Source organism: Muscardinus avellanarius (assembly GCF_963383645.1).
Source record: "Muscardinus avellanarius genome assembly, chromosome: 8".
Lineage (NCBI taxonomy): Eukaryota > Metazoa > Chordata > Mammalia > Rodentia > Gliridae > Muscardinus > Muscardinus avellanarius.
In genome coordinates this window covers 83,903,785-83,975,873 of record NC_137794.1, presented here as the reverse complement: position 1 = coordinate 83,975,873, position 72,089 = coordinate 83,903,785, and positions in this window count along the sequence as shown.

The window sequence follows — 72,089 nt, the reverse complement described above, 5'->3', positions numbered from 1 at the left end:
AAATAGGGCTGAGGATGTGTGTACCTCAGAGGTAGAACACTGCTGGGTCCAACCCCTAGTAACACACACACATACACACACACATGAAAGAGAGAGAGAGAGAGAGAGAGAGAGAGAGAGAGAGAGAGAGAGAGAGAGAGAGAGAAGAAGAAGAAGAAGAAGAAGAAGAAGAAGAAGAAGAAGAAGAAGAAGAAGAAGAAGAAGAAGAAGAAGAAGAGGAGGAGGAGGAGGAGGAGGAGGAGGAGGAGGAGGAGGAGGAGGAGAGAGGGGAGAGGGGAGAGGGGAGAGGGGAGGGGAGAGGGGAGAGGGAGAGAGGAGAGGAGAGGAGAGGAGAGGAGAGAAGAGAGAGAGAGAGAGAGAGAGAGAGAGAGAGAGAGAGAGAGAGAAAGGTAGGTTCTGGTGACATCATATTGTACCCTTAAATCAAACTGTCCCTGAAACTGATACTATTCCTGAATTCTCCAGTTATCTGAGACAATATTTTCCTTTTATTTTTATTTAAGTCTGTGGATGTTGATTTTTCTTTTTCTTTTTCTTTTGTTTCTTGTAACTAAAAGAGCCCTAAGTTATCAACTCTTCAGTGTATTTACTATTCCATGTAACATTGAGTAATGTCTCATTCCCCCCAGCCTGCCCCCCAGGAACACTGAATGAGTTAATGCACAAGGCACCCTCAGCTCCATGGTGTTCAACAAATGCTAATTTCTTGACACAGTGAAAGAGCTTGGGCTTGGGGGCTGACCACCTGGATTCTAGTCTTAATCTTTTCTTTTACAATCTGTGAGGCCTTAGGCAAGTTTCTTATCCTCTCAGTGCTGTAGTCATATTATATATGAAACCTAGGCAGCATTAGTATCTACCCCATACATTTGTTCTGTGGATGAAGTTAGCCAATTCTTAAGTGTTTTAAATGAAGCCTGGTATATAAGAAAAGCTCAAAAACATATTGGCTACCAATAAGTATGATAGAATGGAGTCTTTGACATAGTAGATACTTGATTAAACATATTATCAAATTAAGCATTTGATTAATGCAAAAGATGAGAAGGTTTGATGAAGCCAAAAGAACTTGGCTCATGCCCCATCTCTGTACTCACCTGTACCCCTTTGGAAAACCACTCAATAATCAGAAATTTAGGGTTTCTGCTAGTATTGCTTTTGATGACAAAATGTAAATAGTCTTCTTTGGAAAACTCAGCTTATCTCTTAATATGGACCCCAAGATCTTGATAGAGTTATGGTTGTGAAATGGGATGACTTCAGAGCTACAGTTGAAGCAGTGGTAGCCAACTTGGTAGATCATGGCAATTACAGGTAGAACTTTATAATAGATCAGCTCTGGGGCCATCACCATAGAGCCCTGCTGAGTGGGCTGCTGCAGAGTTCCAACTCTGACTTCATAAATTCCTCAGATCAACTGGGTTTAAGAACCATAACATGCAAGAAGGCTTGGTCATTCTTTGGTAGGTCTGAATCAAGCAATAGTTTCTTAAATTTTTTTTAGTGGTAGTGGGAATGGAACTCAGGGGCCTTCTACCTCTGAACTACACTCCCAGACCTAATATATATATATATATAATATTATATGATATATGATATATGATATTATGCATTATATATTATATGATATATTATATGATATATTATATTATATTATATATTATATTATATATTATATATTATATATACCATAGTGTATATATATATATAGTATATATATACCATGCCTGGAAAATTTTTTTAATGTATTAATTTAAAAATTATAAGATTTTGCCGGGCGTGGTGGCGCACGCTTGTAATCCCCGCGCTTGGGAGGCGGAGACAGGAGGATAGCGCAGGTTCGAAGCCAGCCGTGCTGGCGTAAGAGACCCTGTTTCAAAAATATAAAATAGGTCTGGGAGTGTAGCCCGGAGGAAGAAGGGCTTCCAGGAACCCCAGTACCATCAAAAAAATAAATAAATAAAAATTATAAGATTTTAAGCCAGGCGTGATGGCACATGCTTGTAATCCCCATACTTTGGGAGGCAGAGACAGGAGGATCGCGCAAGTTTGAAGCCAGCCATGCGTACTGGCTTAGGAGACCCTGTTTCCAAATAAAAATGTAAAAATAGGTCTGGGAATGTAGCCTGGAGGTAGAAGGGCTTCCAGGGACCCCAGTACCACAAAAAAAATAAAATTTTATATAAAGTTTATAAGTGCATGTAATAATAGAATATTTACTCTAGTATGAAGTAGAGATGATCTAGCTTGATCCGTTTATTTACAAATCTCTTATTTTCCAAATCTCTTGATGTTTCTAATCTTGGAGAATTGCTTTAGGATATATATTTTGTAAAGTAGCTGGAATTAGAAACTGGGTCTGCTGTGTTTGGGTCCTAAATGTCTTCCAAATTTTCATATATTGAAAGTCATAGATCCTAGCTTGGCACTAGTGGCTCAAAGTGCTGCGGCCAAGCAACCATGGATAGGAATCTCTGAAACTGTGAGCCCAAGTAAGTCTTTTGTCTTTTTAAGTTTATTTACTCAGGCATTGTATCACAGTAATGGAAAACTGACTAATACAACTTGTCTTTTCTTTTTTTATATTATCATGTCAACAGAATATCCACATATAGCTCAGTCAGCATTCTAACTACTCTGACCCAAAAAAACCTGACCACACAACTTAAGGGAGGGAAGATTTATTTGCCCACAGTTTTTGGAGATTCCAGTATTCGGTCTATGCCAGGCCAGGTTTCTATAGCTCAGGGCATGGAAGCAGAGAGAGGGAAAGATCAAGGGGGCTCTACTCTCACCTCACAAAGGCTGGTAGTAAAAGATCCAACAAACAAGGGGATTCAAGGACAAAAGCAGAGTCCCTAAAACCACACCCCAGGGACCCACCTTCTCCATTATACCCCAGTTGCCTAGGTTACCACCCAGTAAATCTGCTACAATGGATTTATCTACTGATGAGATTACAGCCCTCATGACTTAATTGCATCAATTCTGAACAAGGGGATGTTCTACATCTAACCATAATGTATTTTAAGATTTCTACCTGGGATTTGTTTTACTGATTTAAGGTAAAGTGACAGCCACAGAATAGCTGCCAATGAAAGAAGAGCTTTACTACTAATAGTTTCCAAGAGAAGGGAGCATGCCACATCCCACGCCACACAGACCACATGGGGAAACATCAGAGTCAGTCAGGAGGTGGATGGAGGAGGAAAAAGCATCACCAGAAGCCTTTATTGTAGTCTATCTCCTGGAAGGTGAGGCAAAGCAGAGTAAGCATGTTAGGACTGGATAGTGTGTTAGTCATTGTTTAATTGCTGTGGCCAAAATACCTGACAAGAGCAACTTAGAGCAGGAATGATTTATTTTGGCTCATAGCTTCAGAGGATTCAATTTATGGTCATTTGGCTTCAAGAGAGAAACATTATGGCAGAAGGGTGTGGCAGAGAAAAACTGCTCAGTTCATGGCAGAGAGAGACTGAGTGGGAGGGAGGGAGGGAGGGAGGGTGGGTAGGAGAGAGAGAGAGAGAGAGAGAGAGAGAGAGAGAGAGATTGATTGATTGAGAGATTGATTGATTGTCCAGAAAAAAAATAAAGTCTTCCAAGGCATACCCATAGTGATCTACTTCTTCCAACTAGGTCCCACCTTTTAGAAGTTCATCCAATTACCAAATGGAATAACCCACTGAAGAGGTCAGAGCCCCTGTGATCTAATCATTGACTGAAAGCTCTACCTCTGAACTTTGCTGAACTGAGGACCAGGCATTCCACACAGTGGCTTTTGGGGAGCTTTCCAGATCCAAACAATAACATGTAGTTTACATAATTTCAATGGTGACTGAGCTGTGGAGGTGCTCTCTAGCTGTCCAGTATCTGGCACTGGAATGATTCAGGACAGGGAAATATTGGCTTGGTGTGTGAGTTAGATAAAGGTGGTGGCAGGAACATATGATTTTGGTTGGTTTTCACATGAAAGATGTGTTCTGAGGGAGTCATTTGTTATCTCCTGGGAGTAGTAGTGGTGTTTCTAGATTGGCAGGACACTTCAAGATGTCAAAACATCACAAAACACAGAAAATAACAAAACATGATTAATGCAATTAAACAAGCTCTTTTCTTTAAGAAATAAAAGACATTGTCTCGGTTCTCTTGTTTCAGCAAAGAGGGGTTTTGCCTTCTGTCCTTTCTGTATCCTTTTCTAAACTCAGGACTGAGTTACTAGTTTGGGAGAGGAAGGAGGCTAAGATTTATTGACTGGTAATTCTATAATCTAATTTATAACTACTGAGGAATACAAAGAGCAGTGAGACCCTGCTGCTGTAAGAATGATCCCATTAGAAAACATTTTCCATGACATAGTAGGGAGTTCTGTGAATGTTTATTCTGCCATTGCTGCTCCAAGACTTCAGAAAGGTCCATCTCCCAAGCAGTTTTAACACATATTTCACCCTCTCTTACCCCTTTTAATGTGGTAAGAAAAGCAAATCCCTCAGCCTTGTTTTTATTAACTAAAAAACCAAATTTGCTTTGCTAATGAAAAATTGTACTTATTAAAAATAAATTTACAGAGTACTTCTTTAATATAAACTCAGAGTTCTAGAATTTGTACTATATTCTTATGCATCAATAATAAAACTTTCAATGAGTCTATAGTTAAGAATCATCAGCAGGCAAAGCAATTATTACTAAAAGGTTACTGATGTGCCTTACAACATGGAAAATGATTGCACCTAGAGATGTTTCATTTATGTCTTCACATTGGGCTTGGGTTGTAATTATTAAAACTTCCATTTCATTCTACATATTGTTTTTGTTTCTATAATGAGGAGGAAGCCTAGTTAACCAGTAGAGTGATGGAAATGTTCTTTATAGTAGTTAATAACCTTTATTGGAAATATTAATCAGCATAATGCATAAATGAATCTGAATAAAATCTTTTAATAATTTTCAAGGGTAATTTGGATTTTTGAAAGGAATCTGCAAATATTATATGCCCACAGGGTAGTTTTGTCTTTTACAAATAGCAAAGTATTATATGTAATGCTTTTAAAGCAACTTTTCCTACAATATCATTCTTGAGATGATAGTGCTATAAGAAGAAAATGAGAGTCCAAAGACATCACTTAATGTCTTGTAACTACTGAGCTGTCTTAAACAGATTAAGCTCTTTGGAAGTCAATTTTCTCATTTTTTAAATGGGAAAAATAATCATGAATATTTTAATGGCAATGTGAAGATAAGAGGCATAATTTATAAAAAGTGCTTCGTAAGACTCTTTACAAATGTTAAAGATTGTAATCATTTGGTAAAGTCTCATCAGGCATTTTTTTTTTGCTTTCAAGAAGATAAGGGGCTCCTTATCTTTCGGCAACAATTATTATTATCCCAACAATGTTCTGATCCATCAAGCTTTTTTGCAAATACAAAGCCAGTCCCCATACCTTATTGATTTTATCCATCTGTCTGAAAGGGTGGATTTGATTTTTATTATTTATAAAAGAAGAGGCAAAAAGAAAAATTTAAAGTTATAGTCTTACAATCTCAATTTGAGTCTAAGCCCAAGTTTCTACAGTTCCTTGAAATCATCTCTGGTCATGTCTTGTAACTCAATGGATCAGGGGAAGTAAGAGTTCTCCCAGACAAAGCCACCCAACCTACCACCACTCTAGTGACCATGTTCTCCAGCAGGACAGGCTGACCTGGGTCTTCTGCCTGATGATGAATCATGGTGGTTGCTTCAGTTGAACTTAATAAATCACATATAGCTGGCATAGATTCATTTCTATTTCTACTGAGTTTTTTTTTTTTTTTTATCCTGAGCTTTCAAATGCACCAGCTCATTTGTCTGATTTGGGTTTGCAAGGTGATGCTGGCTTAACAAATTGCCTCATTAGTGGTTCTATAATGGGAGCACTTACCAGAGCTGCCTCTTTCATCCAGGTGCTAAGACACTATTACTTGTCCCAGAACTGATATGACTCAGATATTAACAATGGTGTCTTTGTTTTTATGAGAGTTGAGGCTGAAAAGAAATGCTGCTCATGATGTCGCTAGGTAACAGAATCCATCTGGATGTTTTCACTCTATTGGTGAATTCTCCCTTCCTTCTATTTACATTCAGGGAGTTCAGTTATGCCTGGTGAAAAGAGTGCTGGCTGGGTACAAGTGCTGACACAAGAGTACCACATATGGAAGGTTGAATTTACTGATGTCTGCCTTAGGGATTTTAAAAGAATCCAAAGTGCAACTGCTTTTAATTTACTAACTGATAGGAGATTCAAAATGGTGACTGCGGGACGTAGCACTTCTCAGTAGCTGAAATAAATAAAGTTTAACTACTGAGAAGGTAGTATCTTAACAAACAAAATAAATACATCTCACAAACCAAAACAGATCTAGGAAGCACAGCAGAAGGAATCCAGTAACTGAACTGAGAGACTCACTGAAAATAAATAAATAAAAGCTTGAGCGTGCGATGGACCTGCTGTGAATGCAGCCTGGCCACTGGTGCCATCGCAAGCCACTGGCCCAAACTGTAATTCCAAGACCTGACTAACACCAGTGCAGCAAAATAACCTAAAAGATTGAAAGCAGCCATAGAGCTCCAACATCTTAAATTGCAAGCAGTGCCCTAGCCAGAAGCCTGTTTGCTCACCAAAGGTGGCACCTGCAGCAGCACAGGGAGCCCTCCAGTGACCTGGACCAAGGAATCCAGGTATCTGTGTGTACCCAGAGAAGCTGCAGGACTCAGTGTGCGCCCAGTGTGGGCCACAGGACCTAGGAGTAACCGTGTGCACCCAGTGTACACCCTGGGACCCGGTGGCAACTGTTTGTACCCAGTGTGTGCCCTGGGACCCGGTGGGTGCCCAGTGTGCACCCATTGTGTACACTGGGACCCAGCAGTACCTGATGCGCCTGGTGTGCACTGCAGGACCCGGCAGACTAGTCCACTTAGATCTTCCAGAGACAGAGGAAAGGTGCACAGTCAAGGCATGATACCTACACAGGGCCATAGAGGGTCACTCCAAGACTACTTTGGATACCCTCTACCCCTGTAGGTAGGGAAGCATAGGCCTGAGTCCAGGTGCAGAGTGCAGAGGCACAGACTATAGACTGGAAATACACAGAACCCTAGACTTGCACAGAACTCATTAAGTGACACCTGATGCCCTGACAACTAAACACAAAGCTTTTAGAGGCGAGACAGGGGTCCAAACCATCAGGGAGTGGATTAAGAAGCTGACAATAGGGTACAGAGCAAATAAGAGACATTGAATTATACTTCAGAAGCTACCACAGTGATCAGACATTCAGATATTTTATGGACCCAGCCCCATATTCATAAATTAGTAAAACTGGTTTTTTTCTTTTCTTTTCCTTTTATTTGTTTTTTTTTATTTATTTGGTTGTTTATTTGGCTTTGTGGTCTCACACAGTCACTAGTTCTTTTTATTTTTTTGTCCTTTTTCCTCTTTCTTACTCTTTTTTGTTCCTCTTTTGGTTGTTTTCTTGTCTGATTTATAAGTCAGCTTTTGTATCTTGTTTTGTTACTTTATTTATGTTTGTTTGCTCCCTCCCCCCATTCCTTTTACAAACTTCCTCACTCTAGCCTATCTACTCTCTTCTCTCAAAACTTTTTTTCCCCTTACTGTATCTCCTTGTTTAATAGTCAAGGTATTTTATATCTCCATACTTAAATACTATAAGAGTCCTACTATCTAATTTTCTCTCATTCTCAACCAGATATTACCTTATTATACTTAAATTCTTACTCAACCTAATCATATCCTCTACCTTACCTGACTCCTGTACCAATCACCCCAGAATCTCTCCCATCACCCAAGCCTCACCATTGGAAAAAGTACTGTTTACCTGCTGACACCTCTAAATTCCTACTACTAAGATTAGATTAGACATAATACCCACAAAAGATGCCACAATATCAGAAAATCAAGCCTGAGAACCTTGAAAATACAAGAATTAGGAATGGGGAAAAAACAACATAAGTCACCAATACTGACCTACAAGAAATGCAAGAGGGAGAATTCTGAATCCTGATCAACAATATGATGAAAGGCCTCAAAGCAAGTGTACAGAAAATGAAAGAAGAAATGGAGATACAACGAAAAAATCAGAATGAGGTCTGGAATGAAATGAGTCAAAAAATGAAATGAAGACAGCAATAGAAAGAAATTCTGGAAGGTTAGATGAAATGGAAAATAGAAAATGATTGTTAGAAGATAGCTCATTCAAAACCGAGAGCATAGTAAATAGCATACAGAAGTCATTACAGCAACAAAACCTAAACATCCAACACCTATGGGACAATATGAAACATCCTAACTTACAGATAAAAGGCATTAAAGAAGAGACAGAAGTACAGACCAAGTCATTTGTAATCTCTTCAGAGAAATAATTTCAGAGAATTTTTCAAAAATGGAAAGAGACTTGGACTTACATGTTCAGGAGACATACAGAACACCATTAAGACAAGATCAAAGAAAAACCTCTCTCTGCCGTGTAATAAAATGACCAATATGGAGGCCAAGAAAAGAATTTTAAAAGGAGGGAGAACAAAAGAATGGGTACCATTTAGGGGCAAAACAATAAAAATTACCTCAGACTATACAACCCAAGTCATGAATGCCAGGAGAGACTGGTATGATTTGATCCAGACCCTGGAAGAAAACAACTTCTAACCAAAACTACTATATCCAGCAAAATTATTATTCAAAATTGATGGAGAATCAAAAGTGTTTAAGATAAGCAGAATCTCAAAAAATTTATAAATTCAAAGCCAATACTAGAGAAAATAGTTAAAGAAATAAGACATAAAGAAGAAAAAAGAAGAAAGTTACAGAACCAGAAAAGAGATGAAGTTGATCAATGGGGGATCTAAGTAAAGAAAAAATATTATACCCAACAGAAGATAGAATACCAAATGACAGGAAACAAACATCGTATTTCAGTAATAGCTGAATGTCAAAGAACTTAACTCACTAATCAAAAGACATAGACTGGCAATGTGGATTAAAATGCATAATCCAAATATATGCTGTTTGCAAGAAACTCACCTTACAGCCAAGGACATTCACAGGCTGAAAGTGAAAGAATGGAAAAAAATATATCATGCCAATGGAGACCAAAAATGGGCAGGGGTAGCAACACTGATATCCAACAAAACAGATTTGAAGCTAAAACACATCAGAAGAGAAAAAGAAGGGTACTTCCTTTTATTAAAAGGAACAATCCACCAAGAAGATATAAGGATAATAAATGTATATGCCCCAAATGTGGGTACAGCCATATTTGTAAAACAAACCCTCTGGACATCAGATCTCAAATAGACCTAAATACAATAATATTGGGAGACTTCAACACACCTCTCACACCACTGGATCAATCTTCAAGGCAAAAGATGAGTAAAGACTCTTCAGAACTAATGAAAACTATAAACCAAATGGACTTAATAGACATATACAGAATATTTCAACAAAGAACAACAGAATACACATTCTTCTCAGTAGTCCATGAAACCTTCTCCAAAGTAGATCACATCCTAGGCCACAAAGCAAGCACCAGAAAATTCAAAAGATGAAATATAATTCCCTGTATCTTTTTAGAACATAATGGAATGAAAGTAGAAATCAGCAACAGGAAACCCAAAAGAAACTATTTAAGTACATGGAGATTGAATGATACACTACTGAACCGACGAGTGGGTAAGATAGAAAATTAGGGGAGAAATAAAGAAATTTATGGAAATAAATGACAATAGAGAAACAACTTACCAAAATCTATGGGACACTTTGAAGGAAGTGGTAAGAGGAAAGTTCATAGCATTGAGTGCCCACATAAGAAGAACAGAGAGTTGCCAAGTAAACAACCTAATGACACAATTCAAGGACCTAGAAAGACTACAACAGTCTAATCCCAAAGCCAGCATAAGGCAGGAAATGATTAAAATCAAAGCAGAAATAAATGAAATAGAGAACAAAAAGCAATTCAAAGAATCAAAAAAAACAAAAAGCTGGTTCTTTGAAAAGATTAATAGGATTGACAAATCCCTGGCCAACCTAATCAAAAGAAAGAGAGAACTCAAATTATTAAAATCAGAAATGAAAAAGGAGACATCACCACAGACAGTGGGGAAATTCAAAGAATTATCAGAAACTATTTTGAGAAAAGACAGCCTTTTCAACAAATGGTGCTCAGAGAACTGGTTATCCATTTGTAGACAGAACTAAATCCTTACCTCTCACCATGCACAGTAATCAACTTGAGATGGATAACAGACTTAGAAATTAGACCAGATACTGTGAAGTTATTAGAGGAGGGCACAGGATCAACACTCCAACATACAGGCACAGGCAGTAACTTTCTCAACAAGACCTCCAAAGCACAGGAAATTAAAGGAATAATTAACAAGTGGGCTGGCATCAAACTAAAAAGTTTCTTGTCATCAAAGGATACCACCAAGAATCTAAAGAGAAAGCCCACAGAATGGGAGAAGATCTTTACCAGCCACCACTTGGATAGAGTGCTAATATCCAGAATATACAAAGAGCTCAAAAAATGACATTAGCAAAACAAATAACCCAATCAAGAAATGGGCAACTGAACTGAATAGACACTTCACAAAAGAAGAGATACAAATGGTCAATAGATACATGAAAAGATGTTCAACATCATTAACCATCAGGGAGATTCAAATCAAAACTACACTGAGACTCCATCTAACCCCAATCAGAGTGGCAAGCATAAATCATATAACAAATGCTGGCAAGGATGTGGGGAAAGAGGAACTCTTTTACACTGTTGGTGGGAGTGCAAAGTAGTTCAGCTACTATAGAGATGAGTTTGGAGATTCATTAGAAAACTGGGAATAGATCCACCATATGATCTGGTTATACCACTACTGGGTATCTTTCCAAATGGGTTGAAATCAGAGAACTACAGTAACATATCCATACCCATGTTCCTAGAAGCACAGTTTGTAATAGCCAAAATATGGAACCAACCTAGGTCTCCATCAACAGATGAATGGATTGCAAAATTAAGGGAAATACACACAATGGGATTCTACTCAGCTATAAAGAAGAACAAAATCATGCCATTCACAAGAAGATGGAAAGATCTGGAGAACATTATGTTGAGATCAGTCAAGCACAGAAAGAGAAGGTATTTATGTCTTCTCTAATATGCCCAAACTAGAGAGTAGTGGGGATACCAGAGGTACTCTAGATAATGGAGGGGAAATCTCAGCAATGCTAGAATGGAAAGATAGGAGAGGAGGAAAGCCGAGGTTGATTAATGGAGGAGCTACATCTGAATATGTGTAAAAGTGTGAATATAACATGGTCAACCTGGACACTCATTTTTGGGAAGGGGAGAAAGGGAATTGGTGGGGGGTAGAGGGCACAAAGCACAGTCTAAATGTATATTGTTTTAAATATGTTCCACATATAAATAAAATAAAATATGAAAAAAATAAAAATTAAAAATTAAATAAGAACATTTTTAAAAACAAAAAAAAATTACTCACTCTGCAATCATTTATTCAATGTCAGCTGTGTATCAGGCACAGTGCTCATTTGTGAACCTACAAGAGGAGGAAACAACAGTCCTTGCCTTCAAAGTGCCTGCCTGCTAGGAGAATAGGAAAATGCTTGGCAATGTATAAATGATGTGATGGTAGAAAGCTCAGGGCACTATGGGAATGTGAAACTGATGCACCAAAAAAAGTGAGCTTGCTTTCTCATTGTATGAAGATACTGATGTGCAAATATGAGTTAGACTGCTAGACTGAATTGATTATCAGAACACTTCCCAACCCAACATCAACATCAGGGAATAAAAACAAGTATGGTGGACATATCAGAAGCAATAAAAACCATTGAGAGTAACATGAATTTACTTTTAAAAAATATTTTAAATTTATACCAGCAGCAAGACCTAGTGGCAAAAAACATCCATTTAAGAATATTACCTGGTTTTAAGTCTTTGCTCTGCCTTATGAACTCTGTTCTTCAGGCTAGTTCTGCACCTTGTTTTTGTAGTTATGGAAGTTTGCAGAAATTATTAGGTGAGACCACAACAGCTAAATGTTTTATGGGTAATTTTTTACTTTATTTACTGTCATGGACTAATCTCAGTCGGTTTGTAATTGTCCGTTCCCGGTCAAAATCTCAGAAAGATGGGGCAAAAGGCAGGTGGAGTTCTGCAGATTCTTATCTGCAGCGATTCTTTCTCCTTTAGGGACTGAATTTTCTTTAGGTCCCTAAATGACAACGCTTTGGAAAGAATCTGAGGTGGACAAAGGCTTCTTGAGCCAATGACACTTTATTACGAAAACCCCAAGAAATTTATACACTTCACCAGTAAAGTTAAGAGAAAGGGGGGCGGGTGTCTTTCAGTTGGCTGTTGGCCTTTGAAGAATTAACTTCTGTTTCTCTCCAAGGTCTTGCAGATAAGCAGCTCCAGGTGGCAGCCTCCCAGAATAGTCAAGGCTTGGGAGCTTCTCGGGGAATCTTCTTTAACTTTTTCTGGAACTTTTCCATCTTTTGTGCTCAGTTCATATAGCAAGTGTGGGGAAATGTGGTGATTCAGGTGGATGTGATGGAGTTTCTTCAGGTGTTGGTACCTTATCTTCTAAGTCTGAAAGCTTAAGCATACTCACAACACAGTTTGGCAGACAAAATATCGCAAATAACACCACAAGGTTCTTAGTTTTAATTGTCAGATGTATTTTCTTAACTGCTGAGCACTCTTCTTTAGACAACAAGCCTATTAAAAGAATCCACTTCCCTGTCACAAACTCTCTGCAGCCTGCTTCTAACTTTCTAATTCCTTTCTTTCCCAGTTGGGACTTTCTTATGATAAGCTCTTTTTCATGCAAAAATGCTTTTTTTACTCTTACGGTATTTCTTTTCCTTCATACATATATATTTAAAATGTCTGTCTTTTATTTTGTAATATTTATTTCTAATTATGCGGCCAGTTTTTCTATCTCCTGGAATGCTCACACTGAGGTAAAAGTTAACAGTCTTTTTCTTTGGGTCTATTGTATTTGGGCAGCTAAGTTGTTTCTTTAAGGTTACACACAAGGTTTCTCTCTGTCTCTAGGCAGGATTTCAAGGGTAAATAATTATTTTGAACTGAGCTACTTTTGCTGGAGTTGATAGATAGTGATGAAGGTCGGAGGCCATTTGTGATTGCTGCAGCTGGGGTGCTTATCACAGTACCTGAATTCTGGCCAGTTTCTCATTATTGTTGAGCAGAGCCAAGGACGTTTAGACAAATTATTAGAGAGTTTATTTCCACGGACTCAGTTTCTTTTTATAGTCCTAATTTCACATCACTGGAGCAATTCGTGTAGAAAGTTAAAAGGAATAATAGTGAAGGGTATCTAAAAGTGGGGGGTACTTTGGCCAGAGATGATACCTCCTTCTCGGGGCTTTTTTTTCCGAATAACTATGTGGAGTGGGGTCTCAACACATAGATGCCGAGGCAGCAGGATGTCTTGGCAATTTACCTTTTTAATTTATAAGTTTCCAACACCTTGCTAACTCTGAAATGATGAAAATGGCTTAATTTTAATTTCAGTTGCCTTGAATTCTATCTTATTTCTTTGTACTCATCAGTAGAAACCCCGAGTTGCTATAGGGATTGTGGTTAAATTTACCAATATTGATGTTGATCTGGGGTCAATAGCTCCAAACTGAGAAGGACAACTAGGCCCTTAATCAGTGGGTATTGCCAATAGCTTCTTCTGAACATCGAAAAATCCATCATGGAAGATCCAGACATGGGATTATATTTACTATTAATATCCACCACCTCCACAGCATACAGGCCAAAGTGCTTCCTTTTCCTGGAGTGTGTAGATGACCTTCCTATTATCAGATTTTACATGATACATCCCATCTGTGTAAGGTACATAGTTATTTTATTTTTCCTAGGGATAGGGAATCTCAAGGACCAATTGCATAAATGTGAGAGTGTGTATATACTTAATCCAACTTGACAGGGCCTTCAAAAGCATTAGCTTTCAGTCATACTTCGGTTTCCTCTCAAGCTAAGTAGCACACTCTGGATGAGATACTTAAATCCCAGATGAGACATATTTCTCTGCAGATGGTTTGGAATCAGCTATGTCTGTCCACTCTGAGTTCCATCCATACCATTTTGAGCTATAGAATCTGGAGTTCAAATGTCCCTTTTTCAAGAAGAAGCTTTTTCTTTTTCATCATCCTCATTGCATTCCTATCTCAAAATAGCAAGTTTTACAAACCAGTGAGAAAATTCTTTGTACACATGAGGAAACTAAATCCCTGAGAATCTGTGAATACTGTGCCACTTCCCATAGTTCCCAACTCAGACCACCTCTTTTTATTACCCCAGGCTGATTGTAGTTATCTGACAACCTCTTATGAGGTTCAATTTTTTTTCTGAAAAATTTACTCTTGTTAATAATTTGTTCTAGAAAAAAACAAGAAGTAAAAATTTGTACTAAAACCAGAGGTAATGGGTGACCAGCCCAACCAGATAGCAAGACATTTATATAAGTCACAGAAAACATGACAGCATGGTATTGATTTAGGTATAAACAAATACACTGAATAAATTTGCTACGTCAAATAATGGAATCATATAGATATGACATTACAAAGCAGTGGGAAAATAGTTCCAGGAAAGTTGGGTTCCATCTGAATAGAATGTAAACTTGGATTTCTACTTCAGATAATGCATACAAATAAACTCCAAGTTATAAAGACACAAATGTGAAAAGCAAATATTTTAAATGTATAGTATTGGGGAATATCTCTGTGACCTTACACACAAAAACAAGATTTTTTAAAAAATACCCAATGTGAAGATGAATAAATTCAAATATTAAAACCTATCCACAAGTAATGACACTATAGAGACCCTTCAAAGACAAATCATAATGGTGAGTGAAAAGTAATTTTAAAATACATAATATTACATAGAGGTTAAACATATAATATTAGCACAATGTAATTTTTTACACATAGAGATGAAAAATTAAGAAATCATGAAGTTATAAAAATACATACCCAAACTGAAATTAATTTGATGGGAAATGAATGGGCTTTTCAGACAGGTGACACTGACAATGTGGGTGGTATTTTATTTCTTAAATAGGATTGATTATTTCTGAAATATAACATTTTTTTCCTAATTAGAAGGAAGCATATGACTTGGAGTCACGTTTTACCAAACAAATCATAAGTACTAGATAATGTGCTACCTGTTTTGATGTACTTATTTTATTCAATTCTAATAGCAAATCTTCTCAACCTCATAGCTCACAAACTATTGTTTACATTCTGAAATAATTTCCATATTGCCAATGTTAGGATAAATATCAATTCACCAGGCAAATAGAGTCATGGCTGCCAGTTATCACATTGACTAGCCCTTCAGCCTTGGACAAGTTACATAAACTTATAAAATTTATGTGATTCCTCACTTATAAAATGAGAGCAATGAATTAGACATGTACATAGGTTCCCATTCTATGATTGTTTTTTGAGTTAGGTTATAAATCTTAAAAATTATATTACCTCAAAAAAAATCTTTCTTTAAAAATATAAAACCAAAGAGAAAATTATTTATAGTAAACTTTCAGATGGCAGCAGTAGCTTGAAGATATCAGATGATAGACATGAGCATTAGATTGAGAGTATAATTTGACAAAATATGCCTGTTGTGTAATATGTGAAAAAGACTCTTCTTCACTATAGAGTACAATATATTTTCTTACATGAACTGACTTAGGTTCTAATTAGGCAGATTTTGTCATGTCAGATTCTTTTTACTGAATTCTGGTATTGTGTAGTAAAACTCAATTAATTGATATTAAACTTTGAGAACTGGCCACAATGGTTATCCTATTTTAAGTAGAAATGGAATTGAAAAGGACTCTTTTAGCATGGATCCATCACCACCAAGTAAGAAATCTTCATATAATGTCTTTAAAACACAGCCAACTAGATTCTTCTTGAAGTTATTTCTTGTTGTATCTTTCCATTTCCATTCTTTTTATTAGATACAGTTTTGTGACACAGTTGTGGGCTATATGAATGTGTAGCTCTACTGAAATATCCATGAGGGATTCATCTGTTTGTCAGTAGATTCTTTCTTATCATCTAGAAACAAAACACTCATATCATGAATATCAAGAGGAAAGTACTAACAAATTCTTGCTCAATAGCTCTTTTTTAGGGTTCCATATTCCACATGGGTATCAACATATCATCCCAAATAGCCCGGTTGCAACCCAATTTGGTAAATTATAGTTTCCTTAGAAAATTTCAAACCAGTCTGATTTTCCTAAAAATATACTCTTCCCTTGATGGAACTCTGAAGGAAAGTACTATTCACCAAACACTGACTTCCTCTGTACATTAAAAACACTTTTACCTTCTGTATAAAATATTTCAACAAAGCCATCCATGGTGAGGCATGCCTGTAATCCCAGTACTTGGGAGATTGAAATAGAAAGATCCTAGGTTCAAAGCCAGCCTTAATAACTTAGAGATGTCCTTAGCAACTTAGCTATATTCTATTTCCAAATTTAATAAAATAATAGGGCTCTTGGTGTAGCTTGGAAGTGGAATGCCTCTGGGTTCAATTCCCAGTATCATAACACCACACACACACACACACACACACACACACACACACACACATTCAAAGATACGCCCAAGGAATTAATTTCATATTAATTTAAAAATCAATTATTAGTAAATAAAATAAAATAATAAATAATGTTTTAAAATAGAGAGGCTGAGCCAGGTGTGGTGGCTGACACTTGTAATCCCAGTACTTAGAGGCTGAGACAAGAGGATTACAGGTTTGGGGCCAGCCTCAGCTATTTAGTGAGGCCCTCAACAACTTATTGAGACCCTGTTTCAAAATAAAGAATAAAGAACAGGGCTGGGGGTGTAGCTCAGAGGTAGAATGTCCCTGAGTTCAATCCCCAGTGCTGTAAAATAAATAAATAAATAAATAAATAAATAAATAAATAAATAAATAAATAATGGGCCTTTGAAACAAAATCAGGCACATGAAAATAAAACAAAACCAAAAGTAAGTGGCAATTTAGATGTTGATTAAATTATAGCTTAAGACCATAAGCCTGATGTGAGTCATAGGTACAATGATGAAATATACGATATGCAAAGAAGCTATAATTATGAAACTTCACACATTAAACAATAAAACCATGAGACACATAATGTAAAAACTCAGAAATTCACAATTCTTCAATAATTGTACAAAACTTAGCAATCTCTTACGGAATCTAAGTTATATAGTAAAACAAAGATGTATGGTTATAGAGAATCTGAATAAACATACTAAAATAAGCATGCTCAATATAAAGATATTTATAAAGTTTTATATCCTACAAACAAAAAAAATACATTATGCTGTTATGTCCAGGAAGCATTCACACAAATGAATTACACACTAACCCAGAAAGAAAACATTACCCCTTTCCTGAGATTAGAAACTTCTCAAGAACATTCTCTTTTAAAATATGAGAAAAATATAAACACAGGAATAAAAATATTTTCATAGTTAACTTCTGTAGAAAAAAATACCAAAATAACAATTATCCACTAAAAAGATAAAACTTCTTAAAAAGTTAGTATTGAATAGTGGAAACTTGAATACTTTCAAGGGCCAAGCAGTGAGATACGGTATAAAATGGATGGCGGATGTCAGGCGTGGTGGCGCACGCTTGTAATCCCCATGCTTGGGAGGCGGAGACAGCAGGATCGCTCTGGTTCGGAGCCAGCCTCGCTGGCTTAAGAGACCCTGTTTCCAAATAAAATATAAAATAGGTCTGGGAATGTAGCCTGGAGGTAGAAGGGCTTCCAGGAACCCCAGTACCACCAAAAAAAAAAAAAAAATTGGATGGTGTAAGTCCTCAGAGAATAGAAAAATTTAGAGAAGTGAAGAATGGATGCCACGCTCAAGTAATTCAAAGCTTAAAATATATATTTTTTATTTCTTATCATATATATTTATTTTATATATATTTAATATTATTTATATTATATATATTTTATTTCTTAATACACACACATGGCACACACACACATATATGTATATATAGATGTAGAAAGAAGAGAGGGGGAATAGACAAGGGGAATAGAAGCAAATGTTTACTAACAAAATGGATTTGTGGTCACTGTATGACATCCGTTTTATTAAATACAAATAAAAGAAAGTCAGAAAGTAAGGTGATATTCTCAGTAAGTGTGGATGGAATAATATAGAAGAAGTTAAAGCTAGAGCCTTCCCTGACACTATGTATAAAGGAATTTCCAGGTGAATGGAAAACTAACTGGAGATAAGTCTGTACAAGCATTAAAAATATACAAGAGATTATTGATCATCCTAGATCGGTCCTGGCTATCCTAAGTAGGACAGAGAACCCACTGAGCAAAAGCAAAACACATTGATTTGTTCACATAGAAATTTAAAAATGACATAGAAATTTTTATGGAAATTTATAATTTCTATGTGGTAAATATTTAAAAATGATATTCAGATAGGCTGAGAAAACTACTTATTTATTTACTTATTTATTATTTCTAAGATTTTCCAGGTGTGATGTCACACATGTATAATCCTAGCCCGTGAGAGAGACAGGAGGATTGCAGGTTCAAGGCCAGCCTCAGCAACTTAGTGAGGCCCTCAGCAACTTAGCAATAACCCTGTTCAAAATAAATAAAAAGAGGGAAGATGCCCCTGGGTTCAATCTTCAGTACCAAAAAAAAATTCTCTAAGATTTGAAGAAGTAGAAATTAATGAAAAAATAGCATAATACAATACTGGATAAAGAATATAAACAAAATCCACAGAAAAGTAATTACAAATGGAAAATTAGGTATATTAAAAGATGCTTATTAGAGTAGAAACAGGGAAACATTTTTTTTTTCTTTTGGTGGTACTGGGGATGGAAGCCTTCTACCTCCGGGCTACACTCCTAGACCTATTTTTATATATTTTTAAATTTGGAAATAGGGTCTCTTTAAGCTGTGAGGCTGGCTTCAAACCAGCGCGATCCTCCCGTCTCTGCCTCCCAAGCGTGGGGATTACAAGTTTGCGCTACCACGCCCGGCCCGAAACATTTAAAAAATATCATTTTAATTCATCAGATTGACAAACATTGATAGCACCTAGTAGAGCAAGGATGTCAGGGAAATGTACACTCAGGAGCGCTCAGGGAAATTGTTAATTTATATACCGCATTTTTGAGAAAACAGTTTTTGCAAAATTTACTAAAATGTAAATGTGAACACTTTCTAACCTACTTCTAGAATTAAGCATGATCGAAATAAAGACACGATTATATAATAATATAGATACAAAATTGTTTATTGATTCACTGCTTGCACTAGCAAAAAATAGAAACAAACTGAATATCCAATAGGTCATAAATTAATCAATTAAAACGTATACATATTCCTTGACAATCTGCTGCAATTTAAAAACCTGAAATAAATATAAATGTGTTTGAGCATTGAAAAGTGTTAGTTTAAGTTACCTTGGGAAAGTGGAATTAGAATAAGAAAAAAAACTACCACTTTTAATACCTTCATATTGTTACACTGTTAGTAACAACCATGCAACTGTTTAATTGTCACTTTTTTTGTGGTACTGGGGATGAAACTCAGGGGCATTCTACCTCTGAGCTCCATCCCCAGCCCTGTTTTTTATTCTTTATTTTGAAACAGGGTTTCACTGAGTTGCAAAGGGCCTCTCTAGGTAGCTGAGGCTGGCAGCGAACCGTGATCCTCCTGTCTCAGCCTCCCGAATGTTAGAATTACAAGCCTGTGTCACCACGCAAATGCTAACCCGTCCCTTAAGATTATATGTATTACACCTTCAGATGTGATCCTACTTGTATGCATTTTCCGGGGCTGCCATACCGCTTCACAGCCCCTCCGTCCATTCAGATACCGACAGGAAAGCTTTGCAAAGTGAACGTCCAGCCTACTGTGCCATACACAAGTGGGACTTAGAAGGACGCTCCAATTCTCAAGTCCCAGAGTTTGTGTTTTTCATCCAAGTTGCTGCATAATATTTTCTTCTGTACTGTCTGCTTTGACTGACGTAGGTGGGTCCCAGAGCTTTCCTATTGTCAAGAAGCTTTGTGACACCAGGGAAGAAATATGATCATAAAACTCCTTGACTTGTGTTAAAATTCTGTGAAGAGAATTTCTGCTACTGTAAACCCAGGACTTGGGAGGCTGAGACAGGAGGACCACAGCTTGGATCCCAGCCCGTGGTATCTTAATTGAGATTCTGTTTCAATTTAAAATAAATAATAAATAATTAGGGCTGGAGTGTATCTCTGAAGAGAACACTTTTGGGTTCAATCCCCAGTACCCCCTCAACACACACACACACACACACACACACACACACACACACACACACCTGCAAAAGGTACCAAGTGGCTTAGAGGAAACAGGAGAGAGAAAACAATAGTAAAGGCTGCCTCAAAAGAGAGGACTTCATCCAACAGAGAGAAAGAGCTGAGCCCCAGGTAGGCTGCTAAGCAGCAGGTGTGATGTGAGCGGCCCTGCTGGGACCTGAAGGTCCAGCATCTGAGTTACCAGCCTTTCAAATATGCCTTCATGGGAAGCATAGCACAGGTGTCATAGAGAGGTACCAGGGAGACAGAGACCATTCCTGACACCCACTGGGTACTGCTCTGTAACACACACACACACACACACACACACACACACACACACACACACACATGGAGAAATAAAAATAAAAATAAAAATAAAATCCACACAAATGTCGCTAAGTATATGTATTCTGTTAGCCTGAAATATGAAATATGAGGCCTCAGAATCAAACATGAAGTTAATTTATAGCAAAAGGAGAAAGCCAAGTGATATTTCTTATATACCCATGCTTGGTATTTATAACTGCCATACTTATTACGTCTCTTCTCTAGGTGATAGGCAGTGCTGAGGAGAATCTCCTTTTTTTGATATTCAGGGAAAAGTGCCCCTTCTTTTCTTGACAGATGAAGCTTTGGGACTGGATGTGAAGTTCAGCCAGCGAGTGTCTTTTGTCTCACTTGTCCCTGGAAAAGAATGAAGAGTTCTCAGACTGCTTCTAAGAAAATCTTCCTTTGCTGGAAAAAATTCAAAGTGGGAGAAAAAGCATTTGGCTCTGAAGTTAACCATGATTTTGCAATGTGAATCCACAGATAATAAATGAGCTCTCTATTCCAGCTTTTAAATAGTTTTTTAAGCGATTTCAAAGATAGAAGAAATTGTAGAGGAAAACTAATCATATTTCCCACTCCAAAGAAAATTCATCTTCTCAGATTCCCTGTTAGGTGACCAAAGAACATGTGCAAATGCAGGTAGCCCGCTCCTCCCCAGGACCCAGGCTGATGGAGAATGTCAGCAGGCTTAGCCAGGCCTCCCTTCTTTCTCCTGCCTTTTTGGTTGATTTTCTTGTATCTATGAAGTCTGATACATCATTCTGCAGAATCCCATATAGTTGATTTAAGTGTATTTATTCAAAATACTGTCACTGGACACTATTCTCAGTATTAGCAATAAAATACGTATTTTTGAGCGTCAACATTTTTATGAACGTTTTATAGCAGAGTGGTTAGGAGTCTGTAAGATGGAATTCATAATAATGTAATAATGACTGCTTCAAATACTTGTTGTCAGGGTAAAATTAAATTCACTGAAGGTTCTGCAGTCCCTAATAAATGCTAAATAAATGTTGGTTGATATTTTTATTATCATTTGTGTTTTGGTAGCCTGTTTTGTTGTAGTTTTTCTGGTTATAGAAAACATCCTCATTGAAAAAATATAGACCTCTCTAAAGAAGAAAATAAAACCTTATAATCTACAGATAGTCCTCCCCCTCCTTCTACTTCTCTTTCTCATAAACATATATATATTAGCTTGAACTGCTGTAACAAAATACCATTGCCTGTGTGGCTTTAAATATAGGCACGATAGGCACTCATAATTCTGGAAGATGAAAGTCCAAGATCAAAGTGTTGGCAGCCACTCAGTTATTGGTGAGGAAGCTTGCTGGGTTATAAACAGCCACCTGCTCATTGTGTCTATATGTGGTGGAGAGCGAAAGCTCTGGTCACTTCTTGTAAGGATAGTACTACCATTGTGAGACTCTCTCCATCACAAACCAAAGGCCTCACCTCTAAATATATCACACTGGGGGTTAGGGCTTCAACACAGGAAGGGGTAGGGGGATGACACAAACATTTGGTCCATAACATTAGTGTAGAATTGTATCTTATATAGAGTTGTATCCTAATTTATAACCTTAAACATATAACAAGTATATTCCCATTAGTGATATAATATTCGTATATTATAATCTATTGATACAAACTTTAGAGTTGTTCCCACTTTCTTATCATCATTCCTTTAATGAATTACAAAATTATGGGATATGAACACAATAAAATTCCAAAAGCTTGGTATCAGACAAATGAAACTGTTATGTGAGATTATCATTTTTAATTTTGGATAAATTGCTATAATACTAGATGTCAACCACTAAGCCAAGCATGGGAGGGAGGGATGGGGAGAGAATGGGGTGGGGATCGGGTGGGGGCTGACTGGGCGTTGTGTGCATGTATGTCTACAAAAGTTTGTATCCCACTCTGATGTATGAATACAGTGTACCAATTAAAAAAAATTCTACTCAGCAATCAAGAAGTACAAATAATGGCATTTTCAGGAAAATGAATGAACCTGGAGGACATTATGTAAGTGAGATTAGCCAGTCACAGAAAGTGAAGGGTCATGCATTTTCTCTCATATGCTGAAGCTAGGGAGTAATCATGATACCAGAAAGACTTCCCATAATAAAGGAGAAGCTCCATTGGAGCCAGGGAGGTGGCTTCTAGGGGAGGGGAAAAGAGAGGATCAATGAAGGAATCACATCCATGGATATGATGTACATATGTGAGAATATCAACATCAGTCTCAATACGCTGTATGGGGAAGAGGGAGTGGGAGGGAGCTGGAAAGCCCACTGAGTGTTGTTCCATTGTGTCACATCACTGTGAACTACAGTATGATGTGAGACTATAATGCCAATAAAAGTATATAGAAAATAGTGGGAGACTGTTTGTTCATTGGTTAGATCTCTGCTTATTTCCTTAAGAAAAATTCCTGTGAGTGGAATTGCCAGACCGAAGATGCTCATTAGTTTTGAGGATGGTACATTGTTATGTAGACAGTTTGAACCATTGTCAATTTCACAGCCAAATTTCATGACAGATTTATATTCCCATTGGTACTCTGGCTGACCTTACCTTTCCCAGAATGAAGAATGGACCATATTTTTGTACTTTTCTTTTTTTTAAGTATAAAAAAAAATCAGAGCTACTCATTTTACTTTGCATTTTTTAATTTTTATTTTTAGGGAGTTTGAGGTTTTTTCTTAGTCATTCCTATTTACATAAATTGCCTGTTTATATCTTTGGCTAATTTTCTATCTGGAATCTTAGTGTCAAACTCAGAATGCTTTGTACAACTGAGATATTAGCCCATATCACATTGTGGCACATCTTCCCCCTCACCTACACTTTTTTAAAAATTCTTTTTGCCATTAGGTTTGTGATAGTTTTTGATATCTAGGTTTTTAACTTCCAAGTAGATCCATCAATTGGCATTCTCTTTGTGAGTGTTTTAAATGCTTTGAAGCACTTACTGGTTTGTTTATGTGCTTTCCATTTTATTTAATTTGAAACTTTTTTCTGTCTTGATTCTGTCACAGATCCTCTCCTTGGCTTCTCTCATGGTACTTTATAGCTGTGATAGCTAATAGCCTCTGTTCTCATCCAGTAAAACTTCTAACAGGACAGAGCGTCATGGCATCACATTAGAATCCTCCTTTCAGTTTGACATGAATCTATTGATCCATACTTTTTGGACAAGATCCTTTAATCATCTAGAAATTTCTCTGCCTTGTGTGCTTCCCCCATTGTAGCATCTTTGATTAACCATCATTCCCGTGCAGGTATTTACTGAGCCAGACACTGTGCCAAGATGTAAACACTCTGAGTAATGCGTTCCCTTTGTAATCATTTGAATGGTTTGTTCTCAACAAGTTCGTGTGTTGGAAGCCTGGTCCACAGTTTTCATGGTAAGAGGTGGTGGGACCTTTAAGAGGAGGGGCCATCCAGGCACATTACAGGCTCATACCTGTAATCCCAGTACTTGTGAAGCTGAAATAGTTGAGGCCAGTCTCATGCAGCAATTTAGTGAGACCCTGTTTCAAAATAATATAGGACTAGGGGTACTGATGAGGTTTAGAAGCCCCTGGGTTCAATCCCAGTAACACACACACACACACACACACACACACACACACACACACACACAGGCAGGGCCTATTGTGAGGTCTGCTGGCTTCTCCCCACATCCCTGCTCCTTTGCTCCCTGTGATCTCACGCCTCTTGCATGCTCTCACCTTGATGCTATCCACCTTATGGCCTTCACCAGAGATGAGCAGTGCTGTCACCATCCTGTTTTCACCCTCCAGAGCTGTGAGCTAAAGAAATCTCCCCTTTTTTTTAAATAAGTATCCAACCTTGGGTATTTTAATATAGTACCAAAACAAGCTAAATTATGCCTAACGTGTTGATCTAAAAAGTTTTACAAAACTGTTAAGTATTTGGGATAACTTATACACAATATTATGGTTTTCTTTTATAGTAGGTATTTTCTGATCATAAACATTTTTAATATTTTATTAGTTTATAAATATATGCAAATATAGGTAAATGTGAAAATAAGAAAATGTAATCTCACATATAGAAGGCAAAAAATGACTGGTAATATTTTGGTGTATTTTTATATTTACAAATATGTTTTATACATTTTAAAAGAATTTTTTCTTTGATTATGATGGTAAGACATGCTCTTTGTAGAAAATACTTTGAAGCATAAGGGAAAAAATCATCCTAAATTTCTTAATGCATTTAATTTTATTCATGATTTTATTTATCAACTTGATATTCTAGCATACATTTATGTATTTTTCTACATTGAGAAAACTAAATATCAAGCCGGTCGTGGTGGCGCACGCTTGTAATCCCTGCGCTTGGGAGGCAGAGACAGGAAGATCTCACAGGTTTGAAGTCAGCCATGCTGGCTTAAGAGACCCTGTTTCAAAAAAAAAAAAAAAAAAAGTATAAAATAGGTCTAGGAGTGTAGTCCGGAGGTGGCTTCCAGGAACCCCAGTATCACAAAAAAAAAAAGAAAGAAAAAAAATCACACTGGTATGCACTATATTTTATTTAATAATTTAGGTACTTCTAAACATATAGATTCTTCTAAATTTTCATGATTTTATGATTATCTTTGAATGAAGATATATTTGAGTGAAGGTATTTTTCATAAATATATTTGAACATAAAAATTTTGTTAGTTTTTCAGTTCATATTTGTAGTATGATCCTTAGAAATGGATTGCTAGTTATATTAAATAAAATATATCTATTACCAAATTGCTTTCCAGAAAGATCACATCACTTAAGCCAACCCTTTCCCAAGTTTTTCCTTCCATAGATTCATAAATATCATTAATTTGCATTTTAGAGTGTATGCTTCTTGGTAATATATCTCTAGGGATCTCTGCTGTGTTCTTAAAAGGTCGTACAACATTTAAGTAATCATGGCTGTAAATTGCTTTATTTTTAAAAGTTTAAAGACTTAAATAGTTTTAACTCAGTGCCCCTAAAAATATGAATTACTGCATATCCTAATTCAGGAGGTCTAGAACAGGACCTGGGATTCTGTATTTCTTCAAAGCTTCCTGAAAATATGCCTGTGTCCTTGGTCTGTAGATCTCAGAAAAATATTCAGACTCCTTGTTTCTTTCTTATTAAATTTTGAGCATCACTTCCTTCCTGAGTTTACCTTACCTTTTGTAATTTGAACATTCTTATTTTTGATGGAGAAGACCTGAGTACAAAGACAAAACAGAAAAAGAATTGAGAAATGCTGTTTTCTGACTGCCATGTGTTAGAATTATACCACATGACTCAAAAAGTGAATCTCTCCATATTCTTTAGTATTTTTAAATCCTCAGTATTATAGCAAATCTCAGCTAACTTTAGGATTGAATTTATCAACTAAATCCCCATTTGTCCTCCTTTGGATCTCATCTTTGTCTCTCCTGTTGCCTGTTGTCAGTGTACTAAATATATCAGTATTCTAAATATGTCAGCCATAGTGGCCGTCATGCTGTTTTTTTTTTTTAAACTTTCTCATGTACTGTTCCTGATCATAATAATTGCATCATCAGACTTTAGCATTTTAAAACTCTCCAAAATTCAACTTCTACAACCATCTAATCTTTTTCTACCTTCAACCAAGTTCTCTCACATGTTGGTTCACACTAAGCGTCTAGAAATACACTTTTGTACCATCTGGCAAAACACATGACCTTACATTACACCCCGACTCTCCCTTCCTTGACTATTATGACTCCTGTAATGGCATGGTTATGACTCTCAAGATTAACATCACTCACAAAACTCAAACAGTTCATAACCATTGAGATTGGTCAAGATTGAGATGAAATATAGAATGGAGGAGCTTGCATTGTAAAGTGCTTAGTGTATTATGTTATAGCCCAGTGGGCTTGTTTCTTCCTCAGTCTTAAAACTCTCAGCAAAGCAAGTAAAAGTGCATCAGCCCACTTAGAATGAATATTTCTGATGCCAAATAGTTGAAATCCCTCTCTGCCCTGCATTTGAATCCACATTCAATTTATGGTTTAGATTAGGAAAACACACCTCTTTGCTGTGATCACACTTCTATTTCTTTCTTCTAAATGTCCTTTATCATTCATTTTTTTTTGCAGATTTGGGGATACAACTCAGGGGCATTCAACCTCCAAACCATACCCCCTGCCCTATTTTTTATTCTTTATTTTGAAACAGGGTCTCACTAAGTTATAGAGGTCCTCACTAAGTAGCTGAGGCTGTCTGCAAACTGCGATCCTCCTGTCTCAGCCTCCCAAATGCTGGGATTATAAGCATGTGCCACCACGCCTGGCTTGTCTACTAATTTTATTTCTTGTGAATTATTACTTACTCTCTTCAACATAAATCAGAGGATGGAATTGATAAATAAGCCATTATTCCCTCTATTTTTATTAATTTTTATTGGTGCATTGTATTTATACATCATAATGGGGTAAAAAACTTGTGTAGGCATAAATGCACACATCACCCAGCCAGTCCCCAACACAGTCCCCACCCCACTCCCTCCCCTTCCCTTTCTCCCATGCTTGGTTTAGTGGTTGACTTCAATATGAATAAGTACATCATGCACTTTAAAGCGTTTCCCTCTTCCCACCTCCCATCCCTAGAGTTAGGTTGTCTTATTTGCTCCTCTGTAGGATTTCTTTTTTCACCTGGAGTTCCTCCTATGACCCCATTCACCCTAGCTTTCACATATTAGGGAAAGCATCCGATTCCTTACTTTTTGTGACTGACTAATCTTGCTTAGCATAATGTCCTCAAGATCTATCCATTTCCCTGAAAATACCACAATTATATTTTTTTTAATGGCTGAGTAAAATTCCATTGTGTACATATCCCACAGTTTTGTAAACCATTCATCTGTTGATGGACATCTTGGCTGGTTCCACAGTTTGGCTATGGTAAATTGTGCAGCTATGACATTGATACACGTGCATTAGTTTGGTAGCTTGGCTTTCTTTCTTTTGGGTAGATACCCAGAAGTGGTATTGCAGGATCGGAGAACTCAAGAAACTCAACACTAAAAATACAAATTATCCAATCAAAAAATGGGCAAGTGAACTAAATAGACACTTCACAAAAGAAGAAATTCAAATGGCCAATAAATGCATGAAAAAATGCTCAACATCATTGGCAATCAGAGAGATGCAAATCAAAACTACACTGAGATTTCACTTAACACCAACTAGAATGGCAATCATTCAAAACACGAGCAATAACAAATGCTGGCAAGGATGTGGAGAAGAAGGAACTCTAAAACATTGTTGGTGGGATTGCGAATTAGTGCAACCACTTTGGAAAACAGTATGGAGAATCCTCAGAAGAATGGGAACAAATATTCCCTCTTTTTCTAACCTCATATTTATATCTAGGCTTATGAAAAAGATGTGAATATCTTTTTCACATACAATACTAAATATATATCCTTTTAACAGATCTATGTCCTTAAAGACCCTTACGAGGCTCTCGTCATAAACACAGTCTCACAGGTCCATATTCTTTTGGACTTAACATTTAACTGGTTCAGAGTATTGTCCACACAGACTACTTAAAGATTATTCCTACACACATAAAAAAATGACTTCAAAGCATGAAGCTTTAGAACCAATCTAAGGATACTGATGTGCAAATTATATTAAATTAAGTCATATACCAGAATTTTAAAAAAGAAGCCTCAAAAGTAGATACTAAGAGCAGCATCTGGATTTATGGAAAAGCCACTGCAATCAACTTGTTTTTAGGAACCAAGTCAATTTCTATTAAAGGGTCAATAAAAACATTGTGTGTTTGAATTATTCATTTTAGATTTAAAAGATCTGTGTAATGTTTGATTTGCAAAGATTAGCACAGAGCTCTGTATGAATCACTTGTGCACCAAATCACTACCAGCACTGAGATTTTTTTATATTATCAAGAGGCTCTTGAAATAGAAATGTCTAAGGTAAACTTGATGCAAAATTCATATTGCTTATTTCAAATACAGTATCAATGAAGTTTTAGTCATTAAGAAAATTTAGGCACCATTCAAAGCATGGTTTAGGGCTCTCTGCAGATATCTTTAAAATTTGAGGAGCATGCAGTTTGGTATCTTTGATGAGTTGTTGAAAATTCCTATCCATCTATCCTATCTATCTATCTATCGATCTATCGATCTATCTATCTCTCACCAGGGATTGAACCCAGGGGCACTTTACTTCCAAGCTATGCCCCCAGCCCTTTGTATTTTTTGTTTTGAAAAACGAGTCTCATCGGGATGCTGTGAGTCTTGCTAAGTTGCTGAGGCTGGTCTCAAACCTACGATCCTCCTGTTTCAGTCTCCCAAGTACAGGGATTACAGTTGTATGTCACCTGACCCAGCTTCTGTTTCTGGGAAAATAGCTCTCTCATTGTTGTCTGAGGACGATTAGTGGTGAGGTAAGAAAATGGGCTGGAGCAGCTGGTTACTATCAGATATTATGAATTCATTACACTTAATATATGTGTGTAGAATTGGAAAAGACAGTGTTATACAGTCTTGGCCTGCATAGACAAATTCTTAGGTCATGTCTGTGAATTGAAAGGATTGAAATGTAAAAAACATTCCAAAATTGTTTTTAAAAACTCAAATTCAAATAATGGTTTTCATTGGGGGTGATTTTAACCTTTCTCCCAGAGGATGTTTGGCACTATCTAGAAACATTTTCTATTGTCCTACCTTGGGGGAAAGGGCCATTACTGATATTTATTAGGCAGAGACCAGGGATACTGTTGAACATCTTGAAATTCCCACAACAAAGACTTATTTGTCTTGATATGTCTACAGTGCTGAGATTAAAAAATGTTAAATTGAAGAAATACCTTAAAAAACCGAAAACATTAACTCATCTCAATCCTCTTATTTTTACTTATTTAATCATAGAAATGAAACCAATAGGAAGATAAATGATTACTGTTTATCAGATTTATTTTACTTATTTACTAATCCCTAAAACACAGAGCCTGTATCCTAGACAAATATGTTCCATGTCTGAATCTGCTAATTCTTTAAGTGACTGGTACTTACCTCATGCTGTGGCAAACTAATTGGGTAAAAATGAATTTGCAAACAATAAAAATAAAACATGAAGATTTCCTCAATATCACCCAGGAAAAAATAGAATCTGGTTGTTATGTAGTTAATGTGATTAATATGAATAACAAGCAAGATGCTTCAGGGCCCCAGTGGAACATTTGTCCTGAATTATCTGGGTTGACTGTCCACTCTTATTATGGGAAGTGAAAAGAGCCAAATCTCTCCATGCAACACAGACATGAATCAGATTATGTAAAGTATCAGGGTAGTAAGCAGGGGAGATAATTAACTGGATATGTTGTTGTTCCTAGCCAAGAATATAACTTCAAATAAGGAACATACAAGTAAGGAGAGAAATGGGACAGAATGCTCTATTTTTCATTTTTTGTGCACTTAGAGATAATATTCTGCAATCTGGTGGTTAATGTCCTCCTGCACAATTCCTTTAAAAATACAGAATAGGGGTGTAGAGTTTCTAAGTGCAAAATTACTTTGCTGCTGCAGCCTAACCACATTTGATGCCTTGTCCACATGGCCAAGGATGGACTTCTTTTCATTGCTTGCTTTTATTTTTCTCATTATTTTTTCTTTCCTCTTTTCCTTCCCCCTTTCCTTCTTTCCTTCCTTCCTTCCTTCCTTCCTTCCTTCCTTCCTTCCTTCCTTCCTTCCTTCCTTTTCTGTTTTTTTTCCAGTACTAAGGATGAAATCCAGGGGCATTTTACCTCTGAGCTATACCCCCAGCTCTATTTTTTATTCTTTATTTTGAAACAGGGTCTCACTAGGTTGTCTGAGGTTGTTCTTGAACCTCTATCCTCCTCAGACTCCCAAATGCTAGGATTACAAGCATGCACCACCATGCTCAAATTCTTCTGTGTTTATTGAATCAATTAGTATTAATCTATGGATTGACTATGGGGAGATAAAATATTTTTTAAACCTATTAGATTGTTCTGAACAATTTTGATAAGGTACATTATTCTCATTAATATTTTAGCATAACATATATAGCATATTAAAAAATGAGCACCCCTAGAAAATACCCACCCAGGTATACAGAAAGTTTTTTGTTTGTTTATTTGTTTATTTGTTTTTGCTCAGGCTTTGCATCAGTGGAAAGTGTAGGGGGAGACCTACACTTAACACTAGACCTAACTAGTAGAATCTCCAGAATCACCACAGACTACCAAATTATAATGAATGGGGAAATGTCAGACAAGCCCCACCTTAGCTGTGGAGAACAGAGACTCTTACACTGGATTTGGTCTCAAAGGCATCTGCCACCTATGTAGGCAGGGAGAGACCAAGACTCCACATCTGTGGAAAGCAGGGAGGGAGACCTGCACTTAACACTAGGTCCAGGCCCATTGATACCAGCCATCTGCATAGACTGAGAAAGACTCAGGAGAATCAAGCTTGTACCAGGAAAAGTGCCTGTAGCACTCGGTGTCTGCAAAGAGAGAGACTGCAGAGGCCCAGTCTACTGAATATTCATTATTTGTAGAGTTGCAATAATTTGTTGTTGGTGTTGTTTTGACTTTTTCTTCTTTTATTTTGTGTCGGAGTGTATGCATGTATGTTTACCCTCTTCCTAAACCTTCTCCCAAGCTTCTTTCCTTACCTACTCTCTTGTCTCTACCCCTTTATTTCTTTTTTCTTTTTTCCTCTCTTCTTCTCTCTTCCTTGTCTTATATTAAATCCACTTCATATCACTATACCAAAAACTGTACATTGGTTACTAGCATACTACTACATATTCACTATCTCTAATCTCTAATATATACTACCTTACCAAATTCATACTCTCATCCTATTTGATACTATATAAGGCCTTACCCTAGTCTTGCATTTACAACTTCACTTCCCTCTTCACTCAACCTTCACTGTTGACACCTAGAGACTGAGAGAACTCTATCAAAAGCAACAAATACAAACTTCTGAAATTATGAGAAAGAGGAATAATAAGAAAGCAATGAGCTCCCACAACATCACAATAACAGAACCTGACAACACAGAATTGAAGAGATCTCCAGAAGGTCAAATCAGGAATGTCACTGTAGAAATTATACCAGACTTCCAAAAAGAATTTAGAGAGAGTCTGAAGAAAATAAAGATTGCAATCATTGAAGAGAAGGTATCAATTCAAACTATAAATAATCAATTAGACCACATGGAGAATAGAATCTCACTCCTAGAAGATGATCACTTCAAAAACAAACACATATATATACAACTTAGAAAAAAGTTTGACAGCCCGAATTGGACATTGAAAAAAATATGGGCCCATTTTTAAAAGAGCTAACCTAAGAATAATTGGCATGGAGGAGGGAAAAGAAGGTGATACCAAAGGAATCAACAATCTTTTCAAAGAAGTAATAGAAAAATTTCCAAACATAGAGCAAGAGGTTGATACACAGGTACAGGAAACTTATAGAACCCCCTTTAGACAAGATCTGAGAAGGATTCCCCATGCCACATAATAGTCAAGCTATTCAATGTAGAATCCAAAAAGAGAATCTTAAAGGCAACAAAAACTAAATACCAAGTGACATTCAGAGGCAAACCAGTTAGAATCACTTCAGACATCCAAAACCACATTATGAAAGCTAGAAGGGCCTGGAATAGCATATTCCAAACTCTGAAAGAAAACAACTTGCAGCCAAAAGTTTCCTTCCCATCAAAACTATTTCTCAAATTAGATGGGGAATTAAAAATCTTCCACAACAAACAGAAGCTGAAGGAATTTATGTCTTCCAAACCAGCACTAGAGAAAATACTCAAAGAAATTAACTGCAAAGAAGAAATAATACACACCAGAACCAGAGAAACAAGAATTTTCATCCCACAAACAACTAAACAAAGAAGAACAAATGCTACATTATACAGAAGTTAAATCTCAGTATATTAGGAATTAAATATCAATTCTCAATAATTACACTAAACATAACTAGCCTCAACTCCCCAATAAAAAGACATTAAAGTGGCAAAATGGATTAAAAAACAGAATCCATCTATCTGCTGCCTGCATGAAACACACCTTACAAGTAAAGATAGTAACAAACTTAAGGTAAAGGGCTGGAGCAAGGTAATCCATACCAATGGAACTTGAATACAAGCAGGAGTTGCAACTACGATATCAAACAAATTAGACTTCAATCTTAAACTTATTAGAAGAGACAAAGCAGGTCATTTTTTACTGGTAAATTGAACAATTCAGCAAGAGGAAATAATGATAGTCAACATTTATGCCCCAAACATAGCTGCAGCTACTTTCAGAAAACACTCTTTGTGATATTAAGTCACACATAAATCCCAATACAATAATACTAGGAGACTTCAATACCCCTCTCATACCATTAGATTGATCTTTAAGACAAAAGGTAAGTAAAGATGCCTCAGACCTAAAGAATACCATCAAACAAATGGACCTATTAGACACATATAAAATATTCCACCCAACTGCAGCAGAGCTCAGCTCACATTTTTCTCAGCTGCTCATGGAACCTTCTCCAAAATAGATCACATCCTGGGCCACAAAGTGAGCACTAGCAAATTCAAAAAATGTGACATACTTTCCTGTGTCTTTTCAGACCACAATGGAATTAAACTAGAAATCAACTATAAGAAGCCACAGAAAGTTTTAATAAGTGTGCTAAATTCTTATAAGAATATTATAATTACTTGATTAAGGTTAACTTTTAAAATTTGATGTAGTTCCTTCAGCAAGTTGAGATATAATGCAAATTGTCTCATTTTTGTTTGGTAGATATTTTTCTTCTATTCAATGAGATCCATATGCAAATTCATAGTAATATCAATGAGGTGAAAAGTAAAATGTCAAGATAACACAGTTGGGTTTTTAAATTCAGCTTATGTTCCAAAATGAGAGCAATGACAGATAAAATAGGAAAGTTGAAAACCAAAAATTAATGCCCAGGCTTTTAAAGACAAGTATCTTCATGAACCAGAAACTATACACAAATAAATGCATTAATTGGGTTGATGCTATTAAATTTCTAGAGCCTGATTCCAGAAGCAAGCAGTTGGAGGCCACTTCTACCTAGATAAATAAACCAGCGTTTCTTATAAATACTGAGAACTAAATTTATATTTATATAAGTATTTAAATTTAAATATAAATTATATTTATATAACAGATATATAAATGAGGGGTTGAAAAGAGGGTGATAATATAAAGCCAGGGGCTCAGGTACCCTCCCTAATAGAAGATCTGCACTACAAGACATAGCAAAGAATATTCTTTAGTTGAAATGAAAATGATCCAAATAGAAACTTAGTTCTACACAAAGAAATGAAGAGTTCTAGAAATAGTAAATATGTGGATAATAATCACAGACATCTTTTGTGTTTTTTATTAAAAAATTATCTCAAAAGATAGTTCAGCAATAAATATAAAATTCATGACAATATATTCTGTGGCTTACAACATACATAGAGTAATATATGTATTTTAATAATTTTTCACACAGAATGAAAGACCAGTACATGTGAAGTGGCATGATACTAGAAGGCAAACTGTGATATATATATATATATATATATATATATATATATATATATCTTCCTTCTTATTTGTACTACACTATAAAAAAGCAAAAACTACTTTTAGCTCACAGACCATGTAAAACCAGGTCATGGGCTAAATTTGTTTTATGGCTTATAATTTAATGATCCTTGATGTAAATTTCCCCCTGGAATGCTGGAGCAAATCAATTGAAAAATAATTGATAATAGCAGTAAGTAAAAAAAAAGAGTAAAGATAAAAATAGATGTTACAAAATAGAAAATAATCCTACTTAGGTAAATATAAGATGCAAATTACCAATTTTAGAAAAGAAAACAGATATTGATCCTATACACATGAAAAGAATAGTAAAGGGATATTTTAAATAAATTTATGCCAATACTATAAAACTAAAACCAATTTGGATAAGTTTCTTGTAAGATCCAAATTACCAATACTAACTCCTGAAGTATTAGAAAATTGAATTCATAATTTAGAATCTTTTCACAAAGAAAACTTGGAGGCCAGGTAGTTTCTGTGGTGAAATGTACCAAGTATTTAAGGAAAAAAAATGATATAAATGCTGCACAAATTATTTCAGAAAATAAGGAATGAAAGCAGTTTACTTTAACACCACAAGAAATAAAGACATTGCAATAAAAGACAAGACAAACAAAAATTATTAACATCTTTCAAAAATTCTTAACAAATATTAGCAAATTGAATTTAGAAATGTACACTGATGATAACACACCAAGATTAAGTAGCCTTTTCCTCAGACATAAGGTTACCTTAACATTTAAATGAATCATTGTCAACTTACAAAACAAAGGAGAAAACTCATGCTATCTCAATAAATATAGTAAAAGCATCTGAAAAAATTCACTACTCCTTCAAGATAAAAACCTCTTTTATCAGACTTGAAACAGAAGAGAACGTCTTTGGTTTGATGAATGTGCCTGTGAAGAATTTAACAATTAACACTGAACTAAATGTTAAAAACTGAATGTTTTCCCCATTAGATTGGGAATAAGGGAAGTATGCCCTCTGTAACAGAGGGTATAATCACACTGCAGAAAATCCTAACAAACCTATAGAAAATAATCAGAAATAGTATGTTCAGTCAGATCATAGGATGCATGGGTAAATCTAAAAAAAATGCTGCATTTCTATATACCAACAAAAGTTTGTTTTAAATACCTTTATAAAATAGCATTGAAAACATGAAATGATTAAAATAAATTTAAGAAATATGTGTAGAATGTACAATTAAAAACTATAATATAGCTCTCCATCCGGAAGGACCCCGTGGTCCGGGCCCCTGGCCCCAACCCTGGGCGGGTGGGCAGGCGCTGGCGGGGCACCCTTAGGCGAACCCCTCTTCCCCTGGAAGGACCCTGTAAAAAAGGAAAAGAAAAAGAAAAAAGGAAAATATCGGAGAGGGGTCAAGGAGGTGGTGGATGACAGGATACTGGAGATGCAGACAAAACTTATCCAAATGAACTGGAATTATTGGAAAAATTCCCCGCTAAGGAGGACTGCTTCTTCTCTACATTGTTAAGAATTTTGGACATCACCTGTAAGGAGAGAGACTTTAGCGGAGACCAAGGAGAAAGGCAGTGCTGAAAGCGGTCTCCACGTTGGCGGTGGAGAATTGTATTCAGGAGAAGCAGAAATTGGAGCCTACCAACCTTATTTATTTATTTTGGAGAAATTACACCAAAGGTTGAATGCTACCGTCACGCATGCTTAGGAAGACCGGACAACATTCAGATTGGAAAAAGAGCTTGGGAAAGATTTGAAATGGTGGAGGCAGTGGCAATGGCAGTGGCCAGTACTCAGGGGAGGCAGAGATCTGATGCATTACACATGGAACCTTTGAAGTAATGAACCCAGAGGCAGAATGCTACCACCACCACACACCCTTGAGAACGTGGGACAAATAGTTGGGCGAAGAGGGTGCTCGGATTAGAGCCTGCCGAGGGGTGAGGCCGGCGATGGACACAGCAAAGCTGGGATTGGAGCCTGCCGTGAGGCAAGGCCGGTGCCGGGGCCTCTGAGGCCGGGATTGGAGCCTGCCGAGGGGTTGGGCTGGTGCCGGGGCCAACGGCCGGCATCGGAGCCTTCCGTGAGGCAAGGCCGTTATTGAGGCCTCCGAGGCCAGGATCAGAGCCTGCTGAGGGGTTAGGCCGGTGCTGGGGCCACTGGCCGGCATCAGAGCCTTCCGTGAGGCAAGGCCGCTATTGAGGCCTCTGAGGCTGGGATTGGAGCCTGCCGAGGGGTTAGGCCAGTACTGGGGCCAGCAAGGCTAGGATCAGAGCCTGCTGCGAGGCAAGGCTGGTGCTGGGGCCTCCGAGGCCGGGATCAGAGCCTGTTGAGGGGTTCGGCCGGTGCCAGGGCCACTAGCCGGCATCAGAGCCTTCTGTGAGGCAAGGCCGCTATTGAGGCCTCTGAGGCCGGGATCAGAGCCTGCCGAGGGATTAGGCCGGTGGTGGGGCCAGCGAGGCTGGGATCAGAGCCTGCCGCGAGGCAAGGCCTCCGAGGCTGGGATCAGAGCCTGTTGAGGGGTTCGGCCGGTACCAGGGCCACTAGCCGGCATCGGAACCTTCCGTGAGGCAAGGCCGCTATTGAGGCCTCTGAGGCCGGGATCGGAGCCTGCCGAGGGGTTAGGCCGGTGGTGGGGCAGCGAGGCCAGGATCAGAGCCTGCTGTGAGGCAAGGCCAGTGCTGCGGCCTCTGAGGCTGGGATCAGAGCCTGCTGAGAGGTTAGGCCAGTGCCGGGGCCACTGGCCAGCATCGGAGCCTTCCGTGAGAAAAGGCCACTATTGAGGCCTCTGAGGGCAGGATCGGAGCCTGCTGAGGGATTAGGCCGGTGCTGGGGCCAGCGAGGCCGGCATTGGAGCCTTCTGTGAGGCAAGGCCGGTATTGAGGTCTCCGAGGCCGGGATCGGAGCCTGCCAAGGGGTTAGGCCAGTGCCGGGGCCAGCGAGGCCGGGATCGGAGCCTGCCATGAGGCAGGGCCGGTGCCGGGGTCTCGGAGGCCGGGATTGGAGCCTGCCGAGGGGTTAGGCCAGTGCTGGGGCCAGCGGCCGGCATCGGAGCTTTCCATGAAGCAAGGCTGCTACTGAGGCCTCCGAGGCTTGGATCGGAGCCTGCCAAGGGGTTAGGCCAATGCCGGGGCCATCGGCTAACATCGGAGCCTGCTGTGAGGAAGGCTGGTGCTGGGGCCTCCGAGGCCAGGATCAGAGCCAGCTGAGGGGTTAGGCCAGTGTCAAGGCCATCGAGGCCAGAACCAGGGCCTCCCATGAGGCAAGGCCGCTGCTTGAGCCAGTGAGGTCTGGATCAGTCCACTGGGTAGCCAGGCCACAACTGGGGCCATCAAGAGTGGGATCGGTATTTGCAATGCGGCATGCACAGAGAAATATTGCAGAAAATTAAAACCAGATGCTTCCCCTAATCAGCAATAACTAGGAGGAAAGGGGCAACAGGAAGTGGTCGAGCTATAGAAAGGGCCCTATAGTGAAGCAATTAAGGTGACCAATCAGAGGGTATGGAATAGGGGAGGATGGATTCTTTAAAAAGCAGGAGGTAGCCGGGCGTGGTGGCGCATGCTTGTAATCCCCGCGCTTGGGAGGCAGAAACAGGAGGATCGCGCAGGTTCGAAGCCAGCCCCACGCCCTGGCTTAGGAGACCCTGTTTCCAAATAAAAAAATGTAAAAATAGGTCTGGGAGTGTAGCCCAGAGGTAGAAGGGCTTCCAGGAACCCCAGTACCACAAAAAATAAAAATAAAAATAAAAAAAATAAAATAAAATAAAAAGCAGGAGGTACATAAACATATGTATCAAAGTTAATCACCAAACAAGCATGGGATCTAGGAAGGGGGAGGAAATGGGATGGGGGCTGGATGAGGGCTAATTGGACGATGTGTGCTTGTATATCCTCTCAAGTCTTATATTCCAATGTGATGTATGATTACAATGCACCAATAAAAATAAATTTTAAAAAACTATAATATATTGCTGAAAATTTATTAGGACCTAAATTAATTGAGATATTGTATATTATGTTCATGTATTAAAGGACAAAATTTAACTAAAATGTTAATTATCTCCAGATCTATCTATCAACATAATCTCAGTCAAAATTTGTAGCAGACTTCTTTTGGGGGTAAATGCTGACAAAGGATTTTTAAATTCATACGAAAAAGCAAAAAATCTAGAATAGCCAAAACAATTTTGAAAATGGAGAAGAAAGTTTCATAACTCACACTATTGGATTTCAAGGTTTACTCTAAGTTTCAGTAATCAAGACAGTGTGATTTTTGTTGGAACGATAAACAATTAGATCAGTCGGATGGGAAACTGCAATACATAGGGCCATACATAGAGCCGATTAAGTGTCAAGGTAACTTAATGGAGAAAATAGAATTGTTTCAACAAAGGTGCTGTTTTAACTGGGGTATCTGTATAGAAGTAAACTATGCATCATATGCAAAATTACTTCAGATAAATTATAGATCCAAACATTTGAGCAAAAACCATAGAAAATTTTAGAGAAAAATGAAAGAAAAATTTTACAACCTTGGATTAGGTAGGTATTTCTTAAAGAGAACACAAAGTAAAAAAAAAATAATTGTTTATATTGGATTTGTGAATATAAACTACTGCTTTACTAAAGGCAGCATTAAGAAAATGAAAAGATAATCCACAGACTGGAGGAAATAATAGTTGCAATACCTACTTCAACAGAGAAGGGCAAAAAGGTGAACAAATTTCAAAAGAAGATAAGCAATGGCCATTAGAGATTATATAGTTATGTTTAACTCAGGGAAAGATGTGCATCACCATTGGCCATCAGAGAAATACAAAGTAGAACTACACTCAGAATTTCTACAATTAAATTTTTTCAGGAATGTAGTACAATTAGAAGTCTACAGGTGTCTGATGGAACATAAAAGGACATGAATGCTTTGGAAAACTGCTAAACATTTCTTATAAAGTACTCACTGTGACCAGAAACTGCATTTCTAAGGAGTTTACCCCAAATAAATATAATTTACATGTATAAAAATTATGTAGCAGTACACGAATAACAAGTATATGCATAATAGAGCCAAATTTTATACAAGCTAAATGTTTATTTAACATGGTGAATGAAGAAGTAATTATGATTTATCTATTCAGTGGAATACTACTCAGCAACAATTACTGACATCAGCAATGACATGGCAGAGTTCTCCAAACATTACACCAGTGAAGAAAGTCAAGTATCAAAAGGTATAATTTCATTTGTACAAAAGTACAATTTATGGCAACAGAAATAAAAAAAATAGTTACTTGGGACTAGAAAGGGGGGAGGGTAGGGGAGGTTTACAACAAAAGGACATGAGAAAAAATTTCAGGAGGCAGAAATATTCCATATTGTGATTTTGGTACTGGTTAATGACTATACATATTTACCACTCTCATGACATTGCATGCTTAAAATAGGTGCATTTTATTTAATGTACATTGTATCCTAATCTACTTGATTTTTTAAAGTTCAATCTTGTTAATTGCTAGAATGTCTTGTTAATTGGGTGCGTAAGTGGTTTGGATCAGAATGCACCTGCCTTTCAATCTTATATGATTAAAAAGTGCATATTCCTTTGGGATGATATTTGATCTACCATTTGTTAGTATATCTTGTATAGAATTAGGGATTCGAGATTATATATAGTTATTTTTAAAATCCAGACAACAAATAGGAACCTAGAATTGTTTTAAGATAAAGCTTGCTTTAATTAGAATTATAATCAATGATATATACCTTTTTTCTCAGGTAAATATATTATACAAATTAGAGGATTTTACCTGCATTTGGCTTGAATTTAAAGACTCCAATGTCCTAACTGCTTTATAATTTTTGTCACTTGACAAATATTCAGCAATGTGAAAGAATTTTTAAAGTTAGTTGTCTCCATCTTTGTATCTTTCAGTGTACACAAACCATCTGTTTTCTCACCTACTCAAATAAATCTGAAAAATCAAAGTTGCTACAACATGAAAATAATAACAATTTTTGGCCACTAAATATATCAAAAAGTAAAGTGAAAAGTATGTGTTTACATAGTAATAAAACTCCTATGGCACCAACTTTTTGGTGGTCTGAGATCTCAAGTTAGAGAAAGGGCAATGAATGAGAAATGGGTGGGGTATTGGTTGAGGATAAGGACTCAGTGACCCAGAGCTAGCCTGAGCTACAGTGCTAACTTGGATGTTGAAGCTTGATGGGCATGCAGTGCCTTGAGGTCCACAAAAAGACTATGTCCCAACCACCTGCTATTAGGAATAGAATGACTTGATAGATGTTAGACAAGGCTGACTGTAGGTTAAGGGGGCTCTTCAGTATCTGAATAAGATCAGACAGGGCCTGACATCTAAAGTCACATAAATTCTGCCACAATATCTAGGTCATTCAAATTGGGAAGGCGTAGAATAGCAGTATCATCTGGAAGACTTGCAGGCTTTTCTGGTAACATGTTTGCAGACAGTATCATTTTCAGGTAAGCAAGTGCTAATCTGTCTTCTAAGTGAACAGTTACATTTACTGTGAGCCAACTATAAGCATTTGCTTGTGAAATCCCATCTTATCCCCACATAATGCCCACATTTTCATAATAAGAAATCATGAAAGGGAAGCTCAGAAAAATCATCACTTGATTAAGCTCACAAAGCAAGCAACTAGAGTTCAGAATAAAAGTGTCTCTGTCCATTAACTGTGTTCTTTCCACATTGCCACAAGACTAGAAGGTCATCTTTTCCAGTGTATAAAAATTGATAAGATTTTTATAGATAAATGCATACTATCTCAGTCAACAGTATTACTGCCACAATCCAGAAAGCCTGACCACATAACTTAGAGGAGAATAGAAGATATAGAAACAAATCCACACATTTATAGCCAACTGGTTTTTGGCAAAGGTGCTAGACAAATATGTTGGAGAAAAGACAATCTTTTCAACAAATGGTGATGGGAAAACTGGTTATCCATTTGTAGAAAAATAAAATTAAATTCCTACTTCTCACTCTGCACAAAAGTCAACTCCAGATGGGTCAAAGACCTGGAAATTAGACCAGAGACATTGAAATTACTAGAGGGCATTGGTCCAACATATAGGCACAGATAGAAATTTTCTCAATAAGAGCCTCAAAGCTCAGAAAATTAAAACAAGAATTAATAAAAGGGATGGCATTAAACTAAAAAGTTTCTGCTTATCAAAGGAAACCATAAAGAGCCTAAGAAGAGCATACAGACAGAATGGAAGAAGATCTTTGCCAGTTATTTTTCTGATAGAGGACTAATATCTAGAATACACAAAGTACTTAAATGACTTAGCACTAAAAATATTTAAAAATTGCCAATTAATAAATGGGCAATTGAACTCATAGACACTTCACAAAAGAAGAAATATGAATGGTCAATAAATATATGAAAAATTGTTCAACATCATTAGCAATCATGGAAATACAAATCAAAACTACAGAGATTCCATCTAACCCCAATCAGAATGGCTATCATCAAGAAGTCTAACAACAATAAATGTTGGTTAGAATGTGGGGAAATAGGAGCTTTTCTACACTGTTGGTGGAATTACAAATTGGTATAGCCATATGTACTCCATAGAATATGAAGATTAGTGTGAAGATTCCTTGGAAAACCAGGAATGGATCCACCATATTATCCATTTATACCTATTCTGGGTATCTGTCCAAAGGAACTAAAATCACAATATTATAGTAATATATGCATACCCATGTTTATAGCAGCATGATTCACAAGAGTCAAATTATGGAACCAACCTAGTTGCTCATCAACAGATGAATGGATTACAAAATTATAGGACATACACACAATGGAATTCTACTCAGCAGTCTAGAAGAACAAAATCATGTTCTTTGCAGGAAAATGGATGGATCTGGTGGACTTTATTGTATCTATAATCTAAAGATTAATCATGTATCTTAGAAGATAGAAGGTTTATTTTCCTTTGGTTTGGGGCTCAGGCCATGTGAGGCTGAGGACCAAAGACCTCAGAGAATAGAGGCAGGAAGTTGGAGGGATAGTACATGGGTTGTACTCCTCACATATTGGAGGCTGGAAACAAGAACAAGAGCTAGGGGAGGAGGAACCATATATAATCTCCAAGGCCACACCCCTGGGGACCACCTCTTTTAGCCACACCCTATCTGCATACCACGTACTACCCAGGTAAATACATTACAATGGCTTTATCCACTTCTGGGACTACAACCCTCATGACTCAGTTATATCAACCCTGGATGTTAATAAATGAGCTCTTTAGGGACACATATCAAACTATAACAATTTTATTAAGTGAAATTAGCTAGTCACAGTAAATAAAGGGTCATGTTTTCTCTCTAATATGGAAACTATGGAGTAAAGCAGTTTTTCCTTTAGCTAATAAGAAAAAACTCCAGTGGAGCCACGGAGGTGGAGGTGGTCTAGGTGAAGGATATAGGGAGAGGAAGAATCAATCAATGAAGGAATCACTTCCATGGACATTTTGTATGTGTGTGAGAATACCAATGTCAATCTCAGTATCCTGTATGAGGAAGGGGGAATGGGGAGGGAGCCAGGGAAAACTCACCAAGTTCTATGTGCATGTATGTCACTATCACTAGAAACTACGTTATGAACATGGACTGAGAAAAGCAGTGTTTACGAGTCCTGCTAATAATCGATCTCTATTGCCACAAAATCAGCACTTTTCATAGCCAGAAAACACCATCAGCAAAGAAATAAAAACTGTAAATACAAGGGACAGAGAAAAAGAAGACTAGAAGAACAACCAGAGACCAGGAAAGAAACCAGCCCACATTGTGGTGGCAGAGCTGCGCTGGCGAGATCTTACCTCACAGGACCAGGCTCCAGAGAAGATAGGGACTCAGAATGGAGCTCAAAACCAGAAAAGAAATCCCACAATGTCAGAACCTGATAACACAGAAATTCAGAGATCTCCAGAAGATCAAATCAGGAATATAATTGTAGAAATAATACAGGATTTTCAAAAAGAATTTAGAGAGATATTAAAAGAAATAAAGGATGCAATCATTGAAGTAATGGCCTCAATTCAAAATGGAAAATCTGGAGGAAATTGACAACTTCCTAGATAAATACAACCTTCCTAAACTGAGTCAAACCCAACAAACTCAACCAAAAGGCTTATAGAACTGATCAACAAAGTCAGCAAATGGTCTGGATACAAAATCAATACTTAAACCAACCAATAACAATCAAAGAGATTGAAACAGCAATAAAGAGCTTACCATCAAAGAAAAGCCCACGACCAGATGGTTTTCCAAGTGAATTCTATAAAACCTTTATAGAAGAGCTCACCCCAATACTCCTCAAACTATTTCGTGGAATAAGAAAAAAGTGGGATTCTCCCAAGTACATACTATGAAGCCAACATCAACAACTCAAACTGAATAAAGACTGTTCAAGGAAGGAAAACTATAGGCCTATATCTCTGATGAACTTGGATGCAAAAATATTAAGCAAAATACTAGCAACATGCATTCAAAACCACATCAAGAAAATCATACACCATGACCATGTAGGCTTCATCCCAGGGATGCAAGGCTGGTTCAACATACAAAAATCAATCCATGTAATTCATCATATAAACAGAATCAAAGACAAAAATCACATGATCATTTCAATAGATGCTGAAAAAGCACTTGATAAAATCCAACATCCATTTATGATAAAAAAAAACACTGCAGAAAATTGGAATAAAAGGAACATATCTCAACATCATAAAGGCAATCTACAATAAGCCCACCGCCAACATCATATTAAATGGGGAAAAACTTCAAGAATTCCCTCTGAAAACAGGAACGAGACAAGGATGTCCATTATCACCACTTCTCTTCAATATAGTACTAGAGACTCTAGCCACAGCAATAAGGCAAGAAAAGGAAATCAAAGGAGTACAAATAGGAAAAGAAGAACTCAAACTTTCACTATTTGCAGACTACATGATACTATATTTAGAAAACCCAACAAACTCAACCAAAAGGCTTATAGAACTGATCAACAAATTCAGCAAATGGTCTGGATACAAAATCAATCTTTAAAAAATCAGAAGCTCTCCTATACACCAACCATAAATCCACTGAAAAAGAAATTCAGAAAACGCTTCTACTCAGGATCTTCGACAAAAAAAATAAAATACTTAGGAATAAACTTAACTAAGGAGATAAAAGATCTCTATAAGGAAAATTATAAAACATTGATAAAAGAAATCGAAGAAGATCTTAGAAGATGGAAAGATCTTCTATGTTCATGGATTGGCAGAATAAATATCATTAAAATCGCCATTTTTCCAAAAGTGATCTACAGATTCAACACAATGCCCATTAAACTACCAAGATCATTCCTCACAGACATAGAAAAATCAGTCCTTAAATTTACTTGGAATAACAAAAAGCCCAGAATAGCCAAAGTAGTTCTCAGCAACAAAAACCATGCAGGAGGAATCATAATACCTGACTTTAAACTATACTACAAAGCCATTGTAATAAAAAGAGCATGATACTGGCACAAAAACAGATACATAGATGAATGGAGCAGAATAGAAGTTCCAGAAACAAGTCCACACACTTTCAGCCAATTGATTTTTGACAAAGAGGCCAAACACATACACTGGAAAAAATATAGCCTTTTCAACAAATGGTGTTGGAAAAACTGGTTAACCATATGCAGAAAATTGGAAATTAATCCCACTTTCTCATCCTGCACAGGAGTCAATTCAAGATGGATCAAAGACTTGGAAATCAAACCAGAGCACTTGAATCTCCTTGAAGAGGGCATAGTTCCAACACTGCAACACACAGGCACAGATAAACACTTTCTCAACAAGACTTCAAAGGCACAACAAATTAAAACGCAAATCAATATGTGGGATTGCAAGAAACTGAAGAGCTTCCGTTCAGCAAAGGAAACTGTCAAGAACCTCAACCAAGAGCCAACAGAATGAGAGAAGTTTTTTGCCACCTACCCCTCTGATAGAGGGGTAATATCTAGAATATACAGAGAACTCAAGAATCTCAACACTAAAAAAAAATCATCCAGTAACAAAATGGGCTAGTGAACTAAATAGACACTTCACAAAAGAAGAAATTCAAATGGCCAACAAATGCATAAAGAAATGCTCAACATCATTGGTAATCAGAGAGATGCAAATCAAAACTAGCCTGAGATTTCACCTAACTCCAACTAGAATGTCTATCATTCAAAACATGAACAATAACAAATGCTGGCGAGGATGTGGAGAAGATGGAACTCTAAAACATTGTTGGTGGGATTGCAAATTAGTTCAACCACTTTGGAAAACAGTATAGAGAATCCTCAGAAGAATGGAAGCAATCTACCATTTCATCCAGCAATACCACTTCTGGGTATCTACCCAAAAGAAAGAAAGCCAAACTACCAAACTAATACATGTGTATCTATGTTCATAGCTGCACAATTCACCATAGCCATACTATGGAACCAGCCAAGATGTTCATCAACAGATGAATGGATTACAAAACTGTGGGATATGTACACAATGGAATTTTACTCAGCCATTAAAAAAACTGTTACATCATTTTCAGGGAAATGGATAGAACTGGAGGACATTATGCTAAGCGAGATTAGTCAGTCACAAAAAAATAAGAAATCAGATGCCTTCCCTAATATGTGAAAGCTAAGGAGAAATGGGTCATAGAAGGAGCTCTTGATGAAAAAGGAAATCCTATAGAGCAGCAAACAAGACAACGTAAATGAGGGAATGGGAAGGGGGAAGAAGGAAATTCTCTAAAATACGCAATGTACTTAAACGTATTGAAGTCAACCACTAAGCTAAGCAAGGGAAGGAGGGATGGGGAGGGAATGGGATGGGAATTGGGTAGGGGTTAAATTGGTGATGTATACATGGATGTACACACAAGTTTTTTACCCCAGTAGGATGTATGAATATAATGCACCAATAAAAATTTTAAAAAAGAAAAAAGAAAAAGAAGCTACCTTATGATGTGAGACTATAATGCACCAATAAAAGTATAAAAAGCAAAGCAAAACAAAAAAGAAACACTTCCCTAAATCCATAATAGATGACTGGGGATTTATGTGGCCCTGCTCTCCCTCTCGCCACTAAGAATATTTTGTGACCCTGGTTCTGTCTTATTTAGTTTTTATTCTAGGATTTTCTTGCATAAAATGCCAGGACAAATAAGTAGGATGATGGCTGAAAATTGAAGCTCTCGTGATTATAGAAAGGTCTTGATCAAATGCCACTTATGATAGAAAGCAGCCCTTACTCTGGGATCCCAGATCCCTGCCAAAATAAAATTAAAACACAATCTCTAGTGCAATGGAAATTCTCTGCTTCTAGTATTGATTAGATAGATTTCATACAGTAAATATATATGGAACTGCTTCTGCCCTGAAGCAATTATCATTTAAGGCTGAGTGGCACGTAATTTATACACATACTAATCAATGTTTCAGAGTTGTTGGGAGGATGGGCTGAATCCTGCCCTTCCATTAACCATCTGGGTGAAGGCTCCATTATCAGAGAAGGGAGCAGAGGAAGGAGGGTGCAGCATTAGAGGCTGATTTCAGGCTTGAAAGCCATCATGGCATTTCCTGGCTGAATGACTGGGAGCAGATGCCTAATATCTCTATTCCTCAGTTTCCCTATTTGTATAAAGCGAAAATAATAGTAGTACATATCTTAGAGTGTTGTTGCCAGAGTCAAAGGAATTGGTACATGTAAATCCTACAACACTGCCTGACAAGGACTATACATTCAATACATATTGGCTTGCTCTGAACCTCTGGCCCTTGGCACTCACTCTTCTTCTAACTTTCCTTCTCTCTCAGTCTTGCTCCCCTGAGATTGCACTCGCTAATAAAGTTGTATAAAATACACCATTGCCTGAGGTTTGCCTTTTGGAAGTTGTGCAGGATGATGTCTATGATTCCTTAACACTCTAAAAAAGTCACATTTTGGTGCAAAGACAGTGAACGTGTAGTCAGAAGACCTAGTTTTATGTCCCAGTTTCAACAATGATACCTGTGTGTCCTTGGGCCATCTAACCCATCTCAAACACTGGCATTGTTTTTAGTAAATGGGGAAAAATGTACTTGCTTTGTGAGGAATATCTTTTTTAATAAAATGATTGTAAGGTCTGACTAGGATGTTTATATGAAGGCAGGTATTAACTGTAGAACTATACAACTCTGTTCCTGTTGAGGGGTGGTCCTTATCATTTTTACCCCATAAATGAACATCCAGAGACATTTGCTTCCTGATTCACAAGCGGTGAGAATTGAGGGGACCTCTTCTGGCCTGCTATTCTCCTTTGTCAAAGGAAGAATTCCAGCCCAGGTTTTCGGTGGTAGGGCACACATGGCTCATTATGACGAGCCTGTTTGCCCCATGAACTGCCATGAAATCAGATGAGGTGCATGCCATTCATTCATCCTTCATCACTTCCTGTTACCCTGTTACCATAAACTCATCCATTCCTTCTACATGAACATGGCCACTTTGGTCATTCTCTCGTGTCCTATGACTCAGGATATAAGGCCAGTCTTGTAATCTTGTAGCAGGTTAGAATAGGCACAGGCAGATGTATTTGATGTTTGTACTACAAGTTAAACTGAGTCCCCAGGACTCAAGTGGAAGGAGGTCCCATTAATCAAGTTCCTTGACTACCATAGTTCACAGAAGTCTTGAAATCTAGGGTGATTGGCAACTAATGAAACTGACAGTTGGTGAGCTTATTCTCTATTTTGTCAGAATATGGAAAGGAATAAGGGTGTCTCCCATACCCCCACTAGACCCTTCAGACATTAGCTGTATCTACAACACTAGGATCAACACTATCCAATTCTATCCTGTTACTGATGCTTCATCTTCAAAATGAAAAAAAAAAAATAAGCGCATTATAGCCACATTCCATTTGAAAATAAAATGAAAGAAAAAAGTCTGTTTAGAGAGACAGATATAAAACTAACAGGAAATAGACCCTATCTCTATTTCACTATATTTACATGGAAAGCCATCTGGCCATAATCCAGATGTACCTTTATGTTCTGTTCAGAACATAGCATCCTCTCTCTGTTCAATATAATGTACACATAGACATTGGGATATTTAATACAAATTTTGACTGCTAGCAACAACAGTTCTAAAAATAATCAGGATCACCAGTACACTTCACTGAATAAAACAGAAAATGTATTTAAAACACAACAAAAAAGACTGAAGTCAGTATATTACTGCTATTTCAAACTAATCAGAAAGACTACTGTTTCATTAGTAGAATCTGTTTCATTTTAGAATTTTAGCTATAAAGCTTATCTCTTCAAGTGGATTTGTATTATTCCAGTCTAGCTAATATGCAATGGTGTTTTCCACAATCCCTCTCCATGTTAACATGTGCCACAAGCGATATTCACCTGAGATTTGGAAGGCAGAAGTATAGAGAGTCATATTCTTTTATGCTTAGGAGTTGGTGAACCAAGCATTGCTGCTCTCAATATTTGCTGGCTCACCTTGTTGGCGTGAGGCTACAACAGCAGGCATCCAGCTGCTCCAGCTCTTACCAGCTCCTCCAGTAGCTTCTCTGACTTATGGGCCAGGTGCATGTTCAGGTCTCAAGTCATTGAAAGTGGAGACTTGGAGCCAGCAAGAGACCAACTCAATTTGTAGTATATCCTTCTGGATTCCAGATTTTCTTCTCTCTCCCCTTTTTCATATTTATTTTCCCTTCCCAGTGACCTAAAATTCCAATGCCAGATATGACTAATAGCCTTATATAGACAGATAGACTGTTAAACAAGTTTCCACAAATGTAGTGAAATTCTTTTAATAAAGCCCAATGGTCTCGTTTCTCTGATTGAAACTAAGTGATAACAGATTTTAGTACTGGAAGTGGATCCATAGAAAGGGAAGGTAAGTCCTCTAAATTGGTTTTATATTACCTGGAATTAATTCTCTAATGTGATGAGATTCAGAGTCAAAATGACCCTGTTCCCAGTGAGAACAGCTAATGAAGTGCAGTGCTGAATTCAAGCCCATGGAAATCACTGGTATGATTATATTCTTTATTATCCTCAAGCAACACACCTGAAAAAATAGTAGAAAGGTTTTTTGAAGACTCGGATATGGATGGCAACGCCATGACTGACTGGGATAAGTTATGACCGCCATCAAAATACGGCTTACGTTCTCAATCAGCGACTCATAAGTAGTGCTATTTCCTTATTGCTAGAATTCACAGATCTAGAAACCAAAAGGGCTAGAAATAGGGTACCTCTTCTCACTAAAGATCAACTAGTAAAATGTGTACTTCCTGGACTCCTTACTTATGACTCTGGTGATCTGAGACATTGTAGTTTCCAAGTGAGGAATGCTTCCACCAGAAGGCAGCGGTGGTTCCACAAAACTGAAAGTGGAGCTTCCACCTACCTCTTTAACAAAGAAGACACTGGGCTGTTTCAGACACAGAGGAACTCCAAGTCCCTCCATGTCCCCTTCTGCTTCTCTGACTCATAGGTCAGATGTGTGTTTGGCTTTGGCATAAAAGAGAACATGGCCAATAGAGAGGTGTGAGGGTGGTGAGTACGCATCGTGGGCTCCAGTTTATCAGGCATTCTACTTTGTGCTTCTGGGTTCCATATTGTCATCTCTCTCTCCTTCTACTCCTGGGAGTGAGGTGTGGTTTTCTCCTTCCCAAATGCTTGCCCCACTGACTCCAAGTTTCAGCAAAGATGAAAGAACAATGCTTTTACTTACACTATTTAACCAGCTTCCATAATAGTATAAGGACAAATATATAAATATGTCTCATGGGTTACATGTACATCCTTGCCTGCATGTACCTATACAGACAGATAGACATAGATAGATGGATACACACACACACACACACACACACACACACACACACACACACCATCACCTAGCATAACACTCAGCAAGTAATAGAAACTCAAAACATATGTTGAATTCAGAGTGTTCTATGTGGATTGGAAGCATTCCCCAAAGGCTCCTATATAGAAGGCTTGGTCTCTAGCTGGAGGCGCTATTGCTTGAGGAGATGAAACCAATTTGGAGGAGGTGAATCACTGGGGATGTCTTTGAAGGTGTCTCTCCCACCCCATTCTCACTCTGCTGAATATCCTGCCCAGGTTGAGAAACAATGGAGCCATCTGTTGCAGCCATGGATGGAGACCTCTGGAAAGGTGACCCAGAACTAAATCTTTCCTCCTTTAAGTTTTTTTTTTTTTATCCTTCCATTGTCATGGCAATGGAGGGTGACTAACACAGAAAGAAACAGGAATAAATTAAAAACATGGTCTAATAGATCATAATTAATATCTTGAAGCCAGACAAATTTAATCTCCTGCAGCTCTAGAGGTCAGAAGTTTGATGGACTGATTTGTCTGCTCCAGGTCTTACCAGGCTGAAATCAGTATATCTGGAAGTCTGGGCTCTTATCTGGAGGCTTCAAGGAGACCTTGTTCTCTTTTGGGTTATTGGTACAATTCAATTTAACCTGTGATCCCTGTTTTTTTCTGACTCTTGTTTGGGAGTACTTCTCAACCTGTATTCCCTGGTTCATAGTCTTCAAAGTCAGAAACTATGTGTCAATTTCTTCTGCTTTAACTCTCCCTGCCTCATCTGCCCAGGCTCCAACTGTAGAAAAGTTCTGTACTTCAGGGGACTCACGTGATTACACTGGGCCTTCCTGATTAATTCAGTGTACTTTCTTTATATTCCAGTGAGCCGATTTGTATCCTTAATTACATCTGCAGAGGTCCCTCCCCAAGAGTATCTGGATGATAATTTGATTGAGTAACCAAGTGGTAGAAATGGAGGGGGGAGCATATGCGTATTATTCTCCTATCACAGATTCAAGTCCCATTTAGCCCTAATTCTAGAGCTTAAAACACAAAGTGGGGACTGTAAAGAGGAATACCAGAAAACCTTTGTAAGTAATTATATGGGTTTCAGTAAGGGAGTTCAGGTTTCTGTATTAGTTGGATGTTTGGATGGAAAAAAAACAGAAGGTGGGAGACTTGTTCTAGGTCAAGAATAAGATGAGCCTAAACTACAGAGTAATGGTAGAAATTAACAAAATGTTATGTATTTCGGAACTATTGAGACAGTAAAATAGTTAGGACTTGGATGCTGAGGGTTAGAGAGGAAGAAAGGGATGCTATGAGCTAATTTCTAAGTTTATGATGGAGGAAGATGGGCCAGAGTGTGATGGTGCCACTGAGACCTGAGATACAGGCAGGCAAGCAGGTCTGGGTGGAGGGCAGGGAATGAGGGCTTCTATTTTGGACAAAAGGCTGGTGAATATATTTGAGATTTATGAGGAAAATGCAAATCTGTGAATACGTGTGAGAGAGAAGGTAGTTTTATTTTATATTTACATAGTACTAGGATAACAGCAAGGGAACTGATTCAATAAACCACTAGAGCTCCTTGGATATAAACAGAGAAATAATACTCCCTAAAATCAGTTGTGTAAGTCTCATATATATTAATGGCTGGCCCTCAGTGACTGATTACACTTAGTCGGATGTGTAAATTTTAGAAATATTTGAATACAAACTGCATCTGGGCTCTTCAGTTATGCTCAGCCTGCCAACACTCATGGAGTATGTTTGCATGCTCATAACTTCAGACTATATGTAGCTGGATATGGTGGTGCATGCCTCTAACTCCAGTACTTGGAAAACAGAAAGATTACAGGTTAGAAGTCAGCCTCAGCAACTTAGTGAGATCTTCAGCAATTTAGCAAGACCCAATTTCAAAATAAAAACAGGGTGGGCGTGTAGGTTGAAGTAAAATACTATAGATTTAATACTCAACAAAAGAGAGGAGAGAGAGAGAGAGAGAGAGAGAGAGAGAGAGAGAGAGAGAGAGAGAGAGGCAAACACAGACACAGACACAGACACAGAAAGAAGAGAATGAATATATAATGAATGCTATATAAAGAATTGGGGCTTTTCCTCCTCCCTATATGCTATGTCCATCCCAGCTTTAGGATTCTCATTTTTTTTCTTTTCTAGCATCTAGGATGTTATTTAAAAAACAAACCAGGCCATAAGATTGAGGAACAAGCCACACAGCATGAGACACTTTAAGGAGAATTTAAAAATCAAACTGCAGCTATAAAATCCCGTGGCCATTACCCACTGGAGTTTTCTTCTAAAGAATTAATGACAGTAGTCAAATTCAACCTTTTCTATACTAGAAGGTTATCAATGTGGATAACTGATCCTATAAACCATGAAGTGTTTAATGCATTTTAGAAATTATAATAGAAAATGAGTGTAACTTAATTAAAAACATAATTACAATATGAGTTAGTCATGTCAGAGGTACTAGACTTTACTGCTCTTACAAGCAAGGTCAGAAACTTCAATTTTCTTCCTTTATGCATTTTGATAACTCAAAGCCAATTGCAATATTTCAACAAATGAGCAGTCTTGGTAGAACTGTCGCCTCTTAAATATGTTTCTCTCATAAAGTTAAATATAGCACAACTCTCTGTTATGTGTGCCACACATACATATACCATACAAAAGGCTTGTGTGCCTACGGAATTCATTTAAACTTGGACTTAACACATTTGGACTATTCTCTTAATCCTCAGCAATATAAACTAAAAATTCCCTTGCACTTTCAAAGTCAAATTTCTTATTATCTTCTTTAAAAGTATTGCTCTTGGAAAATTTTCCATTACTTCCAGTAAATGTAAGCTGAAAGGAAAAGCTTTACCCTGGACTGAAAATGGGAAGCGACCTGCTGAATTAAACATAAAATCGGGAGGTGTTTTCACAGCTTGTGAGAAGTCCATGTCGTTTACCCATTAATTGAAGGGGTGATGATTTACCACTGAGATCAGGGGCTTTGGCCAAATGCAGTTTATTCTTTCCTGACTTCTCATTATACTGCCACTGCCCTAGCGCTGGCCCTCATTATTTCTCACCCGAACCATCTTAATAATCTTCTAGCTGGCTTTCTCCAGATCAGTCTCCTTCTGAACTTGGGTCTTCAAAATATCCCTGCAAAATTTGCTTTCTTAGGAGCTATGCTGATCCTGCCACGTCTACACTCAGAATCCTTAATGTGCCCTACTGCTTGTCAGATTAAGCCCCAGCTCCTCCATCAGCTGCTGCGAAGGCCTCCCATCTTGCCCTGCCAGTGTGCTCTCTCCTCCTTTATCTCTTCTGTACACAACAGAGTCCCATTGCTTTCCTGCCTCCATAACTCTGAGGTTTCCTCCCTATTGACAGTTCTCCCATTTTGACTCATGCCCATGTTTGCCCATCAAAAAATGGCACCAGCCATTCAAAGTTGCCTCTGATTCTCTCATTAACATTTTTCCTGACCAGTCTGTCCTTCTTGAATCAGCTAAGACTTTCTGTTCAGACACCTTTTGTAGAATTTATCTTATTCTGCTTTATATTATAGCTATTTGTGTATTTATTTTATTCTCTTTCCTTTTAGGAAAAAGTCCAACCACTTCATTATATATTTTTTGATATTCCAAGAGGAATGAATTATCAAAGTAATAAAAAAAATCAAAGTAATTATGCTTTTAAAAATTATAATGGCCCTCCTGAGAATCTTTTCCATCTACTGATAATTATTAGCATGGTATATTATACTGAAAAAAATATATATAATGTTTAGCACAGACCTTGTCACATGGTAAGAACTCAATACATCTTGGCTATTTTTATGATTATAATTAGTTCGCTGAGAGCAGGATTATCAACTTCTGATTGCATTATTCACAACTGGCTGGCCCATTAAATGATACAATTTTTATGTCACAGCAAATTTAAGATCATGTCTTCTTAGTAATGATAATCAATAGTAACACTGCATTCCAAAAATTTTATAACATGGCTTTTGAGTTTTAAAAATAAATGAATAGTACTTGAAGGCTCTATCTGATCTTGGTCCCTTTGTCTCTCTGTCTCTGCATGAATGCCATGAGCTGAGCAGCTTTCTTTTGTAATACTCAGCCGCCTATATGTTTCTGCCTTCGAGTCAGCTGACCAAGGAAAAGATCATTGAATCCATGAGTCATAATACACCTTTCCTCCTCTGAGTTGTTCTTGTCAAGTATTTTGGTCATAAAATACACAAAGCTGACTAATAAACAAATACACAAAGCTGACTAATACACAAAATACACAATGCTGACTAATACAGGAGAGCGGCAAGCCAGAGGAGAACCTGAAAGGAAGCCAGCCTGGAGCTTGGGCAGTGATGACCATTCCTGGACCATACTTCAGTCAGCATCTCTGAGCCTCTTCCTGATAAAGCCCAGGCCCCTCCTCTCTTTAGCTTGCCTGGCCCAGCTTTAGCAAAAATTCTACTAAGTCTCTTTTGAAAAAAATTCTCCATCCTTGATAGCTGATTGCCCTGGTCTGCCTTCAGCAAGAATCCTCCCCACTTGATACTTCCTCTTAGTCATTTCCTACCCTCTGACTCCCTCACTCAGCTTGTTGACTACAAATACCCATTTGGCCTTATATCTGGGTTGAGGCCAATCTCTCGCCCCTTTTATGATAGTATTGACGTCTGTTGCAAGAGTCCTGAATAAAGTCTTTGCAGTTTTAATGAGAGCAAAGAGAGGAAGTAGGAGAGTGAGGGAGGAGGACGCTGAGTGAAAAGGAATTGGAGAAGGCAGATGGGGCTAGATCACACTGTGGCTCCTAGACCACAGGGAAGAGATTGGCCTCTGTTAAAAGAGACTGGCTCGTAATTCCAACACTTGGGAAGCTAAGACAGGAAGATCACAGGTTTGGGACCAGTTGCAGAAGCAGAAACTTAATGAGATTCTCATCAACCTAGTGAGACTTGGTTTTCAAATAAAAATATATAATGTCCCTGGGTTTAATCACTAGTACACACACACACACACACACACACACACACACACACACACACACACTAACACACAGTGAGAGAGAGAGAGAGAGAGAGAGAGAGAGAGAGAGAGAGAGAGAGAGAGAGAGGCAGGCAGGCATTGAGGAGTTTTATGCCATGCATGATAAATTATCAGATTTGCTTTTTTGTTTTTGTTTTCAGAGACAAAGGTTTATTTAGAAAAGTGTGTGGGAGGGTATACAGGTATACATTCAAGGGAGAACACGGGTCATTTTAAGAGGGATAGAATGCCTTTGAGGCCTCACAGGTCTTCTTTTGTAGGAAAGCCTGTGAGGGGGTAAGTAGGAGCACAGCAGGGATAGAGGTCTGGATTTCCTCAGAATCCTCAGGTTTCAAGCATCAATGGGTGGTGATGAGTGGTATCTGGGCCTGACCTTCCTTATGGATCCTTTGTTTACTAAGAATCTTAGGAGTCTCAGGTGGGAAGGGGGATCATTATGATTAAGGGTATGAGCCTACTGAGTATTATTGCCTAAGGAAAAAGCAGGCCCTGAGGTTGAAGATAGATTATGAAGTTTCTAAATTAAAACTATAATTTCTGCTTCCTTTCCAGTTTGTCTCCTTTTTTACCTACTATTTTTATTTTTCCTATCCTACCTCATTTCCCCCTCTGAGATTAGGATCCCTTAATCTTTAGAGCTGATGAAGGTAAAAAGTCCATCTTCTATAGCTTTTTCAACATAGACAAGGGACGAGGGCCTTGCCTAATCAGAGATCAGAAGTCTCATCCTAACTGACCTACAGGAGACAGAAAGAAACTGGCTTCAGTTACTGAGCTGAGTTCTTTACAGTCAGGCCAAAAGCTAACATCACTGAAGAACCTGGACCCAGGAGCATGAAGATCAGTAGATGTTTTATGTTGTTTCCCTATATATCTGAAGTTTTTGTTGTCCAGAGCTGCTGAGTTGATAATGTGCCCGGTTATTTGGTCAACAACACCATTTTTTAATAATCAATCTGGCTTTTTTTTTTTTTTTTTTTTTTTTGGTGGTACTGGGGATGGAACCCTTCTACCTCCAGGCTATACTCCCAGACCTATTTTATATTTTATTTGGAAACAGGGTCTCTTAAGCCAGCAAGGCTGGCTTCGAACCTGCGCGATCCTCCTGTCTACACCTCCCAAGCGGGGATTACAAGCGTGAGCCACCACACCCGGCTCAGTCTGGCTTTTAACAAAGAGAAACAATACAATCTTAAAAGTTCTTTACAATATGTAAAGGAACATAAAAGAAAATTGAGTTTACTTATACATATGCAGATGTTTACCACAAGAGACTAAGCCAGCTAAGCAGGTACTTAAAGCTCTTTCACAAGCTGTGAGGGCTTCTCTGTCTGTGTTCCCCAATCCTTGTTCACCTGCATTAAGAGATATTAACAGAAGCTGGCTGTGGCCATCCCAACCACAAATTCTCTTGCTCCCTGCAGGTAAACATCATTCCAGAAGTCCCAGGAGACTGGTGCGAAATCTGGGGGAACAATGCTTGCTCACAGGACAATCCATACCCCTGGTCCTATTTGAAGATATGATGACCTTACAATGTTAGGGAGAAAGCTGCTTTTTAACTTCAAATAGTGGTAATTGGGACAAAGATTGAGTGAACTCAGGGAAGTCATTCAGGACCATGAACACTTTACACAAACTGGTTCATTCTAGGTGAAACGTACAACATTCAGTCTGTTCACTGCTTGTAAACCTACAATTTGACACCACAATGTGATCAACCATATTATGATGGTACTGTCTTAGAAAAATCAATGAGTAAAATTACCTCTCTCTATCCCAGAATATTGCTACATTGTGGTTCACAGGGACATATATACACGCTTGCACAACTTCCTTTTTGACTTTGAGAAGATTACTTACAAATATATTTTCTTCTGGTTTTGAGGACTCATCTTAAAGCACAAGTATGCCCTCTCATTACTAAATTTGTCCCCCTAATGACTTTCTGTTTCTCTGACTTAAAAAAAAAAAAAAAGGAAAAAGCTCCTCACATTATGCTCCATGAGATTCTCCTGTCCTCTCCCGGGTCACGGGTTGCTGCTTTTCTATTCAATGTCAGTTAATGAGCAGAGCAGGTAAGATTTCTAGCATGAAAATCAAGTAAGCATCTGGAAGGGTGCGTTTTGCTCTAGGATCTGGCTGCTGGTTCCCTTGAGATCATAGTTTTGCTGATCGGGTGTATGGTATGTTATCTTGTTCTGTATGTGTTTGAAAATAGGATTGAATATTTGACAGGTGGGAACATGAATTGTGTTAGACAGTGCTTTTCCAGTGAGTAATAGGGACATTTTGAAAAACTGAGCTGGATGCGCTTCTGTACTCTGAATGACTAACTGGGACTATAATGACACCAAACAAAGAATCTTGCTGTCCTGTAGGTACATGCCAATATCATAAAACTTAAAATGCAACATCTTTGCTCATCCATATAGAAACAGGCTGCAGTCAAGACCTCCTGAGGGTACTCATCATGCAAACACAGATATTTTTAAAAGCTGAACAACCGGGCAAGAATAACTTGCATCACACAGATCTTTCCCCTCCCACCACTTTTTCTGTGGGTGGCAATCAGCAGTGGATATTATGTGGCAATTGACCTTTATAGAAATGAATGAGCATTAGAGTTGAACATCGATTGGTAGGAATTTTGCTTTCATTAAGCAGTAGGAATTGTGGCTTGCTATTTGGGTCAGAAAAGCTTGACGCAATTAGAGTTTTAATTAGAATCATATGTGCCTTAATTACCTGTTTGTCACTCCTGTTTGATATAAGTAGAAATGGTCCTCCTTTTGATTGATAGTCCCTGATTATACATTCAGCTGACTCTTCATGGCCAGTTAAATTGGTTGAACTTAAACCCAGGACATTTAGTACTGGAAAATCACTATAATAGTGGAAAAAGTGTCATAGACTAAGAACATAGTTAATTATACTAGGGACTTCATAACACCATCTCCTTTTGTGGGAAGTGGCTACTGTGGTCCCTTTTTGTAGTCCCACAGTAGGTTGATGATAAATTTGGCTTGCACAAAACAATGTTTTCTATTCCTACCATCTAGGCCCAAGTGAAGCAAGTTGTGTTCTCAATAGCATTACCTTCCCACTTCTACTCTTGCAAGAATTCAACCCTACCCAGGACACTGGTAGTCACATGTTTTAGTCAACTTTTCATTACTGTGACCAAATACCCAACATGAACGACTCAGAGGAAGAAAGGGTGGGCTCACATTTTTAGGGGTTCAGTCCAGGGTTGGCTAGCTCTAAGTAGAAACATCAAGGCAGCAGGGCATAGTGGACAAATGTTTGGCTCATGACACATAAGAAGCAGAAAGAGAAAAGGGAAGGGGCCAGGGACATATACAGTTCCCAAGGCAACATTCCTAGTAATCTACCTCCATAAGCCACACCCTACCTGCCTAGTTAGCTCCCAGTAAATCCATTCAGATTGTTAACCCATCAATGAATATATCCACTCATGTGATTAGAGACCTGATTCAATTATTTCACCTCTGAACAATTCTGTGTTACTAATGCATGAGCTTCCTGAAGTATATTTCACAGCCAAACTCTAATAATCTGGTAGAAAGAATCCCAAGTGGCTTGTAACATAGTGACTTCCTAGAGGGAAGCAGTCACTCCTTTTTCATCTTTGCCCCCTACCTTTCCTTACCACACACATACATACACATGCACTTTATGCCATGGTTAAGTACATCATCAAGCACATGGAAGATGCCTAATGCACAGCTATAGATGGACCAATTGATTTGATGGGTCAAGGAAGGTCTTCCTGGCTTCAATGTCACTCAAAGTAATATCTGTTAAGGTGACTTGGGTAAAATAACATCATATCATCAGCATTCATCATTAATGTTTATGGAGTGTTATTGTGTGTCCAAGATAAACACTTTGCAAATGTTCAAATCTTAGTGCCATTCCTAGAAGGTATTTTCTGTTATTATCATCTCCCAAGTGAGGAAATTAATTACTTTGCTTAAGTTTACCACAAAGATAATAATTAGCTGAATCCTACCAGTTCAACTCCAAATCTTGGACTTGTAAACGTTGACTTATACAAGCTCTTTTACAAAGTAGAGTGTTTAAAAAGCAGCCCATATTCCAGAGGACATAGGATAGAGAGTGCATATCAAAAGTTGAAAAATGAGGGCTGGAGTGCACGTCTGTGGGAAAGCACCTGCTCAGCATGCTCAAGGACCTGGATTCTATTTCCAGCACCATAAAATAAACAAAAGCAAAGTGAAAGAATGAGAGATTTGGGGATGTGTGGTCAAGAAACAGGGCAGGGAGGCCTGGGGCATCTACACTGACAAGTGAAGGAAGACCTCTGAAACCAGCCTGCCTGTTTCTTACTTTAAAGCTATCAGAGCTTGACCTCAAGCAGAGCTCAGGATTGCCAGTCTGGCATGGTCTAGGTGGAGTCTTCCAAGGTGAAAAGCCTGTGTATTAGTTTCCTACCACTACTGGAATAAATTCTTACAAACTTAGTGGCTTAATAAAACATTGGTTATGTTACAATTCTGTAGGTCACAAGTCTAAAATCAAAGTGTTGGAAGGGCTGTGTTTCTTCTAGGAGATCTAGACTTTATCTTTCTCTCTTCCAGCTTTCTAGATTCTAGTCCTTTCTAGAAGTTGATTATCTTTTCTAGTTTGGAGAAGTCAGTTACATTTCTTGGTTCATGGCCCCATCTTTCAACTTCAAAGCCAGTATCCTGGCCTCTTTCAGTCTCTTTCCTGCTTCTGTTATCACATCCCCCTTTTCTGACTTTGACTATATTTAAGGACCCTTGTAATTACAATGGGCTCCTTTAGACAATCTGTTTGGGTGATGATCTATCTGTCTCTATCTCAAGATCCCTCACTTCATCATAGCTGTAAAGTCCCTTTTACCATATGCACAGATTCTGAGGATTAGGAAGTAGATATTTTTTGGGGGGTGCATTATTCAGCTAACCACAGGCAGTCAAATCCAAGAGGCTATAAATCTAATCTCCTGCCTGATTGGTGACTATCACAAAGATTGAAAATTGTTTGCATTACTGAGAATATGGAGAGATGAGAATTGTTCCAGGCTACTAGTGAATAGAGAGGGTAAAGGGAAACAGGATTAAAGTTTTAAAAGCTTGTAGTTGCTTTTAACTGACAATTTTAATAGCACATGCTCCTCTGGTTGCTTGGCTCTTTTAGGTACAATTCACATAAAAAGGAATGAAGAGTGCACTTTCCCACTCTTCTCGGGAAGATCCCCTTGTCCCTGTGGCTCTGTGCTTAGTCCCTTGACTTCTACAAGGCAGTAGCAATCTTCTGCAGCTGTTCTGTCTGCAACTGTTCCTGCTCTTGCTGTGGATATACAAAATATGTACTTTTGAATAATGACATTGGAACAGAGTGGTTAAATTTGCTTGTCCCCTTTTCCTACTTTAGGCTATGCAAGTTAGAGCCCTATTTTAACACTGTTCTCCGAATCCATATGTATGAGTTAAGACTGAGTTTGGCTACCAGTGGTATAACTCTCAAAGCTCAAACCATCAGGGGTTCATCCTCCCCAGCAAAAAGTCTGTTTAGCTGGCAGCAATGCAGAGAGGCCTTCAGGGCTACCTACCGCTGCTCCTCCTTCCTTCCTCCACTGTGTCCTTGACCTGGTATCAGGAGCACTACTGCATCTCTCAGCTTTGCATTCATATTGTATGTGGAAGACAAATGAGCTAAAAGGAAGAGGGGTGCAGCTTGCCTATCTCTTCTATAGCATGTTCCCAATGCCCTTCTCGATGATTTCTGCAGGGATTTGAATGGTGAGAATTGTCATCACTCCCAATGCAAGAGCGCTTGCTTGGAGAGCTGAGTGTTTCTACTTTTTAGATTCTTTGGATTCTTTCAGTAGAGGAAGAGAGGGAAGATAGGGCTGTGAATGGCTCTGGGCAGCCACGCCGTGGTGCTAGTATTACCATGCTCCAGGAGGGCGTAAATTTTGGATGCCTGAGCTGAAAATGACCAGTGCCCTGCTCCAAAGCTGATTTTGCTAATGATTGCCCTAGTATCTAGAAATCTGTCAGAATTACAGTTCAACAAACTAGGATAAAGTAGAATATCTTTATACCAGTACCATATACCTAACAAAAGTTCATTTATACCATTATTTTATATTATGGTACCATAAAAAATGAGATTTAATAAAAGATAATTTAGAGATCATTTCGATTTACTGTCTCATTTTACAGATAATGAAGCAAACCAGAAAGGTGGTACCATGATTTACTGAGGGGCACAGTGAGCAATATGTCAAGGTTGGCTTCCAGAACACTTTCTCCACCACAGCTGCCTGCAGGTCCTTCCAGGTGACCAGGATACAGCCTGCCCGATTCTATATTTTACCCAGGGGCCCTGCCAGAAGCTACATAAACAATAGTTTGCACAGTCTTTGTCTTTCTTTCTTTCGCACCCAGAAAATAATTGCCTGCAACTATTGCTGTTTCAATCAACACATATTCTATTTATATTTTTATAGATGCAAATCTGATTTAAAGAAGGAAAATGTCTAAGTTGGAAGTGAGGAAATTCCAGTGTTTATGTATCTGTCTTAATGACAGCTAAAATATATTCCATACTCGACATATCTCCTTGTTAAAAATATAAATGGGAACATCTTGAGACTGATGTTTATTTTTAAATCTGAAGATGCTAATAACTTCAGTGAACCACAAAATTAATAATACAATTTTGATAGTAATGTTGCCATAGTAACTTCGGGTTCAGGATTGACTTTGAGGTTCAAGCTCCTATTATTTTTTCTCATTCTAATAATTTTACTAGTTTTTTGTTTTAAGGAAGAGAAATTCGGAACCTATCCGATATCTCGTGTAGCTGTCAAACATTAGACAAAATAATCATAACAGTTCCCTGTCTTCTAAAAGAGGCCCCAAGTGGTGTCAAAGTACTAATTACTGCTTCGATGTATTTTTATTAAGTAAACTAATTTAAAAGTCTGTCATTTTAAAGATGGCTACAGTCGCCGGGCGTGGTGGCGCACGCTTGTAATCCCCGCGCTTGGGAGGCGGAGACAGGAGGATCGCGCAGGTTCGAAGCCAGCCGTGCGCGCTGGCTTAGGAGACCCTGTTTCCAAAAATGAAAATGTAAAAATAGGTCTGGGAGTGTAGCCCGGAGGTAGAAGGGCTTCCAGGAACCCCAGTACCACCCAAAAAAAAAAAAAAAAAAGATGGCTACAGTCATTGTTAAAGAAAAGATTAGCTGTGTGACCTTGATGACAATATGGACTGTCTTTTGGCCTTTGATTGCATTTGTAAAATGAGGTGGGTGGACCAGGTTCGCTCTGTGGTGCTCACCATTGGTGTTTTGAAGAGTAGGTCTGCTGAGTATTGTCCTGTTGGTCCTGAACACTCTCATTACTGTATCCATCCAGGATGCTGAACCAGTAAGAATTATGAGTCAGTCAATTTTATTACAAGAATTAAATGTTTCACAATTGTCGGGAGGAAGAGAACATCAGGGAATTGTTGGCTCACTAGGGTTGCTGGAGGTTCACTGATGTCCCTAACCAGTCAACTTGAGAAGCCAAACACATCCATCCACATAACATCCATTCACATAAGAGGTTTGTAAAGGGGGAGCCGGTGGAAAAGACTACAGAAGACGTCTACATATTCACAGGCAAGGCTTGGGCTTGGGCCGCTGTTGGTGAATGGCTAGAAGAGAAGAGGAGAATAAGTTGAAGCTGGAACCTGCTGGTGCCTGTGGCCGTATGATCTTTGGGGAAGGGGGCTGCTGCTTAATCCCATCTTCCAAATCTTGTACTAGGTTCTCTTTTGCCCACTTTTTACCTGGAACCACTCAAGAATGAGGATTCTAGGAAATACAGTTCCAGTTTTAATGAAGTTGATAATAGAGCAATTTAACAAAAACACTATCCAAAGAAGTGGTAAGATCATTGCTCTCCTTCCCTTGACTTTATTTAGTCCTACATTCTAAGCCCTTTTCTAAATAGCCTGAAATGTTTGGTGCAATGTGTTAGGTAAAAGACACTTCTAAAGAAGTATGGCTATGAAAACAACTGAGGGTTTAGGAACCATGTGGACAATCTTATAGAAAAACCTGGGTCTAGAATTAACTGGACTGAGTGCCTACTCATGCCAGCCCCTCCCTCCTCACAGATGCCCAGACTGTGGGAGGGAAGAGTAGGAGGTTTTGCAGAAATGGGACACGGAGCCAGAAGGGAAGGGGAGGTAGTGGGAGGGAGTGGCAGGTGGAGATACAGGATGGAGAGAGAGAAATGAGGAACAGGGGCTTGGAGTTAGTAGGAAGGAACAAATCAACGACACTGCATGTACAATCTGTCTGGGCATAAGAATTACCTGGGAAGCTTGTAGGGTTTTTATTTTTTTTCATTTCATTACAGTTAAATGTTTTATATGGCTCAGGAAATATGCTTAACATATATTTAAAGGTTGATGCATTATAACACACCAAGTATGTCCAGGCCCACCACCCAGCTTAAAAATTGAACGGCCCATTATTGAAATTCCCCAGTGCCCCCCTCAGCCCACTGCTCTCTAATCCCGTCCCTTGTTTAATATTTCTTTTATCTTGAACTTAAACCCAGAAATGCAAGGTCACTTTTAAAAAGAAGCAGAGGAGAAAACAAGATACGATACAGGACCTGCAGAGTGAGCAGGTCTGACTCTGGCATGTTATACCCAGTATCTCCTTCGTTGAATAATGGAGTCCTACAGTAATTACACCTAAACTAGCAGAGTGATCTCATCTGCCAGTGGGCACATTCTACAAATTAGAGGCATTAGAGGGGAGAGTTCTAGAATATAAAAATCCAGTTGTTTTAATGGCCCCATTGAAGGCTATTACTTCATAAATGATAAGACAGCCAAACCTTCCTATAAAGAGGGTTATTGTGCAGTTGCCTTTTCTGGGAGTCCTGGATTGGTCTCTTTGGGTCCTTTTAACCTTACATGTTATGAGCAGCCAATAGACAGAAGTACATCATAGGGAAGGGCCTTAGAGGAGAGCTAGGATGAGTGCACAGCAGAGAGGAGACAGGTGAGGGGAGCTGAGGCTGCAGCTCCTTGAGGAAGGGACTGTCTTGTCCAATTTTGAATCCTCCTCTGTGCCTTCCGCTCTGCCTGGCACAGAACCGTTTGTTGAATTGTTGAGTTAAAATCAGACAGACATAATTGGTCAGCAAAGCCTCCACAGCTTTCTAGTTTAACCATGCTTTTCTATCATCTCCTTTGATTCCAACTCCACTGTTTGGGGACTGCAAGCAGAATGGAAATCCACAGAGAAATCTCTCCAGCTTCAGCGTGTCTGCCAAATACAGCGGTGACTCAGGAGTGGCCTCTCAGCAGCCAATCATCCTTCAAGCCTGGGAGTGTAATTGCCTCTAAAGGTCCAGAGAAGAGTCAGCATGTTCCGGCTTAAGCCTTTGAACCAAGGTTGTCAGAATGTCCTGTATTAACTCTTGGGAGTAATCCAGCAGGAGTTGCGGGAGCCCCTCACAGGCCTGAGAGACAGGGATAATGGCCAACTGAAGGCAGAATGTTCTGGGTTGAGGACCTGGGTCTGACTGGGTCAGCGAGGCCATAGAGCAGGTTATTGTGCAACCCCAGAGAGCACCATTGACATTTTGGATCAGATTTATTATGAGGGTGGGGGTCCTGTACACCGAGGCCTATCTGGCGGCATCTTTGGGCTCTCACCACCAGAAGCCAGGCACATGCACCTGCCCAGGTTGTGACAACCAGGCTTGTCAAGTGTTTCCTGATGGCAAATTTGCTCCTAATTGAGAGCTACTAGACATGGTGTCCACGGCGGTTTTTCTCAAAACATTATTCTTAAACCACCTATAAGAAGCACTTAATGTGGTCCTAGTGGCCATTCCAGTCCTAGGGGCCATCCCAGCATTTGTATTTTAATGAATATTCTAAGAAATTCTTCTTTTTTTCACCTACTACCCTCTGCTGTCATGAAACTTGCCATAGTCTTACCTAATTTTTGCAATAGGGATTCTTGCAAAATTTTGATGTTCCAAAAAGACATAGTCATCTCATCTCTCAGTATTAAACTCTATTTTAATGAATTTCTTTTAAATGCAGGATTTTGTTTATGAAAACAGTTTCCATGCCCTAAAGGTCAGGGCTTGTTGATATCATAAGGAGCTCTTGCATAGACACTTAATATAGTATTTTCTAAGATGAAGTGTAGGCATCTACAGGACTAGGACATTTTTTTCTGCAGGGATCAATGTCCCTTCCACCCCAGGTGGCCAGCACAACTTGCCAGTCCTACCACTTGTCATTCATGTAAGTTCAGACAAGGAAAGCCACTATTATTATACAAATGCTTTATCCCACAGAGGAATCCCTTTTTACAACTTAGTACCTCTTCATTTTAAAGTTAGTTCTAGGTGTATGGAGGAATGGTATATAGACATTTAAATTTAGATGCAAGATGAGACACTTTCTGAGTTTTAAAAATAAAGTGAGGGTTTTTTTTTTTCCTTAAGTAGACAGCCTCTTAGGATAATTCTGCGGAGGCAACTTCAGTCTTAATTTTTTTATTCCTGTGTGCTCTGTGCGTGGTGAAATTGAGGAATGGTCTAGATATCAAAGTGCTGTGTGGTGGTGGTTGCAGGGAGTGTAGTATGTTGAAAATGGATCCTTGGAGACTGGAGGATAGAATCTGCCAATAAGAAGTGAGGAACTGAAAGAAGGACAGAAAGACTCTGAAATTTAACAAAGCTTGCCTTAAAATTTTGCTTAAGGTTGGCTCTGCCAATAACAACAGCTAATATTTGTAACACAGTACATGTCTGATGGAAATGATCTCATTTAATTCTGTCGAAAATCCTAGGAGGAAGGCACTCTTGTCACCATTGCCTTTGGGAAAAGCCAAATTTCAGACCATGATCTGAACACAGGCTCCTCTTTTCTGACCTAAGCTTTCCCCCAGGACATTATGGGCTGTCTGGATTCCAAAAAATTCTACTGTGAAACACCCTGTAAGGGGAAAAGGCTCACACAGGCTTCTATAGATGATCTTCTATAGAAGTAGCAGTCAATCTATTCTGTGAGGATGACTTTTACTTTTCTGCTCTTAGCTACACTCCCAGCCCTATTTTTTGTTTTTTAATTTTTAAACAGGGTCTTGCAAAGTTGAAGACCATGCTAAGTTGCTGAGGCTGACTTAGAACCTGCAATCCTCCGGTCTCAGTCTACCAAGTAGTGGGAGAGGATGACATTTGATTTAGCTTACAATTTAAGCTTCTATTGTATCATTATCCTCTCTGGCTGTCAGGGCACAGGGCTGTGATGGGAAGGCACAGGGTGCCCCAGTGAATGACAACTAAGAAGAATGTAGATGGAGTCAGTGAGCTCACCCCCCAGGAGCCCAATAAGGGATCAGGGGCCTGGCATGCCAGGGGCCCAGGGAGAGAAAGCAGTTTTCCCAGTTGGTACAAAAGAGAGACCAGAGCCCTTAAATAGCCACTACACTTGCCAGGCATGGTGGTGGACGCTTGTCATCCCAGCATTCTAGAGGCTGAGACTGAAGGATGGCAGGTTCATGGCCATCCTCAGCTACTTAGTGAGGCCCTCCGCAACTTAGTGAGACCCTGTTTCAAAATAAAGAATAAAAATAGGGCAGGGGGTGTATCTCAGAGGTTGAATGCCCCTGGGTTCTATCCCTAGACCTGCAAAAAAAAAAAAAAAGTCTAAGACATTCTCTCTCATCTGAATTCATTCACTTAAAAATAACAGGGATGAGAAAAAGACCACTCAAAGTGATTTTTTTTCTGCTTTGCATCCCCAGGAGAGGTCCAAGTGCTAAGGCCTTAGAGAGAGGGACCCTGAGGGACTCCTTCAATCACTGTTGGGGAGAGAAGTTCCAGCTAAAAGGAAGGTGGCCTCAGAGCTGAGAGCCAGAAGAGGCAGAAATTTTGCTTTACTTAAAGCAAGGGAAAGCCAGGCGTGGTGGCACATGCTTGTAATCCCAGTACTTTGGAGGCTGAGACAGGAGGATTGCAGGTTTGTGGCTAGCTCTCAGCTGCTTAGTGAGGCCCTGAAACTTAGTGAGACCCTGTTTCAAAATAAAGAACAAAATTTGGGCTAGGCCTGTAACTGGGAGGTAGAATCCCTGGGTTCCATCCCCAGTACCATAAAAGTAAGTAAGTAAGTAAGTAAGTAAGTAAGTAAGTAAGTAAGTAAGTAAGTAAATAAATAAATAAGTAGCAAGGAAGAAAGAAAAAGAGAAAGTAGGAGAAGAAGTAGGAGGTAGGAGATGGGGAAAGGGAGATAGAGTGAGAGAGTAGGAATACAATTTTTATTGGACCATATAATTTTTGTGTGCAATCAAGTATACTAATATTAAAATTTGCCTCCACTGACCTGTGTTTTCCTGATTGTAATCTTTGAAATTGTTTTATACTCTTATTTTTTGTTCTTCCTGCTCATCTGGTTTGAAAAACACAGAAATTCCAGAGGCAGGACCTAAAGGCCAGACAAGGTGACTTTTAGTGGCCAGCACCCTAATTTCAAGTCCTCTAAATTTTCAGTTCTCTAACTCATGCATAAAACATCAATCAGAACATAAAAATCAAATTATAGTTGATCTTCAAAAGGTATCATGCCCTTACAGAGAGATATTGCCCCTCCCACGAGAGCCAGTGCAGGGCTCTGGGCCTAGCAGATATAGTCACCAGCAAACAGCTCCTTTACTGTTTTCATCGTACATGGTCATCCTAATAACACATATGCAAATCCCAAATGCCATGAGATTCAGGGCTTTGCATGTGTTTGCTTCAGGATCTCTTGCTCTTTTAGGTTGGTGCGTGTACACTCACCCTGGGACTAGAACTCTTGGCTCTAAGCAAGCCAGCCATGGAACCCCTGAGTGAGCTGAGGAAAAGTCAGCTGGGAGCTTTCATCCTAGGCCAAGGTGGTCTGTGATGTGAAGCACTCCATTCCAACACTGTTAAGTGTTGACTTGGGAAAGAGAAACATCTACTACATAATAAGAGAAAGGCTCAGAGTTGAAGGGAAATAAAAGCAAGCAGAAAGGCCATTTGTTACCACCCAAAGGGGACCTGTGTTAAAAAAAAAAAGACAGTCAAAATGAAGAAAACACAAATTTCCACTTACCCAGCAACCTAGACTTTGTAGCTTGCTTTTATAAAATAATTTGATTTTAAAGAACACATCACTCTTGTGTATTTTAAAGGCTTCCCTGTGGGAGTGTCCATGCTCTCAACAGCCACCTCAAAGATACAGAAATCTGAGCTAATTACATTCAAGTCTTATTCAACTGATTTCTTTTATCATGATGACAGTGGAGGCTGAAATCAGTCTGAGATTCCATGGGAGTTTTGTCATATAGAAACATAAGAACAGGACAGTGAAACAAACCTAATTTCTGCATTCAAATCCTGCCCCTCCCTTCTTTGATATTCAAAGCATTGAAAAAATAAATCAATTAACTTCATTGTACAGTTTTGAATTTTGGAGAAAGTAATAGAGTCTTGGAATGGGATTCATTTTGTGGGGTCATATTTTCATATCTAGAGATGCCCACTACCTCTGAATTAAGAAATACAGTAGAGAAATATTCAAAGATTGGATATGTGCAGACTGAGAAATTTCTCTTTGTTTCAAATTGTGCCCTGGGGCAGGAAATGAACACTTGGCTAATTTTTATTTTCCTTCCGTCTTCTTACAGTGGATACTCTGAGTGTAAAGACCTCTCTGTTTGCTCAGCTTCCCTGAACTTCTCATCTTCTCCAAGCACTGGGCACCAGGAAGGCACTTAGAAACTCAGCAGAGGCCCACTCTCACACACGCAACAGAGTAGAGGTCCCATAGCTGTGTGACCCTACAGAGTAGCCGGCCCAGCCCCGCAGCTCCACCTGCTCTCCTCTTCCTCCTCTCTGCCCTGCTCACACCTTCCCCTGCCTCCCGCCCCAGGGACTGTAACAACAGGCTCCCAAGAGGACTCCAGGCCATTCTGTGCTATCATTCCACGGCCTGGCAAGAGAAAAGGAAGAGGCCAATTTGTGCACGGGCAAAATGAAAGGCACTCTCTTATCCTAATGTTTTAGAAAGCCTAGAAGAGCTAGCATTTTAAAGTGTATCATCCAGTGGGTTAATCTGATATTGAATCAGATATACAGAATGAAAGGAACGGGGATATCAACAGTGCTCATTCGGGGGGACAAGAGCTCCAAATTTCTCCCCAGGCCATCTTCCATAACTCGCTTTCTAGCCCAGCCCGCTCCCTTCATTGTTCTGGAGCTCTTTCTAGGAAAGTCTTGATATCTGCTACAATATTTATTACTTCTGATGAAGACAGGAAAGATCAGAGGCTTCTCATTCATAATTCATTCTTGAATTTTATTAATTTTAATGAAATTCAGAAACTTTAACTTGATGTCGGTTGAGCTTGATTGATAGCTTTGATTTGAAGATTATGTAAAGTTGTACTTAATATTTATTTCTTTTTCTTGGAGGAACTATACCTAGACCTCCTCAGTCTTTTTCCATATAAATATGATACTGATGCATTATGCATGTTTAAAGTTTATTATGAAAATTTGTATAAAATTCCAAGAGCTTCTTTAGTGAGTAAAGTCGTTTGGGGTGTGTGTGTGTGTGTGTGTGTGTGTGTGTGTGTGTGTGTGTGTGTTTTACTGGGGATTGAAGCGCCAGGGGCATTCCTACCTCTGAGCTATATTCCTAGCCCCACTTTATTTTTTATTTTAAAACATGGTCTTCCTAAGTTACCGAGGGCCTCACTAAGTTGCTGAGGCTGTCCTTAAACCTGAGATCCTACTGTCTCAGCCTCCCAAGTACTAGGATTACAAGAGTACACTGCTATGCCCACCTTCTTCTGGAATTTAAAGCCTGGTAAATCTGATATTAAATGACAGAATTGGCTAAGAATAACTTTGTAATTCAATTGTGTAAATATAGGGGAGGAATATAATTGGAACTAGTGAAGTTGAATTCTAACATGGGTGATGATGAGAAATTTATGACTGCAACTTAACATTTCAGGATTATTCCACCATCCCAACCATCAGAGACTAGCCAGAACTGTAGCACAAAAATAAATATTACTGTTGTCATGGAAACCAAAATCACCTTGGAGATGATTAACACCGGTAGGGCTGACAGTGGAGGTTGTAATCACATAATTTCTGGTCATATCAATCAAGACCAAACAAAGAGCAGCACACATTTTTTGTAAAGGCCTCAGAGCCAAAGTCATCTCTTCCTGACCATTTAGAATTAGTATCAGTTTGTTCCATGTGTGCAGGGGATTCTCCAAGTAAATGGTTATATTTTCAATTACTGAACAATTTTGGACTGTATAAATTATTAGGGGTCCTGGATGGCTCTTTCCAAGTACAGTAGGGAAGGTTTGCTAAAGAAAGCCTATCTGGTAAATTTACAAGCACTATTTACTTTTAATGTTTATGGTATCACTGCTGCTGGGTGCTGTTGGCCTCAAGCATGCGATCCATCTGTCTCAGCCTCCCAAGTACTATAATTATAGCTGTGGGCCACTGCACCCAGCTTCCCCCTTCTATTATTTTTTTTCTCTTGCTACGAGTCTTCATCTTTTAAGAATCCTATGGCTCTAGATTATTATAATCTTTGAAGTTTTAAACTGTGTGCATGTATGTCACTGTCAACATGATTTACATTATATGAGACTATAATGCACCAATCAGAGCATATAAAAAGAAAATAAATGTTTGTGGCTTTTACAATAATTGTTTTGCTTTGAGAGAGCATTGACAAATCATCAAATACATACACCATTATCAACAAAGTCAGTTACTGGATAGGAAGAAATTGTTAGTGCATAAACAAAACAGTTCTTAGTGCAATGTAGAGACAATAAAAAAAAGGGGTTTGTTATTGTGGCATGGTCGGCTGGTTATTAGGCTGCCCTGTTTTTTAAAGACAATAAAATTGCTATCAACAAAGACACTGTCTCAGTCACACACTTGCCTCAGGAATTTTAGTTTAAGAGGGAGAAATAGCATAGAAGCAGTTATTCTGTTCAGATAAAGAAGGTTACAGTATAAAAATATTATTAAGCCAAGTGTGGTGGCACATGCCTGTAATGCCAGTACTTGAGAGGCTAGCCAGGAGGACAGCAGGTTCTTGGACAACCTCCGCAAGGACTGAGACTCTCAACAACCTAGTGAGACCCTGTTTCAAAACAACAACAACAACAAAATTGGGCTGGGGGATGTAACTTGGAGGTAGAATGCTCTGGGTTCAATCCCCAGTATCACCAAAACAATTGTTAAATATTGAATAATGCCAAATATGATCATTTTAATGCCTATAATTTACTGTGCATAGTGCCTACATCTCAAAGTGATGCTAATAATTGTTATATAAATAATGATGAATAACTTGGCTGCTGTAACAGAAAATCCTGGAAATCTTGGAGGTTTAATTAAATAAGGAGTATTTCTTTGTTCTAATACAATCTGACATCCCACTCATCAATCTTAACATCACAAGAAGAAACCATGGGTATCCTGTGCTTCCAGAGGAGATTCAGTTAGAAGTGCACAATGC